This window comes from Cherax quadricarinatus, unplaced genomic scaffold (genome assembly GCF_038502225.1).
Source record: "Cherax quadricarinatus isolate ZL_2023a unplaced genomic scaffold, ASM3850222v1 Contig2820, whole genome shotgun sequence".
Lineage (NCBI taxonomy): Eukaryota > Metazoa > Arthropoda > Malacostraca > Decapoda > Parastacidae > Cherax > Cherax quadricarinatus.
The window spans coordinates 1-53,868 of NW_027197846.1; the positions used below are offsets into that span (position 1 = coordinate 1).

Below are 53,868 nucleotides of genomic sequence, written 5' to 3' on the forward strand. Positions count from 1 at the left end.
ATCCAAAGGAATCATGTCTTTTAAAGCCAAATACGACAGAAACAGATAATTTCTGGCAAAGGAAATTTTTGAGGCGGGACCCTGAGCTCGATTCTAACGCTGTAACAACGTACAAGCGCTTATTAATGAAAATAAAATACCAGGCATGTTCAGCGCATATCTTAAATTTGCATGTAATAAGTAAGACAAAATCTAGAGATATATAGCCAGTTGTACTCTTATTAACTTTTTTAGTGTCTAGTTCCTAGGCCTCTTGTGTATCCATAGGATGGACATGAGGTGCACAATAAACTAGCTACAATCGTCCATAGGATGGACATGAGGTACACAATAAACTAGCTACAATCGTCCATAGGATGCACATGAGGTACACAATAAACTAGCTACAATCGTCCATAGGATGCACATGAGGTACACAATAAACTAGCCACTATCGTCCATAGGATGCACATGAGGTACACAATAAACTAGCCACTATCGTCCACAGGATGCACATGAGGTACACAATAAACTAGCCACTATCGTCCATATGATGCACATGAGGTACACAATAAACTAGCCACTATCGTCCATAGGATGCACATGAGGTGCACAATAAACTAGCTACAATCGTCCATAGGATGCACATGAGGTACACAATAAACTAGCTACAATCGTCCATAGGATGCACATGAGGTGCACAATAAACTAGCTACAATCGTCCACAGGATGCACATGAGGTACACAATAAACTAGCTACAATCGTCCATAGGATGCACATCAGGTACACAATAAACTAGCTGCAATCGTCCATAGGATGCACATCAGGTACACAATAAACTAGCTGCAATCGTCTATAGGATGCACATGAGGTACACAATAAACTAGCTACAATCGTCCATAGGATGCACATGAGGTACACAATAAACTAGCTGCAATCGTCCATAGGATGCACATCAGGTACACAATAAACTAGTCACTATCGTCCATAGGATGCACATGAGGTACACAATATACTAGCTACAATCGTCCATAGGATGCACATGAGGTACACAATAAACTAGGTACAATCGTCCATAGGATGCACATGAGGTACACAATAAACTAGCTACAATCGTCCACAGGATGCACATGAGGTACACAATAAACTAGCTACAATCGTCCATAGGATGCACATGAGGTACACAATAAACTAGCTGCAATCGTCCATAGGATGCACATCAGGTACACAGTAAACTAGCCACTATCGTCCATAGGATGCACATGAGGTACACAATAAACTAGCTACAATCGTCCATAGGATGCACATGAGGTACACAATAAACTAGCTACAATCGTCCATAGGATGCACATGAGGTACACAATAAACTAGCTACAATCGTCCATAGGATGCACATGAGGTACACAATAAACTAGCTGCAATCGTCCATAGGATGCACATGAGGTACACAATAAACTAGCTGCAATCGTCCATAGGATGCACATGAGGTACACAATAAACTAGCTGAAATCGTCCATAGGATGCACATCAGGTACACAATAAACTAGCCACTATCGTCCATAGGATGCACATGAGGTACACAATAAACTAGCTACAATCGTCCATAGGATGGACATGAGGTACACAATAAACTAGCTACAATCGTCCATAGGATGCACATGAGGTACACAATAAACTAGCTGCAATCGTCCATAGGATGCACATGAGGTACACAATAAACTAGCTGCAATCGTCCATAGGATGCACATGAGGTACACAATAAACTAGCTGCAATCGTCCATAGGATGCACATCAGGTACACAATAAACTAGCCACTATCGTCCATAGGATGCACATCAGGTACACAATAAACTAGCTACAATCGTCCATAGGATGCACATGAGGTACACAATAAACTAGCTACAATCGTCCATAGGATGCACATGAGGTACACAATAAACTAGCTACAATCGTCCATAGGATGCACATGAGGTACACAATAAACTAGCTGCAATCGTCCATAGGATGCACATCAGGTACACAATAAACTAGCTACAATCGTCCATAGGATGCACATGAGGTACACAATAAACTAGCTGCAATCGTCCATAGGATGCACATCAGGTACACAATAAACTAGCTGCAATCGTCCATAGGATGCACATCAGGTACACAATAAACTAGCTGCAATCGTCCATAGGATTCACATCAGGTACACAATAAACTAGCTACAATCGTCCATAAGATGCACATGAGGTACACAATAAACTAGCTACAATCGTCTATAGGATGCACATGAGGTACACAATAAACTAGCTACAATCGTCCACAGGATGCACATGAGGTACACAATAAACTAGCTGCAATCGTCCATAGGATGCACATCAGGTACACAATAAACTAGCCACTATCGTCCATAGGATGCACATGAGGTACACAATAAACTAGCTACAATCGTCCACAGGATGCACATGAGGTACACAATAAACTAGCTGCAATCGTCCATAGGATGCACATCAGGTACACAATAAACTAGCTACAATCGTCCACAGGATGCACATGAGGTACACAATAAACTAGCTACAATCGTCTATAGGATGCACATGAGGTACACAATAAACTAGCTACAATCGTCCATAGGATGCACATGAAGTGCACAATAAACTAGCTACAATCGTCCATAGGATGCACATGACGTACACAATAAACTAGCTACAATCGTCCACAGGATGCACATGAGGTGCACAATAAACTAGCTGCAATCGTCCATAGGATGCACATGAGGTGCACAATAAACTAGCTACAATCGTCCATAGGATGCACATGAGGTACACAATAAACTAGCTACAGTCGTCCATAGGATGCACATGAGGTACACAATAAACTAGCTACAATCGTCCATAGGATGCACATGAGGTACACAATAAACTAGCTACAATCGTCCATAGGATGCACATGAGGTGCACAATAAACTAGCCACTATCGTCCATAGGATGGATCTAAAATACACAATAAACTCGACGCTTTAGCTACTTAAAATAAGATGTAAAACAAATAAAAACACTGAAACAACACCGAGTAATTCAGCAAGGAACAGACAGCTGGTTTTAAACAGAGAAGATATTTCGTAAATAATAATAATAATAATAATAATAATAATAATAATAATAATAATAATAATAATAATAATAATAATAATAATAATAATAATAATAATAATAATAATAATAATAATAATAATAATAATAATAATATTTTGATTTACAATAAGTATATATACAAGGTATACAGATCATAGTTGACATCAATGACATACTGCTACGTGAACATTAAAATGGTATAAAATACCGACAGGTTGTTAGGTAAGACACATATGCAACAGTTAGGTATCTTTATTTCGAAACGTTTCGCCTACACAGTAGGCTTCTTCAGTCGAGTACAGAAAAGTTGATAGAAGCAGAAGATGCTTGAAGACGATGTAATCAGTCTTCTATCAACTTTTCTGTACTCGACTGAAGAAGCCTACTGTGTAGGCGAAACGTTTCGAAATAAAGATACCTAACTGTTGCATATGTGTCTTACCTAACGACATAGTGCTACATAGAAAGCCACTTGTTATGCTGAACATTTCCCACAAATTAAGTCAGTTTTGTCCCAGGATGCGACCCACACCAGTCCACTAACACCCAGGTACCCATTTCACTGATGGGTGAACATAGACAACCGGTGTAGGGAAACACGTCCAATGTTTCCACCCCTTCGCTGGCAATCGAACCCTGATCCTCACTGTGTGAAGAGAGAGCTTTTACCACCAGGCCACGGGCACCGTAAAAAATAATCAGAGACGAACCTGCCCTGAATGTTGAAGCCAAAATACTGAATAAAGATTATTATTATTATTATTATTATTATTATTATTATTATTATTATTATTATTATTGTTATTATTATTATTATTATTATTATTATTATTATTATTATTATTATTATTATTATTATTATTATTATTATTATTATTATTATTATTATTATCATTATCACTTTAATTGTGAAGCACTAAATTCGTAGGGGTTCTACAGCTTCTGAAGAATACCAAGTAACAATATTTTATCTACGGACATGGAGCTTCAATTTCCCTGGATCAAGAGACCTTCACCAACATAGTCCCACTCTCATGAAGGGATACAAAGTTATATATATATATATATATATATATATATATATATATATATATATATATATATATATATATATATATATATATATATATATATATATATATATATATATATATATATATATATATATATATATATGTATATATATATATATATATGTATATATATATATATATATATATATATATATATATATATATATATATATATATATGTATGTATATATAAATGGATCTAATTTATATAAACCAAAGGAAATATTCATATTATTGTCAAAATTGCTATTTATGAAACAAGACTCAATTATATTCCTGTCGACCATGGACTTGCTTGATACTACTTTCTCAACTTTTTGAAAATCAATTGGATGGTTAAAATCTCTTACATGAATAAATAGAGCATTGGAATCTTGCCCAGTTCTAATGCTATATTTATGTTGTTTTTAATATTTATGTTTGTTTTTAATAGTTTGTTGGTGGGTTGTGTGAAGGATTTGTCTAGTTGGGCCGGCGGGCCTGCTGCAGTGTTCCCTTTCTTATGAGTCGCGCGTCAAGTGTTGCTTTGTTGTGGGATGTGATGGTGAGGTGTGGGCTAGACCCTTTATATGCCTTCCTTTGATGCATTACTTTCATTGTTCCTTGATAATGTGAGTAGCCACGAAAGCGCTTGGAATTTCTCTATTCTTTCACAGTGGTTGTTTTCCATATTCTGAAATCACCTGTTTACTGTGATCTTATTGCATATATATATATATATATATATATATATATATATATATATATATATATATTTATATATACATATATATATGTATATACATATATTATATATTTTACATTATATATATTATATATATATATAAATATTATTTATTATTTATTATCACACTGGCCGATTCCCACCAAGGCAGGGTGGCCCGAAAAAGAAAAACTTTCACCATCATTCACTCCATCACTGTCTTGCCAGAAGGGTGCTTTACACTACAGTTTTTAAACTGCAACATTAACACCCCTCCTTCAGAGTGCAGGCACTGTACTTCCCATCTCCAGGACTCAAGTCCGGCCTGCCGGTTTCCCTGAACCCCTTCATAAATGCTACTTTGCTCACACTCCAACAGCACGTCAAGTATTAAAAACCATTTGTCTCCATTCACTCCTATCAAACACGCTCACGCATGCCTGCTGGATGTCCAAGCCCCTCGCACACAAAACCTCCTTTACCCCCTCCCTCCAACATTTCCTAGGCCGACCCCTATCCCGCCTTCCTTCTACTACAGACTGATACACTCTTGAAGTCATTCTGTTTCGTTCCATTCTCTCTACATGTCCGAACCACCTCAACAACCCTTCCTCAGCCCTCTGGACAACAGTTTTGGTAATCCTGCACCTCCTCCTAACTTCCAAACTACGAATTCTCTGCATTATATTCACACCACACATTGCCCTCAGACATGACATCTCCACTGCCTCCAGCCTTCTCCTCGATGCAACATTCATCACCCATGATTCACACCCATATAAGAGCGTTGGTAAAACTATACTCTCATACATTCCCCTCTTTGCCTCCAAGGACAAAGTTCTTTGTCTCCACAGACTCCTAAGTGCACCACTCACCCTTTTCCCCTCATCAATTCTATGACTCACCTCATCTTTCATAGACCCATCCGCTGACACGTCCACTCACAAATATCAGAATACATTCACCTCCTCCATACCCTCTCCCTCCAGTCTGATATCCAATCTTTCATCACCTAATATTTTTGTTATCCTCATAACCTTACTCTTTCCTGTATTCACTTTTAATTTTCTTCTTTTGCATACCCTACCAAATTCATCCACCAATCTCTGCAACTTCTCTTCAGAATCTCCCAAGAGCACAGTGTCATCAGCAGAGAGCAACTGTGACAACTCCCACTTTATGAGTGATTCTTTATCTTTTAACTCCACGCTGCTTGCCAAGACTCTCGCATTTACTTCTCTTACAACCCATCTATAAATATATTAAACAACCACGGTGACATCACACATCCTTGTCTAAGGCCTACTTTTACATACTCTAACTTGAGCCTCACTATCCTCGTAAAAAATCTTCACTGCTTTCAGTAACCTACCTCCTACACCATGCACCTGCAACATCTATCACATTGCCTCCCTATCCACCTTGTCATACGCCTTTTCCAAATCCATAAATGCCACAAAGACCTCTTTAGCCTTATCTAAATACTGTTCACTTATATGTTTCACTGTAAACACCTGGTCCACACACCCCCTACCTTTCCTAAAGCCTCCTTGTTCATCTGCTATCCTATTCTCCGTCTTACTCTTAATTCTTTCAATAATAACTCTACCATATACTTTACCAGGTACACTCAACAAACTTATCGCCCTATAATTTTTGCACTCTCTTTTGTCCCCTTTGCCTTTATACAAAGGAACTATGCATGCTCTCTGCCAATCCCTAGGTACCTTACCCTCTTCCATACATTTATTAAATAATTGCACCAACCACTCCAAAACTATATCCCCACCTGCTTTTAACATTTCTATTTTTATCCCATCAATCCCGGCTGTCTTACCCCCTTTCATTTTACCTACTGCCTCACGAAATTCCCCCACACTCACAACTGGCTCTTCCTCACTCCTACAAGATGTTATTCCTCCTTGCCCTATACACGAAATCACAGCTTCCCTATCTTCATCAACATTTAACAATTCCTCAAAATATTCCCTCCATCTTCCCAATACCTCTAACTCTCCATTTAATAACTCTCCTCTCCTATTTTTAACTGACAAATCCATTTGTTCTCTAGGCTTTCTTAACTTGTTAATCTCACTCCAAAACTTTTTCTTATTTTCAACAAAATTTGTTGATAACATCTCACCCACTCTCTCATTTGCTCTCTTTTTACATTGCTTCACCACTCTCTTAACCTCTCTCTTTTTCTCCATATACTCTTCCCTCCTTGCATCACTTCTACTTTGTAAAAACTTCTCATATGCTAACTTTTTCTCCCTTACTACTCTCTTTACATCATCATTCCACCAATCACTCCTCTTCCCTCCTGTACCCACCTTCCTGTAACCACAAACTTCTGCTGAACACTCCAACACTACATTTTTAAACCTACCCCATACCTCTTCGACCCCATTGCTTATGCTCTCATTAGCCCATCTATCCTCCAATAGCTGTTTATATCTTACCCTAACTGCCTCCTCTTTTAGTTTATAAACCTTCACCTCTCTCTTCCCTGATGCTTCTATTCTCCTTGTATCCCATGTACCTTTTACTCTCGGTGTAGCTACAACTAGAAAGTGATCTGATATATCTGTGGCCCCTCTATAAACATGTACATCCTGAAGTCTACTCAACAGTCTTTTATCTACCAATACATAATCCAACAAACTACTGTCATTTCGCCCTACATCATATCTTGTATACTTATTTATCCTCTTTTTCTTAAAATATGTATTACCTATAACTAAACCCCTTTCTATACAAAGTTCAATCAAAGGGCTCTTTGCTGATGACACTGTGCTCTTGGGAGATTCTGAAGAGAAGTTGCAGAGATTGGTGGATGAATTTGGTAGGGTGTGCAAAAGAAGAAAATTGAAAGTGAATACAGGAAAGAGTAAGGTTATGAGGATAACAAAAAGATTAGGTGATGAAAGATTGGATATCAGATTGGAGGGAGAGAGTATGGAGGAGGTGAATGTATTCAGATATTTGGGAGTGGACGTGTCAGCGGATGGGTCTATGAAAGATGAGGTGAATCATAGAATTGATGAGGGAAAAAGGGTGAGTGGTGCACTTAGGAGTCTGTGGAGACAAAGAACTTTGTCCTTGGAGGCAAAGAGGGGAATGTATGAGAGTATAGTTTTACCAACGCTCTTATATGGGTGTGAAGCATGGGTGATGAATGTTGCAGCGAGGAGAAGGCTGGAGGCAGTGGAGATGTCATGTCTGAGGGCAATGTGTGGTGTGAATATAATGCAGAGAATTCGTAGTTTGGAAGTTAGGAGGAGGTGCAGGATTACCAAAACTGTTGTCCAGAGGGCTGAGGAAGGGTTGTTGAGGTGGTTCGGACATGTGGAGAGAATGGAGCGAAACAGAATAACTTCAAGAGTGTATCAGTCTGTAGTGGAAGGAAGGCGGGGTAGGGGTCGGCCTAGGAAATGTTGGAGGGAGGGGGTAAAGGAGGTTTTGTGTGCGAGGGGCTTGGACTTCCAGCAGGCATGCGTGAGCGTGTTTGATAGGAGTGAATGGAGACAAATGGTTTTTAATACTTGACGTGCTGTTGGAGTGTGAGCAAAGTAACATTTATGAAGGGATTCAGGGAAACCGGCAGGCCGGACTTGAGTCCTGGAGATGGGAAGTACAGTGCCTTCACTCTGAAGGAGGGGTGTTAATGTTGCAGTTTAAAAACTGTAGTGTAAAGCACCCTTCTGGCAAGACAGTGATGGAGTGAATGATGGTGAAAGTTTTTCTTTTTCGGGCCACCCTGCCTTGGTGGGAATCGGCCAGTGTGATAATAAAATATATATATATATATATTTTTATATATATATATATATATATATATATATATATATATATATATATATATATATATATATATATATATATATATATATATATATATATATATACAACTGTTCTTGGTTACTGGGAATGAAACAATTATTTCTATATAGTTTTATATATTTATTTTGTGGACAAAGTTAAGGACAAAGTTAAGGACAAAGTTAAGGACGCTGTGTCAGCGGGAACTTGCGTGGAATATTTCTGTACTTTGTGTTTCATAATTTTCTTTCCAGAGGCGTTTTGTATTTGAACTAAAAGTTTGTATAAAATATTTAAAATTGGTCTTTTGGTAAGATGGAAGGTGAGGCAGGAGAAATATTTATTTGATTTTAATAATTTTCGTGATTTATTATCCTACTTGTATCGGGTACCTCAGCGTCCGTATCCATGTCCATATCCAAATCTTCGTCCAAAGCCAAATCCACCAAAGCCGCCGTAGCCACCATATCCACCATATCCACCATAGCCACCATAGCGAAGATATCCAGGGTGAGGTAGAGGTGCTGCCTCAGGTCTGGCCAAGACCACCACCAGGACACCAGCCAACACCAACACCATCATCATCACCTGCAACACAAAACATTCTTCACTACCTATCATAATAAATAGTATACGTAGAAAGAAAGATTACGCATTCTATCAACTGAATATCAAGAGTATATATATGTGTTACTCACAGCTCTAGACACCATCTTGGTCAGATACAAGAGTCTTCTTAGAGTCAGGCAGTCACAGTTGACACTGTCCACCACACTGTTAGCACCACCTTATATACCACCAAACTTACGGTGCCTTCAAGACCTTCCTGTCAACCACTAATTACTGTCCAGCATTCAAAGATTACGAAATATATTCTCGCGGGTTATGTAATGGCGACACTTTGCCATGCGTACTTCTCTATTTTGGTGCGTAATTACCGGACTTCATCTGTGGCCTCAGCTCTGAGACACACCTCCCAGATCTGTCTTCTGTTGTTTTCTGTGTCTGTTGCGTCTGTTTCTGAGAGGCCCGCGTGGGTTTGGCGCTTCCCGATAATACAATAATAATAATAATAATAATAATAATAATAATAATAATAATAATAATAATAATAATAATAATAATAATAATAATAATGATAATAATAATAATAATAATAATAATAATAATAATAATAATAATAATAATAATAATAATAATAATAATAATAATAATAATAATATTGAAGCTGTTAATCCTTTATACTTTATTAAGTAGTTCGCTATTCAATTCCATTTCTGTATTACTCAGAGGTTATTGGTGTATTTATTGACATTTTTACGGTTCATTTGGCTGTCCCCTTCTCCTAGCCCACCCTATGTATACACCAGAATATTTTTCATGTCATGATCATGTCTCCTCCCTATCTTGCAGCATGGCTGAGGTTCATTTCATATAGTCTCTTCTAAAACGTGTTTTTTTTTTCAATTTCAGTACCAATCTGATAGTAAATCCTGGGAGATTTTGAAATTTTTCTTTCTATGGGCTTTAAACTGGTGCTGCGTATTCGAGTAGTGGTCTTATATACGTGGAGAATAGTACATACAATTGTTACTTTCTCAGCTTTGTCAGTCTGCTATATCCCACCGATGTTATCCACCGTCTACTAACAGGAGATAGCTTAGGTGTAATGTTTTCTCCCAAGCCTTTTCCATTATTTATATCTGTGAATTATTCTTCTATGTCGTACTTTTTGCTTTCACGCTTTTACCTATTAATAATTACTTAATTGAGTTGGGGGGGGAGGGAGAGTGGTTGATCTCCAGCTCTTGGCCCCTTCTGTTTACCTAACCATCGAGGGACATGATTGAGTCTTGTCATTCCATAAAGAAATACTTTCTTACATCCTTGTGGGTCATTAAGGTACGTAAGATAAACCACGGTACGATTTTATGAGTCTTGGTACGTAAGATCCCACCATGCTACCTGCCTCTTGAACAACACAAGTGTAACACTTTACATGTTGCATACTATCAGTAATGCTGTGTACTATCAATAATAGTACTGTGTACTATGAGTAATACTGTGTACTATTAGTAATACTGTGTACTGTCAGTAATACTGTGTACTATTAGTAATACTGTGTACTGTCAGTAATACTGTGTACTATCAGTAATACTGTGTACTATTAGTAATACTGTGTACTGTCAGTAATACTGTGTACTATCAGTAATACTGTGTACTATTAGTAATACTGTGTACTGTCAGTAATACTGTGTACTATCAGTAATACTGTGTACTGTCAGTAATACTGTGTACTATCAGTAATACTGTGTACTATTAGTAATACTGTGTACTGTCAGTAATACTGTGTACTATCAGTAATACTGTGTACTATCAGTAATACTGCGTACTGTCAGTAATACCGTGTACTATCAGTAATACTGTGTACTGTCAGTAATACTGTGTACTATCAGTAATACTGTGTACTGTCAGTAACACTGTGTACTATCAGTAATACTGTGTACTGTCAGTAACACTGTGTACTATCAGTAATACTGTGTACTGTCAGTAATACTGTGTACTATCAGTAATACTGTGTACTGTCAGTAATACCGTGTACTATCAGTAATACTGTGTACTGTCAGTAATACTGTGTACTATCAGTAATACTGCGTACTGTCAGTAATACTGTGTACTATCAGTAATACTGTGTACTGTCAGTAATACCGTGTACTATCAGTAATACTGTGTACTATCAGTAATACTGTGTACTATCAGTAATACTGTGTACTGTCAGTAACACTGTGTACTATCAGTAATACTGTGTACTGTCAGTAATACTGTGTACTATCAGTAATACTGTGTACTGTCAGTAATACTGTGTACTATCAGTAATACTGTGTACTGTCAGTAACACTGTGTAATATCAGTAATACTGTGTACTGTCAGTAATACTGTGTACTATCAGTAATACTGTGTACTGTCAGTAATACCGTGTACTATCAGTAATACTGTGTACTGTCAGTAACACTGTGTACTATCAGTAATACTGTGTACTGTCAGTAACAATGTGTACTATCAGTAATATTGTGTACTGACAGTAATACTGTGTACTATCAGTAATACTCTGTACTATCAGTAATACTGTGTACTATCATTAGTAGTGTGTACTATCAGTAATACTGCATATTATCAGTAATACTGGGTGCGTGTGTGTGAGTACCTAGAATACTATCGTACGAAGTAATTCTAAGACAACAGATGGTCAGTAACGGCGGGTGTATACAATCACAGACTAAAATAAGCAGACATGACACACTTCATGTCAAGGTGACAGCAATTAGTAGTTAACGTCGCGTGTCAGGTTGTTTTTTGGTGGTATATAAGGTGGCAGTGACGGCTGGTGGACAGTATCAACTGTTACTTCCTCACAAGAAGACTTCTGCACCTGGTCAAGATGGTCTCCACAGCTGTGAGTAACACAGACACTCTTGATGTTTTCTTGATATCATGTGAAATTTTTTTTCTTACATCTGTTAGTTAACATAGATTTTGAAGAATGTATTGTGTTGCAGGTGATGATGATGGTGTTGGTGTTGGCTGGTGTCCTGGTGGTGGTCCTGGCCAGACCTGAGGCAGCACCTCTACCTCTCCCTGGATATCTTCGCTATGGTGGATATGGCGGCTATGGTGGATATGGTGGATATGGCGGATTTGGACGTGGCTATGGCGGATATGGATTTGGACGTGGATTCTATGGATACGGACGCTGAGGTTAATGTCAGGTCAGTTGAGCGGACTATATAATATATATATATATATATATATATATATATATATATATATATATATATATATATATATATATATATATATATATATATATATATATATATATATATGTCGTGCCGAATATGTAAAACTGGTAAATTAGCAAGAACTTATTTAAAATTAAGTCCTTTCTGAAATTCTCTTTTATACGTTTAAAGATATATTTTTTTCATTAATGTTAATGTAAAAAAATTTAATTTTGCACCAAAAAAATCTTAGAAAACTTACCTAACCTTATTATAACAAGAACAATTTATTTTAGCCTAACCCAACTAAATATATTTTAGATTTGTTTACAGTAATTTAATACTAAACAAACACAGTGAAATATATTTTTTTCGTTAGGTTCAGAATGATTTTGGCAAAATTATTGCATACACAAATTTTCACTTGTCCTATATGGCAAGATGAGCGTTGCTATTTAAGCCAAGATCGCAAGTTCTGCCTATTCTGCACGACATATATATATAATTATATATATATAGAGAAAGAGAGTTTGTGTACTTAGTTTATTATATCAAAATTGATATTCTTTGAATACCTACCCGTGTGTGTGTGTGTGTGTATGACGGACAGAAGTGGTATATATTAACCAGTGTTATTTTATCTTCCTCAGAGTTACACTGACGTACGTGGGACAACATCAGTAGCCATGTACTCTTAATAATAAGTTTATTCAACTTGTCACCTGTACTCAACCTGTCAAGAACACTTTATTACCCTCAATGTGTATTAAAGTAAACTCTCGGTGTATATAACTTTATTTATAATAAAAAATTAAATGTATATACCTTTTTTCATTCTCTTACCCATAAATATTTTTTAATAGCCATTTTGACATTAATTTGGACGCGAATAAACGAAAATAAAATTTATTCTGTCGTACTGAAAATTTTGCTTCTATAAATAAAACCGTGAAATAATTTTTTCTCTCCAGATGAATTTAGACAAAAATATTCAAAATTTTTCTCTAGCAATTCATATTCATATTTTGAACATCGAACTAAACACTGCAACCAAAACAAAAAAAAAATACCAAAAATAAACGAGAAATAAAAAGGAATAAACAAAATAAACACAGAAAATATTAAAATGGTGAAAACATTGATAATGGAGACATAGCTGAGACTGGAAGATGTTAATGTTTTTAGACTAGCGAGTAGACGTGTCGGCAGATGTCTTTGGAACACCGGGTCACCGTCTGGAAAAGACCCGGACCGGGACAGTACCGGCGAACCAGAAAGAAGAAGAAGAAGAAGAAGAAGAAGAGGAGGAGGAGAAAGTCTTTGAAAGACTAGGTGAAACAGGAGAATAGATGACGGGGGAGGAAGGATAGATGGAGTGCTTAGGTCTCTGTGTAGAGTGCTCGAGGAGGAGGAGGTATTACCTGGAGTTTACCTGGAGAGGGTTTCGGGGGTCAACGCACCCGCAGCCTGGTCTAAGACCAGGCCTCATGGTGGATTAGGGTCTGATCAACCAGGCTGTTACTGCTGGCCGCACGCAAGCTGACGTACGAACCACAGCCCGGTTGGTCAGGTACTGATTTTAGGTGCCTGTCCAGTGCCTTCTTGAAGACAGTCGGGGGTCTATTGGTAATTTCCCTTATGTATGCTGGGAGCCAATTGAATAGTCTTGGGCCCCGGACACTTATTGTGTTGTCTCTCAGTGTACTCGTGGCGCCCCTGCTTTTCATCGGGGGAATGTTGCATCTCCTGCCGAGTCTTTTGCTTTCATATGGAGTGATTTTCGTGTGCAGGTTTGGTACCAATCCCTCCAGGACCTTCCAAGTGGTCAAGGATGAGGCATGGTCGAGGATGAGGCATGGTCGAGGATGAGGCATAGTCAAAGACGAAGCATGGTCGAGGATGAGGCATGGTCGAGGATGAGGCATGGCCAAGGACGAAGCACGGTCGAGGATGAGGCATGGTCGAGGATGAGGCATAGTCGAGGATGAGGTATGGCCAAGGACGAAGCATGGTCGAGGATGAGGCATGGCCAAGGACGAAGCACGGTCGAGGATGAGGCATGGTCGAGGATGAGGCATAGTCGAGGATGAGGTATGGCCAAGGACGAAGCATGGTCGAGGATGAGGCATGGTCGAGGATGAGGCATGGTCGAGGATGAGGCATGGTCGAGGATGAGGCATGGTCCAGGATGAGGCATGGTCCAGGATGAGGCATGGTCCAGGATGAGGCATGGTCGAGGATGAGGCATGGTCCAGGATGAGGCATGGTCCAGGATGAGGCATGGTCCAGGATGAGGCATGGTCCAGGATGAGGCATGGTCGAGGATGAGGCATGGTCCAGGATGAGGCATGGTCCAGGATGAGGCATGGTCGAGGATGAGGCATGGTCGAGGATGAGGCATGGTCCAGGATGAGGCATGGTCGAGGATGAGGCATGGTCCAGGATGAGGCATGGTCCAGGATGAGGCATTCAATTCAATTCAATTCAATTCAAAGTTTATTCTCTATAAGTATTACAATGCTGAGTTTACAGAATTTGGTTATTGTGTGGTTTACATGTAGTAAAATAATAATTACAGAGTGTACCACTAGAACACCTAGCATGGCTAGGCATTTCGGGCAGACTTATATTAAATTATGAGGTAAGTTGGTATTATGGCTAAGTGACTAAATACTAGTTGTGAGTTTAGCAATGTGAATGCTTTTGTTTTGGCACTATACATAGTTTCAGTATTGGAGTATCACAGGCCAACTTATGACTAGTTAAGATTCATTATTTTGAGATGAGGCATGGTCGAGGATGAGGTATGGTAGAAGAGGAAACTTGAAACAGTAAACATGTCCAGTATGGGAGCAGCTGTGGCGTAAATATTATGCAAAGAATTCGCAGCATAGGGATCAGAAAATAATGTGAGGGTTACGAAAGACATTATTCAGGGTGTGGTGAGGTGGTCCCAACACTTACCCCTGTGGTACGCCACTTGTTATGTCTTCCTGTACTGATGTATTTATGATCAGAAGTTGACTATTGCATCACACAGATGGAACAGTTATCCTCGTGGAATTTTATGATTTTACCAGGGACAGTACCATACAGGGAGACTGTCCCTGAGGGATCCAGGGATAGTACTCTACAGGAAGACTGTCCCTGGGGGATCCAGGGACAGGATTTTTCAGGGGAATTGTCTCTGAGGGATCCAGGGACAGGATTCTACAAGGAGACTCTCCCTGAGGGAGCCAGGGACAGGATTCTTCAGGGAGATTTTCTCTGAGGGATCCAAGGACAGGATTCTACAGGGAGACTGTCTCCGAGGGAGCCAGAGGCAGGACTCGATCAAGGTTTACAATTTACAAACGTTCTAAGTAACAGATAAAGAAACACAGTATTTATGTACACATTTATTAAAAAAAACTGTTAATAGATTTCCCAAATTTTATAAGAAATAAGAGAACAAACATTAATTTCCAGCCTTATTGTTTATTGGTTCAATATGAACATACATGGAACAGTTTACATCCGGAACAAAAGTCTTTTAGAGAAACTTTTAATAATAAAATGAAACAAAAGCATAACTATGTATTTTTTTGAAAGCTATGATAGATGGCAATGTGTTTCACGGCTTTTTTCTGTATCCTTTGAATGGCCTTTGTTGACCTCATCGTCCGTAACCATATCTTTGAACATAGCTGAATCCGCCATAGCCCAATCCGTAGCCACCAAAGCCACCATAGCCGCCATAGCCACCATAGCCAAGATATCCAGGGAGAGGTGCTGCCTCAGGTCTGGCCAGGACCACCACCAGGACACCAGCCAGCACCAACATCATCATAACCTGCAAAACAAAACATTCTTCAGAACTTATGCTATGTCAGCAGATCAAAAGGAATCTGTGTGATCTCAAAACGGCAGTAGAAGTTCCCTACGCAGCTCTAGCTGGTCTCAACACAGCACTAGCTGGTTTTAACACAGCACTAGCTGGTCTCAACGCATCACCAGCTGTTTCTCAGTGCTCTCAACAAGAGTGTGTGTGTCACTCACAGCAGTGGAAACCATCTTGGCCAGGTGCAAGAGTCCTCTTGTCAGAGAGTCACAATTTACACTGTCCACCAGCCGTCACCACCACCTTATATACCACCAACCAACGACCTGGCACACAGCCACAACCACTAATTGCTACCCCTTGACCTCAACTACGTAATATCACTTTATTTCAGTCTAAATATTTAATGCAGATTGTTTTCAATTTCAAGCCTCGCCTTCTCTTGTCTAACAAGTGATCTGAGTGACACCTTAGCTCCTCTCTCTCTCTCTCTCTCTCTCTCTCTCCCATAAATAAATGTTTTGAACTGTCTCAGTATTGGGAGTGATAAATCCACAAAAGGCGAAACGTTTCTTTCAATAGATAACTTGATTATTCATGTATGCCTTATTCTCACAGAGGACATTTTGCACAAGCGATGCGGGGTAATTAGTAGAAGATATAACGGTATTTTAGTGTGGACGGTAACTTGTATGGAGAGTCCACCTTGTCTGAGCTTACCGGCTGAATCATAGAGGTAGCGGGGGGAGTCAGGAGTTGGGCAGGATAATATAAACTCAAGTAGACTAGACGCGGTATACTGGGTAGATGGGTTTCTCCAGGCAGACATTGGTAAGGGCGAGCCAAGAGTGAGGTGCCTTCCAGGCAGGACTGGAACAACACTTCAGACTCTTCAAGACTACGGTGCTCTTCACCAGCTCCAAGCCCGAGGGGCTGATTACCTCGTCTTTTGTATATAGTTCTGCAGTATTCCCATTATGTCATTGATTTTTGTATTGATATGGCCGCTGGATGGCGAAACGTCTACAAATAAAGATTCCCAGATGTTGCATATGTGCTTTTTTCTTCATCTTGTTGGTATTGCATACCATTCATGTACAAGGGTGAGGGAGTTGGTCGTCCACAAGGGCCGTCCAGTGACCGTCCACAAGGGCCATCCAGTGACCGTCCAGTGTCGGTCTCCTAGCGAGTACTATGGGAAACAGGAGGATTATAAAATTAAGGGTAGGAGCACCATCACAAGGAGGAGGGTCGATCCTCCGTCTGCTAATCAAGAGACAAACACGCTGCCTTACTGTATTTACCTCGATAAGCCACGAAGAAAATACAGGATCATTGCACCCAACATACTATTGGATACAGACGTGTTAATAAGAACTATTTATTATGGTAGACACCAGGAGGAAGCAACACAGGTGGAAACTGACCCTACAGTCACAGTGACAAACATTTTGTAAACAAAAACAGATTAAAGCATTAAATATGCTAAAAATGAATGCAACAGAAGCGACAACAGACAACAGATATGGTAAACAAAACAGATATAACTTTAAAACCCACAAACATTTAGTCAATTACAAAAACAATACATACACATAAAGAGGTATTATGTAATTCACCAAGGAGACAGATGACTAGTATTAGAGAACATATTTCGTAAGTGTTGGCTGCTAGCGCCAAAATAAGAAGAGGGTTTACTCCCCGAGGTGAAGTGGTCGGTAATTAGTGGTTGACAGGAAGGTCTTGAGAGGATTTAAGTTTGGTGGTATAAAAGGCGGTGTAAACATAGTGGTGGACAGTGTCAACTGTGACTCCCTGACAAAAGGACTCATGCACCTGGCCAAGATGGTCTCCACAGCTGTGAGTGACACAGACACTCTTGTTGATAGAACTGATCAACAGCTGGTTCTGTGTTGAAACCAGCTGGTGATGTGTTGAGAGCAACTGGCGCTGTATTGATGAGTGGAGGCTATTTTGAGACAGCTGGTTCTGTGTTGAAACCAGCTGGTACTGCATTTATACAAGTTGGGGCTGTCTTGAGACCAGCTGTTGCTGACATTTCACATGCTTAATACAATTCTGAGTTTTTTGACTGAATAATAATCAATTAATTTTTTAAGCAAAACACACAGAAATAAGAGAATGTTGAGGAAGATGTAAAGAATGTTTTGCGTTGCAGGTGATGATGATGGTGTTGGTGTTGGCTGGTGTCCTGGTGGTGGTCCTGGCCAGACCTGAGGCAGCACCTCTACCTCACCCAGGATATCTTCGCTATGGTGGATATGGCGGCTATGGTGGCTATGGTGGATATGGTGGCTTTGGTGGATATGGTGGCTATGGCTTTGGACCCAGATTTGGATATGGATACGGTCGGTGAGGTCATCTGGTAAAGGTAGGTCAATAATTTTGGATTTTTTTAAATGTAACAAATGCAATTATATTCTCAATACCTGTCCTTAACGTGTTGTCATTTATTCAGATATTCGTGAAAAATAAAGTGTATGATTCTTGTTTTATTTGACAATTGAAAAATGCATTTAGGAAAGATATGGATAATAAATTATGGGAATATTTTCTTCATGTTGCTGGATATTAATCAGAATATCATTCTCTCTCCTCAGAAAATTGTGAGAAACTCACAAGAAGCCTTACTTAGTTTCTTTAATAAATAAAATTTAAGAAAATATATATATACTTGTTTCATTGCCTGTTACTGAGAATTGTTGTAAATTGAAAATTATGGCAGAGTTCTGTGCATGGTTCCCTCAGGGATGACTTCCCTGTAGGGTTCTGTGCATGGTTCCCACAGGTACGATCTCCCTATAGAGTACTGTCTATGGCTCTCTCAGGGATGACCCCCCGTAGAGTTCTGTTCACGATTCCCTCAGAGATGACCTCCCTATAGGGTTCTATGCATGGTTCCCCCAGGGATGACCCCCTGTAGAGTTCTGTTCATGGTTCCCACAGGTACAACCTCCCTGTAGAGTTCTGCCCATGGTTTCCTCAGGGATGACTTCCCTGTAGAGTTCTGCTCATGGTTCCCTCAGAAATGACCTCCCTGTAGAGTTCTGCCCACAGCTCCCTCAGGAAAAGTTTCTCCTGCAGAATCCTGTCCCTATATTACCAGGGGCTTCATTCCCTGCACACAACTGTCCCTAACAGCAGTAGAAAACCCCCAAAATAATAACATCCCAGCGTTGTTTAACTTAAAACCTGAAAAATAAACTTAGAATCATTCAAGAACACTTACATCCCTTAAAACATGATTTAAAGTAAACTCTTCTCATATATACACACACACCTCAGTGTATATACCCTTAACAAGCGTTTTATATATACATTTTTACCTAATTTCTGGCTCAATTACATTATATTGTGGGAAAATCACACGTAAAATTTGTGATGTGCCTAGTACAACACTTTTTTTTAGGAAACCCCGTGTTTGGTGAAGTGTTTCAAATTTCATAATTTAGATCCTTTGCATTTTGACTTTATGCTTTTGAAACACATTCAGCATTTCAGGTGTGAGCTGAAGCACTGATGAAAAACTGCCGAAATACATTAAACCCCGAGATGGTGGTTTATATCATGACTTGGTAAACCTCTACACAGAGTGAAACGTGACTTGGTAAAGCTCTATACTGAGTGAAACGTGACTTGGTAAAGCTCTATGCTGAGTGAAACATGACTTGGTAAAGCTCTATACTGAGTGAAACGTGACTTGGTAAAGCTCTATGCTGAGTGAAACGTGACTTGGTAAAGCTCTACACAGAGTGAAACATGACTTGGTAAAGCTCTACACAGAGTGAAACGTGACTTGGTAAAGCTCTATACTGAGTGAAACATGACTTGGTAAAGCTCTATACTGAGTGAAACATGACTTGGTAAAGCTCTATACTGAGTGAAACGTGACTTGGTAAAGCTCTATGCTGAGTGAAACGTGACTTGGTAAAGCTCTACACAGAGTGAAACATGACTTGGTAAAGCTCTACACAGAGTGAAACGTGACTTGGTAAAGCTCTATACTGAGTGAAACATGACTTGGTAAAGCTCTATACTGAGTGAAACATGACTTGGTAAAGCTCTATACTGAGTGAAACGTGACTTGGTAAAGCTCTATGCTGAGTGAAACGTGACTTGGTAAAGCTCTACACAGAGTGAAACATGACTTGGTAAAGCTCTACACAGAGTGAAACGTGACTTGGTAAAGCTCTATACTGAGTGAAACGTGACTTGGTAAAGCTCTATGCTGAGTGAAACGTGACTTGGTAAAGCTCTACACAGAGTGAAACATGACTTGGTAAAGCTCTACACAGAGTGAAACGTGACTTGGTAAAGCTCTACACAGAGTGAAACATGACTTGGTAAAGCTCTACACAGAGTGAAACATGACTTGGTAAAGCTCTATACTGAGTGAAACATGACTTGGTAAAGCTCTATACTGAGTGAAACATGACTTGGTAAAGCTCTACACAGAGTGAAACGTGACTTGGTAAAGCTCTATACTGAGTGAAACATGACTTGGTAAAGCTCTATACTGAGTGAAACATGACTTGGTAAAGCTCTATACTGAGTGAAACATGACTTGGTAAAGCTCTACACAGAGTGAAACGTGACTTGGTAAAGCTCTACACAGAGCGAAACATGACTTGGTAAAGCTCTACACAGAGTGAAACATGACTTGGTAAAGCGCTACACAGAGTGAAACATGACTTGGTAAAGCTCTACACAGAGCGAAACATGACTTGGTAAAGCTCTACACAGAGTGAAACGTGACTTGGTAAAGCTCTATACTTAGTGAAACATGACTTGGTAAAGCTCTACACAGAGTGAAACGTGACTTGGTAAAGCTCTACACAGAGTGAAACGTGACTTGGTAAAGCTCTATACTTAGTGAAACGTGACTTGGTAAAGCTCTACACAGAGTGAAACGTGACTTGGTAAAGCTCTACACTGAGTGAAACATGACTTGATAAAGCTCTACACTGAGTGAAACGTGACATGATAAAGCTCTACAGATTGAAACATAACTAGATAAAGCTGCAGACAGAGCGAAACACTGCCCCAGAACATCCACATCCGGGAACCTGTCCCTTCTGTGCGTTTCGCTCATGATATTACCATCATCACTTGTTACCGGAATTTAATGAGCGAAATGTGACGAAAATACAATGGGCGAAACGTCGCTGTTCCCCACGTATCTTAGGAAGGTATTTAATAAAGATTCTTGTGTTCGAGGGAGGTGTTATACCTATCTCAGGTATATCTATACCTACCAGTGATAGAATATACCTACAAGGTCCAGGTATGAAGTCCCGGTATAATATTCTGTGGTATTTTTAAATTCCAGCGTCAATTCCATCAATTCAATCCACTGATCCAGCTCCATCGGCTTGCAAAAACTCTCAGAATAATTATAGTTAGAGACTTCTCTCTGGACGAATCCACCTGGACTTCCTACTCATTTCTGTAACATTGCACACATCTTCATGTGTGTTGATTGCACCACGAAAGGCCTAGAGCTATCATTCAACACCAGCTATCATATATATATATATATATATATATATATATATATATATATATATATATATATATATATATATATATATATATATATATATATAAACATCATCAGAGGGTGTTGTTTTGCCAGAGACGCTCCACGCCAACAGCTCAGGTAACCCTCCAAACTGCAACATTCCCCATTCCTCCTCCATAGTAAATTCAATATTCACAATGCTGATTTTCACGCAGTTTCCACTAGTGATATTGGATTAATGGGGTGTTGAGGTGGGTTACTGGGGTGTCGAGGTGGGTTAATGGGGTGTTGAGGTGGGTTAATAGGGTGTCGAGGTGGGTTAATGGGGTGTTGAGGTGGGTTAATAGGGTGTCGAGGTGGGTTACTGGGGTGTCGTGGTGGGTTAATGGGGTGTCGAATTAGGTTAATGGTATGTCGAGGTGGATTAGTGGGGTGTCGAGGTGGGTTAATGGGGTGTCGAGATAGGTTAATGGGGTGTCGAGGTAGGTTAATGGGGTGTAGAGGTGCTTTAATGGGGTGTTGAGGTGGATTAATGGGATGTCGACGTGGGTTAATGGGGTGTCGAAATGGGTTAATGGGGTGTCGAGGTGGGTTAATGGGGTGTCGAGGTGGGTTAGTGGGTGTCGAGGTGGGTTAATTGGGTGTCGAAATGGGTTAATGGGGTGTCGAGGTGGGTTAATGGGGTGTTTAGGTGGGTTAATGGGGCGTCGAGGTGGGTTAATGGGGTGTCGAGGTGGGTTAATGGTGTGTCGAGGTGGGTTAATGGGGTGTCGAGGTAGGTTAATGGGGTGTTGAGGTAGGTTAATGGGGTGTAGAGGTGCTTTAATGGGGTGTCGAGGTGGGTTAATGGGGTGTCGAAATGGGTTAATGGGGTGTCGAGGTGGGTTAATGGGGTGTCGAGGTGGGTTAGTGGGTGTCGAGGTGGGTTAATGGGGTGTCGAGGTAGGTTAATGGGGTGTCGAGGTGGGTTAATGGGGTGTTTAGGTGGGTTAATGGGGCGTCGAGGTGGGTTATTGGGGTGTCGAGGTGGGTTAATGGTGTGTCGAGGTGGGTTAATGGGGTGTCGAGGTAGGTTAATGGGGTGTCGAGGTGGGTTAATGGGGTGTCGAGGTGGGTTAATGGGGTGTCGAGGTAGGTTAATGGGGTGTCGAGGTAGGTTAATGGGGTGTCGAGGTGGGTTAGTGGGGTGTCGAGGTGGGTTAATGGGGTGTCGAGGTAGGTTAATGGGATGTCGAGGTAGGTTAATGGGGTGTCGAGGTGGGTTAGTGGGGTGTCGAGGTGGGTTAATGGGGTGTCGAGGTGGGTTAATGGGGTGTCGAGTGGGTTAATGGGGTATCGAGGTGGGTTAATGGGGTGTCGAGGTGGGTTAGTGGGGTGTCGAGGTGGGTTAATGGGGTGTCGAGGTGGGTTAATGGGGTGTCGAGTGGGTTAATGGGGTATCGAGGTGGGTTAATGGGGTGTCGAGGTGGGTTAATGGGGTGTCGAGGTGGGTTAATGGGGTGTCGAGTGGGTTAATGGGGTCTCGAGGTGGGTTAATGGGGTGTCGAGTGGGTTAATGGGGTATCGAGGTGGGTTAATGGGGTGTCGAGGTGGGTTAATGGGGTGTCGAGGTGGGTTAATGGGGTGTCGAGGCTGCTGGGAAATCTTTTCATCGTCAGCCAAGAAGACTGTTCCCTCAAATGAGAAATAAAGTCTCAGCGTATAAACGCTGAGAGAAATACACCCCGCAGGGTGACTATGGCAGGGTATATATCCTGCGTTTAGACATAAATAAACATACTTTGTACACAAATATACTCTCAGTTTGATTATAAAACTATTTATGTGAAGAGTTTGGTTGATAAATTGTACGTAGAAGGTTAATTAAGTACAAGACTGATTTATTAATTAATTTATTTATTTTAAATAATGTAAGACAACGATTGAGATTTAGAGATTGGTCAGTGTAACTCTGAGGAAGGAGAAGTGTACACTGACTGTTATGAACCACTTCTGTACAATGTAGAAACAATATGAGGAGATATGAAGAATTTCTTCTGAATGTATAAACATGATTTTTTTTATATAAGACGTTTCAGTTGTATAATAAACCTAGAAGTAAATACACACACACACACACACACACACACACACAGAGGTCAGAAGCTATGACTCGACCCCTGCAACCACAAATAGGTGAGTACACACACACACACACACACACACACTAGCTGTGACTCGACCCCTGCAACCACAAATAGGTGAGTACACACACACACACACACACACACACTAGCTGTGACTCGACCCCTGCAACCACAAATAGGTGAGTACACACACACACACACACACACTAGCTGTGACTCGACCCCTGCAACCGCAAATAGGTGAGTATTTGATAAAACTTATGTAGCCGGGAGACAGAGAGGACCTAGTAGCGACCAGCGAAGAGGCGGGGGCCAGGACCTGTGAATCAACTCTTGCTACTACATATAGGTAAGCACATGTAAGTGAGTATACACGCTTTTTTGTGATAGGTTAGGATATGTGACTGTAGGTTACTTGGGAGAAATTGAAAAAATCCTCAGGCATTAGCCCAGAGGTCGCCCTAGTTGTCTGGATTTAAAGCTTAACGTCCGTATCCATATCTGAGACCATGTCCATATCCAAATCCACCTAAGCCATATCCACCATAGCCACCATAGCCGCCATATCCACCATAGCGAAGATATCCAGGGAGAGGCAGAGGTGCTGCCTCAGGTCTGGCCAGGACCACCACCAGGACACCAGCCAACACCAACACCATCATCATCACCTGCAACACAAAACATTCTTCAGAATCTATGCTGACTAGCAGATACATTAAAAAAAATTCACATGATATCAAGAAAACATCAAGAGTGTCTGTGTCACTCACAGCTGTGGAGACCATCTTGACCAGGTGCAGGAGTCTTCTTGTGAGGAAGTAACAGTTGATACTGTCCACCAGCCGTCACTGCCACCTTATATACCACCAACCAACAACCTGACACGAGACATTAACTACCAATTGCTGTCACCTTGACATGAAGTGTGTCATGTGTGCTTATTTTAGACTTGCTATTGCTGACCATCTGTTTGTTCTGGTCAGAAATTCTTCTTAGTACACATTCACTACACACAAACACGTTCCTTCACTCCAAAAAGGCTTTCGGTGCAGTGGCACATTGAAGGCCACTTTAGCAAATTGGAGAAGAGAGCTGCAGTAAAATCAAAGACACAAGCGTGGATATATTAATATTTGAACACGAAAAGTCACTCAGAGGTATGCAGATGGGAGAATGTAACTAGTTGGTGCAGCTAGTGAACTTCCTCAAGGAACAGTGTTGGGATCTATATTGTTTCCTGCGTAAAGTAATGACATGATAATTGAGATATCTCACAAATAAGGTAAAAATATTAAGAAGAACGAGAACTCAGGATGATGTAAGAAGCCTGCAAGAAGAAGACTTAAACAGACTTGAAGAACTATTGAGTAAATGGTTATTTGTATTTAAGGAAAACAAAAATATAAAACCCAGAGACAAGGAAACTAGGGTGAGGACAAGTATCATCTCTAGAGCAAAAATATCACAGAATAATAAAAAGAACTTGGAGTTTGCTTTACCCTAAAGCCTGTCCAGTAAAGTGAGCATACGAAACACAATATCTATAGCAGAGGCCAAGCATGCAAACACGAGAGTAACATTTGGAAAAACAGACAAAGAATAGCGTAAGACAACCATTAATAAGCAAGTACTATACTGCCAATCTTTTTTATTTAGTAGACAGCACGATTGAGGAACGTTCGTGTAGGTAAACACAGGGAGACACTTGAGGGGGTGTCAAGGAGTGTGTAGAAAGGTCATGATAGCTAGAACTTCTGTAACTTGATTAATGAAGAACATCAGTGAACTCAGGGACGTCAGTACGCCCTGTACATATTAAGCGAAGTCAAATATAAAAATAACAATCCACTTGAGTGGATCAAGATCCCTTCAATGGCATGAAGGTACTGAGTAGAATACTCAGAACTAAAAAAAGTTGCTAATGATTTCAAAAAATGTAAAAAACAGATAGAGATCACACCAGGCAAAGACAAGAAATTAACAAGTCGGGGACAGGAGCTTACCATCTCTAACCTCAAATAGGTATTTATAACATGCTAGTGGAAAACAAGATACATATAGCAAAAGGAGACCATTAACTGATACAACATTACATCTTGTATAATTCAGCAAGGAAGAGACAAGTGGTTAAAAACAGAGATAATATTTCGTAAGTGTTGAATATCGAAGCTAAAATAAAAAGAGGGTGTACACCCGAGGTGAAGTGGTCGGTAATTAGTGGCTGACAGGAAGGTCTTGAGGGGACTAAAGTTTGGTGGAGCAGTATATAAGGTGACAGTGGCGGCTGGTGGACAGTGTCAACTGTTACTCCCTGACAAGAGGACTCCTGCACCTGGTCAAGATGGTCTCCACAGCTGTGAGTGACACAGACATTCTTGATATTTGCTTGATATCTTGAGAAATCTGTTTTTTTTTCGTTGCATATATTAGTTAACATAGATTCTGAAGAATGTTTTGTGTTGCAGGTGATGATGATGGTGTTGGTGTTGGCTGGTGTCCTGGTGGTGGTCCTGGCCAGACCTGAGGCAGCACCTCTACCTCACCCAGGATATCTTCGTTATGGTGGCTATGGTGGATATGGTGGCTACGGCGGCTTTGGTGGATTTGGCTTTGGACGAAGATTTGGATATGGATATGGATATGGACGATGAGGTACCCGATACAAGTAGGATAATAAATCACTAAAATTATTAAAATCAAATAAATATTTTTCCCACCTCTCCCTCCATATTACCAAAAGACTAATGTTAAATACTTTATATACAAACTTTTAGTTCAAATACAAAACGCCTCTGAAAAGAAAATTATGAAACACAAACTACAGAAATAGTCCAAGCAAGTTCCCGCTGACACAGTAAGTAATAAGGCTGAATTTTAATCAATATATCTGAGGTCTTCCTCAGACGGTTGTGGGAACCTGTCCACCAGCCTTCGTCTTCCTCAGACAGTTATGGGAACCTGTCCACCAGCCTTCGTCTTCCTCAGACAGTTGTGGAAACCTGTCCACCAGCCTTCGTTTTCCTCAGAAAGTTGTGGGAACCTGTCCACCAGCCTTCGTCTTCCTCAGAAAGTTGTGGAAACCTGTCCACCAGCCTTCGTCTTCCTCAAACGGTTGTGGGAACCTGTCCACCAGCCTTCATCTTCCTCAGACAGTTGTGGGAACCTGTCCACCAGCCTTCATCTTCCTCAGACAGTTGTGGGAACCTGTCCACCAGCCTTCATCTTCCTCAGACAGTTGTGGGAACCTGTCCACTAGCCTTCATCCATAACTTTTTCCGCAAAATAAATTTATAAAACTATATATATAAAACTGTTTCATTCCCAGTAACCAAGAACAGTTGTAAATTGTATATGCAGTGAGCCCTCAGTTATCGGCTGTTCCACTTATCGGCCAACTCGCTCCTGAGTCAGTGTAGCTGTGTTGCTGGCCAAGTAAGGAAGCTTCTCCCCATTCATCCAAACAGTTTACTAAAAATCAGTGTTTTCTTTGTTATTTATTAAGTGCAACTGCAAAATAGGTAAGCACGACCTCAAAGAAAGTTCCTAGTAAAGCTCTTGAGGTAAAGAAAGGAAGAAACACGATGGAATTTAAGAGAGAAATGACTGAAAAATTTGAGTGGTATGTGAGTGTTGGAACTTGCCAGGATATATGGGAAAAACAAATCTACCATCACTTCCATCCTGACAAAGAAAGAACAAATCAAAGCTGATGTTGTGAAAGGAGTAAATGGAATAACGAAACAAAGGTCACCAATAATGGAAGATTTGGAAAAGTTATTATTGTGGTGGATCAGGGAAAAACAATTAATGGGAGATAGTGTTGTGGAGTCAGTGATTTGTGAGAAGGTAAAGCAGTTGTATGTAGATCTTGTAAATAAAATGCCTGGAACAAGTGCTGCTGTTAGTGAATTTAGGGCCAGCAAAGGCTGGTTTGAGAGACTTAAGAAGTATAGTGGCATACACAGTGTTGTAAGACATTGAGAGGCTTCAAATTCTGAATAATGTGTAGCTGAAAAGTTTCAAGGAGTACGTAGAGGCTAAAGGATTCCTTCCCCAACAAGTGTTCAGTTGTGATGAAACAGGCCTGTTTTGGAAGAAAATGCCAAAGAGGACCTACATTACACAGGAGGAAAAGACCCTGCCTGGACACAAGCCTATGAAAGACAGGCTTACTCTTTTGTTCTGTGCTAACACTACTGGGGATTTCAAAGTGAAGCCTTTACTGGTGTATCACTCTGAAAATCCCAGAGTGTTCAAGAAACACAATGTTTTCAAGAGTAAATTGTGTGTGATGTGAAGGGCTAACAATAATACATGGGTCACAAGGCAAATTTTCAAAGAGTTTGGCCCGAGTGTGAAAAAATACCTCGTAGAACATAAATTGCCACTCAAGTGCTTCCTGGTATTAGACAATGCTCCTGCTCATCCTCCAAACTTGGTAGACCTATTGTCTGTGGAATTCCATTTCATCACGGTGAAGTTCTTGCCTTCTAACACCACTCCTCTCATCCAGCCCATGGACCAGCATGTCATTTCTAATTTCAAAAAACTGTACACCAAAGCAGTGTTTCAAAGGTGCTTTGAAGTGACTTCAGTCACAGATTTGACCCTAAGAGAGTTCTGGAGGAATCACTTCAATATCCTCCTTCATAAGCCTTATAAATAAGGCTTGGGAGGGAGTGATTTCTAGGACTTTGAACTCTACTTGGAGAAAATTGTGGCCAAAATGTGTCCAAGAGAGGGATTCTGAAGGATTTGGGGGGCTAACCCTGAGGACCCTACGCCTGTTGTGGAATCCATTGTATCTCTGGACAAATCCATGGTGTTAGAGGTTAGTGGTGAGGATGTGGAAGAGTTGGCGGAGGACCACAGGGAAGAGCTAACCACTGAAGAGCTGCAAGAGCTTCATCTGGAACAGCAATAGACCACAGCTCAGGAACTTGCTTCAGAGGAGGAGGAAGGAGTGAAGGAGGTGCCTTCTTCTGAGATTAAGGAGATTTGTGCAGTGTGGACTAGGGTGCAAGGTTTTGCTGAGAAATATCACCCTGACCAAGTTGAAACAAGCTACATCTGCAACAGGTTCCCCACTTCAGGAAAATCTTAAAGAGACACCAGAAGCAGAGCTCTCTGGACAGATATTTTGTGCTGGTCCTAGTGACATTAAAAGACAAAGAAGGGAAGTAACCCCAGATAGGGCTTGGTACTTGTCCTTATGGAGGGGGATTCCCCTTCCAAACAATAAACTCTCCTCCTTCTCTCTTCCTCCCTATCTTCGATAAGCCAACAACAGTCTTTAATAAAGGTATATAATAATGATTTAATTGTTCTTGTATTTATTTTATTTAGTTCTCATTGTTTTGTGAATGTAAAACTATAATTAATCTCTAAAAATTGTATTTTATGTGAAGATTTTTGGGTGTCTGGAATGGATAAATTGTATTCACATTAATTCTTATGGGAATAATCATTTCGGTTATCGGCCATTTCGGTTTTAGGCCGGCCTTCTGGAACGGATTATGGTCGATAACCGAGGATATCCCATCATGAGAGTGGAACTATGTTGGTGAAGGTCTCTTGACCCAGGGAAATTGGAGCTGCTTGTCCGTAGATAAAATCTTGTTACTTTATCTTCTCCAAAAGCTGTAGAACCCCTACGAATTTAGTGCTTCACAATTAAAGTGATAATAATAATAATAATAATAATAATAATAATAAAATTACTACTATCACTAATACTACTACTACTACTACTACTAATAATAATAATAATAATAATAATAATAATAATAATCTTTATTTAGTAGACGTTTGTATAAATAGCCACTGGTGGGCGAAACGTCTAGGAAATAAAGATACCAGATGTTTCACATGTCTCTAATTCATGATTGTGTTACAGTGTGTTCATACACAGGAATGTGTTGAAAAAACCATACCACGAGCTGGGATTGAACCCGCGGTCAGTCATAAAACTCCAGACCGATGCGTCGGTCTGGAGTTTTATGATTCTCTGGCTGTGGGTTCTATCCCGCCCGTGGTATGGTTTATTTGCAATCGTCTCATTACGATTTCGTGAATCAGAAAGATGTGGGTGTCATGTTTTGTGGTCTGTTGTTGATGCCCTGCCTGCCCCAGGTGGTCTGTTGTTGATGCCCTGCCTGCCCCAGGTGGTCTGTTGTTGATGCCCTGCCTGCCCCAGGTGGTCTGTTGTTGATGCCCTGCCTGCCCCAGGTGGTCTGTTGTTGATGCCCTACCTGCCCCAGGTGGTCTGTTGTTGATGCCCTACCTGCCCCAGGTGGTCTGTTGTTGATGCCCTACCTGCCCCAGGTGGTCTGTTGTTGATGCCCTGCCTGCCCCAGGTGGTCTGTTGTTGATGCCCTGCCTGCCCCAGGTGGTCTGTTGTTGATGCCCTGCCTGCCCCAGGTGGTCTGTTGTTGATGCCCTGCCTGCCCCAGGTGGTCTGTTGTTGATGCCCTGCTCTCAGTAGTAGTAACCAGTTACCAGTAACCAGTTACCAGTAACCTGTCCGTTGACTCAACGACCAACCGTCTTGAGTCACGGTCTGTGCTGAGCTGACATTATTTCAAAAGACCCACTACGGGGTACTGGCCAGCCGGCTAGTCAGTTTTACGAGTGTAACCAAGGAGACAGGTAACGGCTGCGGGTTCTCTCCACATATCTACGATTATACGTAATAACAGCCTACGTGAGTATTTCTACCCTAATCCACGTATCGAACTCCCACATGATAAATGGTGTACAGCGGTGTGGAGCGTGGATTTACGTTTTTAAGGGTAATTCAAGGCGTTTGAAGACTGTTGTGAGTAGCCGGCAGGGTCAAAGGTGAGTCTCCAGCCACCAGCTCTACCCTCGCGCACCACCAGCCAGCAGCAGCTACTCCCCTCAAACCTATTGCCTGCAAGCCTGTTGCAGCCGTTTCAAGCTTCCTGGCTTAGTTCGTGTGCTAATTGCTTCAATCTCCGAGGGGTTGACCCGGATTTTGCAATTAAGCCAGTCAGTAAGCCAGACTGTGGAAGTGAACGCCAGTCAGCCTATCATCCAGCCTGTCTCCTGTCATCCAACTGCTCCTCCGTGCTTTGTGCATCGTTACACGTCTTCCAGTCATCCATTCTCGTGGGGTAAGCCAGTCAGCCAACCCAGCTTCTAACCCAGCTGAGAGAGAGAAGTAAGCCACGCAGTAAGAAGTAAGCCAAGCTCCTCTGAGGTATTGTTTATATCGCTTTGTGCTCCCTGTTGGATGCTAAGAGTGGTTTTTACCATTCCTGTGGCATAGAGTGGGTTTTTCAAGCCACCTTCGTGGGTGAGTGGGGTGCGCGGCAGACCCCCAGCGTCCCCCCCCACCTCTCTCTCCCACCACCCGGGGTGCGCGGCAGTACCCCAGCGAGAGTCACACCCACCATCAACCGCCACCAGCCATCCACCCATCTACCTGTGGTTGTTTGCACCCTTGTACCGGGTCCTAGTACTGTTTTGGCTCACATAATTGGTCAAGAGATTGTAGCTGGTGCCAACGAGATAAAGCCAGTTATGTGAGTTCGCCTAGAAAGCACATCTCTTCACGACAACAGTGAATGTCGGAGGCGTCATCACCGCGCGGGACACCATACACCCGCCCCCACCAGTACTCACCGTCCGTCTCCTACTCCCGACTTCAGTGATAATTTTCTTGAGACATTTTTCTTGCATTTAAAGACATTTGCGTGTGTGAGACATTTATAGTAAATTGCTTGTGTACTCTAAACCTTGTGTTTTTCAGTGTAAATGCAGTATTCTTTGACTCGTTAATTTTTACAATATTTTTCAGTGTTTTTACTTATCTTATATTTTTATTCTGTGTTTTTCCTTATGCTACTCCTGTCTGTAGTAAGTATTATTGTGTAGTGTACCAGTCAGTCGCCCTGTGTGAAGTGATTCATTTTTTTTTATTGTATTCTTTCAGCATACCAAATTATCAATTTATTTCTATGTGTGTCTTTTTTTTTCGTATGCCAACAGTGTCTCATTCCTCTAATTTTTTCGCAGACTGTGTACCATTATTTTTGCCAGCAAATTTTTGTCGTATCAGTCACAGCAAGATTTTGTTGTATCAGTCACAGCAGGAATTTGTTGTAAGAATAAACTAATACTGTTGGGTGCTCCGTCACTGTAAGTGTTATATTCCCTGTTTTGTTCCTGTGTTTTATTTTTTATAATTCTTGAACAAATTCACTCTTGATGCAATTTCAATTACTTTTAACGTAAAGTGTTTTTCTTACTCTGTTTGAGTAAATTGTTTTGTCTAATTTACAATTAAGAGTTAAAGTGTTCAATCAGTTTATTTTTTTTTTTGGTCTTCATATTTTAATTCATTATTTTACCTGAGTTTTCCCAGTGACACTTTATTACTGCAGTGATTGTTTCTACACCTTATTTTGTTGCACTTGTTCTGAAGTGAATTATTTTGTTGAACTGTTCTGCAGTGAATTATTTTCTTTTATTGCTATTTTTATGATTTATATTTTAATTTTGTCTATGCATTCTTAGAAAATATTTAAAATTTCCCAGTTAACAATTTAATAATTTTATTTTACACTTTCACATTGATTTAAATAATTTAATTAATTAATTTCTTTAGTAGCAAGAGTAAAGACAGCTCATTTTGAATTTAATTCAGTCTCCAGTAATATTTTTACTTGTATATTTCAATGTAAATTTTTTTTTCTTGGTCAATAGTCCTTTAAATTGAGTTTTCCTTCCTCTTGCAGTGTATTTAGACATTATTCTGCAGAATTAGTTGTATATCTTTTCATTTCAATTCTAGAATTTTATACCATTTTATTGTTCATTATTTTTGCTTTATTTGTTCTCGTGTTACTTTGCCATTATGTCTCACATACCGTCAAGTGATACTTTAGTGAATGTCGACACTCAGACCTCTCAGGCTACTACTGCTGGTCCTGTCATCAGTCCTTACATTCCCTTACTGACTGACAGACAATACCTAGCCCTCGAGCAATGTGTTTGTTCTCACAGCTTGTATCTGAGATTTGTTAAAGTGCTGCGAAATGTGAAGTTCAGATTAAGTTCCTATAGATCCGTGAATTACTTATTAACGTAACCGAGCGGTCAGGCACTAGTAATACTGTCACTCCTGTCTGGACTCCAGCCACAATATCATGCACGCAGGATAGTGCTACTATCCTTGCGATGGCGACTTGTTCAAGTATTCGTTCCTTCCCAGGGGACGCTTTGAGAAGAACTTTACTTGCAACGAGTTATGCCATCTCTTGCTGATGCCACAAGCCGTGCAGAAAGACGTTTCTGTGGCTAGTGTGCTCACTTGAGTGTTGTTGTTGTCCCTTGTGTTTCAGATTGTGATCCCATCCTAGTTGACAGTAATCAGTGCATTGTAAGAAGTTATTTCTCGAGTAACTTCCACGTTGTTAAAGTTTGTAAGTGTAGTTTCTTTATAGTTGATACCTCGTGTCACTGTGTGCGACTCAGTATATCAGCATTGTTCACCGTGTTCATTGTGCTTGTAGTTTGAGATAGTAGATTCGTTCTCCCTTGCTCATATTGCGTGTTATAGCGTTAATTTTTCAACCGGGGGGAGTATCCACTTCACCGAGTTTGTTCATTCCTCCAGTAAGAAAGAACAGATCCCATGTGGTCTGGTGTGATTCGATTCCTGCTCCAGGAAGATCTTATTCTGACTGTGAAGCCACCAGCTCCCATCAGTGACTTTCTCATGAACCAAGAATTACTGTATCGAACAGCCGAGTTGGGTACTCCTAGCAGAAGAGTATACCAGTTAGTAATTCCACAGTCACTAGTGAATGTAGCCTTACAGCTAGTTCACGATGTACCAGGTGTTGCACACCCTGGTATGGATCGTTCAGTAAAACAAGCCAGATTGAAATACTTTTGGCCTCGTATGGCAACTGATATTTCTGAGTATGTTAAGAAATGTAGTGTCTGCATGCAACATAAAGGCAATGCTAATGGTCCTAATCCAATCCAAGTGTATCCAACTACTAGCGAACCTTGGGAAAGAGTTGCGCTAGATTTGTTAACTAATTTCCGATGTTCCCTCCAAGGTAACAAACATCTGTGTGTTATGGTAGACCATTTCACCAGATATTGTGAGTTAGTTCCTATTGCAGATAAGACTGCCGAGACAGTAGCTAAAGCGTTTAAAGAACGCATTATCTGCAGGCATACCACCCCTAAGTCCCTAGTAACAGATAATGGAGGTGAATTCTGTAATGAAATTCTTGAAAATTTGTGTACCTTGTACAAGATCTCTAAATCCACCATTGTTCCTCATCATCCTGCCAGCAATGGGTTAGCGGAACGAACCAATAAGAAAGTACTTGATGTCTTGAGAGCCACTATCAATCCCAATAGTGAAACTTGGGATGAAGTTATACCTGATGTGCAGTGTGCTATAAATTCTGCTTACAATGTTTCTATAGGTGACACTCCACATTATGCATTGTATGGTGTAGATAAACGTTTGCCTTATGAGTTGTTATATTCTAATCCGAAACCAAATTACAACCCTGATGATTTCGTAGCAACTCGTACCAGCTTAGCTCAAAGTGTTTTTAGAAGAATCCGTGAAACACTTCATAAATCAACAGCAGAATTTACAAGAGTCGCAAATACTCGAGTAAAGCCATCCAAAATCAAAGTAGGTTCGAGAGTTATGCTGACTAATTTTAACAAAACGTCTGCAATGCCAAAGCTTGATCAAAAGTTTGTTGGTCCTTATCGCGTAGTTGAACATATCACTGGTAATAAGTATAAGGTTAGAGAGATTAGTACTGGTCAGTATAAAGAATCGCATTTGGATCATATGAAGTTAGTATGTGATGATAATGATGTTCCAACCCAGACTAATGTGACAGACTCTGACAATCCTCCTGATCCTGTACTCTCTTCCTCTGATACTCAGTCAGATGATCAACCTGAATGTCGTTATTCCCTACGTACACGACAGGTATTGAGAAATCCTCAAGTATCATTTGTAACTTCCAATTCAGATTTACCTCAAATACAGCATGAGTTAGCCAATGCTACAGAGTTTGATCCTCCCAGAGATGACACCCATTCTGCATATGCCAATCTCACCCTAGCAGAGTTGGGGTTAAATGTAAATAACCTGTATAGATGAATAATTACAGTATCAACTTATCAGTATTCAAGAATTTTTTTTTTTTGTGTTCATGTTCTCTCCGCATTCTGAGAGTTAACAGTCTAGATTTGCGTGCACCGAATCTGCTTTTCTGTTAAACACTCTTTCTTTGTATATATTCCTTCCTCAGAATCCGTAGATCACATGAATACAGATCGATCGATCAAAATTTTTGTTTTTATCACTTGTAATCTCAATGTTGAGTTCGTTGTTCATTTGTTGAGTTTTAAGTTGTACTATAGTATACCTTGTATTACATTACAGTTTCAGTTACGTAAGCTTTCATTCCAATGTTCTACTTATGTATCTATAATGTTTCATGTTGTGTACTTTGACATTGTATAGAATCAGCCCAAGCCGTATACCTGCCATCTCTAGTTTGTATTAGTTGTATGTCGGGACGACATACGTTAGCGTCGCCGAGCTCTCAGTAGTAGTAACCAGTTACCAGTAACCAGTTACCAGTAACCTGTCCGTTGACTCAACGACCAACCGTCTTGAGTCACGGTCTGTGCTGAGCTGACATTATTTCAAAAGACCCACTACGGGGTACTGGCCAGCCGGCTAGTCAGTTTTACGAGTGTAACCAAGGAGACAGGTAACGGCTGCGGGTTCTCTCCACATATCTACGATTATACGTAATAACAGCCTACGTGAGTATTTCTACCCTAATCCACGTATCGAACTCCCACATGATACTGCCTGCCCCAGGTGGTCTGTTGTTGATGCCCTGCCTGCCCCAGGTGGTCTGTTGTTGATGCCCTGCCTGCCCCAGGTGGTCTGTTGTTGATGCCCTGCCTGCCCCAGGTGGTCTGTTGTTGATGCCCTGCCTGCCCCAGGTGGTCTGTTGTTGATGCCCTGCCTGCCCCAGGTGGTCTGTTGTTGATGCCCTACCTGCCCCGGGTGGTCTGTTGTTGATTCATAAGATAGATGGGAGGGAGGGATGGAAGGATGGAGGATGGAAGGATGGAGGATGAAGGAAGGGAGGGAAAAAGGGACAGAAGGAGGGAGATTAGGAGGGACCTGGTTACTCTGGTGGATGTGTTATCTATGGCAGGTTACCTGTAAGTTACATGTAAGTTACCTGTAAGTTGCCTGTAGCTACCTGTACGTTACCTGTACGTTACCTCTTAAAGACACCCAATAGTCTGTTGGTAATTATCATAATGCATGAAGGGTGCTGGAGAGTCGTGGTCCCTCTACACTAATTGAGTTCTCTCTCACTGCACTCATTGCTACCCACTGCAGGTAACCCGCACCGTCTGCCAAGCCTCTTGTGTTGATAAGCAGTAATTTCGGTGTGTAGGTTTGGTAACAATATCTCCAGCAACTTCCAGGTGTAGATTATGATGTATCTCTCTGGGGTACGTACTGAGAAGTCCAGTTCTAGGGACTTTAAATGACTGACTGAGTTTAAGTGAGCTTTGAAGGCTCTCTGTATATTTTCCAGTTCAGCAACGTTGCTTGTCTTGAAGGAGGCTGTTAGTACACAACAATACTCCAGCCGAGAGAGAGAGAGAGAGAGAGAGAGAGAGAGAGAGAGAGAGAGAGAGAGAGAGAGAGAGAGAGAGAACAAGTGACGTAAAAATTATCATCACTTGCTTGACATGTCTTGTTTTGAAAGATTCTAATTATAACTTTTTTTTCCTTGCGGTTGTGATAATTTTGTTGTGCTCCCTCAGCGTGGGAACTGACATTATCACTCCTAGGTCTCTCTTATTAGACTTAAGCACTACGGAGTAATCTCAGTTTACTTTCCAAATCGATCATATTTTTATTTCCACAGTCCTTCCGTACGTAGTATCTGATATTTGTCCTCATTTAATATGCCTTCAAGAGGGAGCTGGACAGTTACCTAAAGTGCGGTCAGCAGCAACAGCCTGGTTAATCAGCCCCTGATCCACGGGGAGGCTTGGTCAAGGACCGGATCACGGGGGCGTTGACCCCCGGAATATCCTCCAGGTAGACTCCAGGTAGGTACTGCTGTAAGTGACAAACTTGAAGACTTGGTCTATATCAGCCTGGAGGATCGTTGTATCTTCTGTGACTGACACTCTCATGCAGATTCTAATCTCGTCTGCAAAGGATGATACAGTGCTGTGATTTGTGCCCGTGTCTATGTCAGATATAAGGATGAGGAAGAGGAGTGGGGCGAGTACCCTGCCTTGAGGAACACAGCTTTTCACTAAAGTAGCCTTATATTCCACTATATTTACTACTACTCTCTAGGTTCCAGCTGGTAGTCGTGTTATTCAGTAAGGTTAATTTTAAGGTTTTAAGGTTAATGTGGGAAAGCATAACAATATTAACCAAACAGTACTTACAGTACATATATGTGACCTTGTTATATAGTATTGTTTATTACTGTTTCTACTAGTATTGCTGCTGCTGCTGCCATCATCACAGACAACAGTGACTGGGCTGACTCTCCCATCATTAAAGTGGATTCGGTCACATGTTGTTTGTTGTGGTAGCTAAATAAATTGGTCACTTATGACTAATAGCAGCATTAACTCCACGTTACAATAGCCGCTATTAAAACTGTTTTTAACGCTTTTAGCTCTTACACAGCTCAGTTGATAAGCTAAGAGATGTCACACTATCTCAGCTCATTTCAAAGATAATTCTCGCATCAAGAGTGATGAAAAAAATAATCTTTTTGTTGGGATTTGTTAAGTTTGCACATGTGTTTGACCTAACTTTATTACCAAAGCCAGATTTTAAAGTCAGTGCCCAAGCCAGAAGGGGTTAGAGGAAAGTCGTAGATTTTGGCGCAAGGAGTCGGCCTAGGAGAATGCGAATGAGGTAAGACTCGAGGAGCCTACATGATTTCATGGCCTATTGAGAGGATTACGTGGCCTCGTGGCCTCTAAAGAGGCCTCTAAAGAGCCCTACTTTGCCTAGAACAAGCGATATATCACCTCTGTAATCTTGGTAACGACTTGTCAACAATATTACTTGTGTAGCACATACCTTCCCAACACTCTAACACCCAGGTACCTATTTAGTGCTAGGTGAACAGGAACACCAGGTGAAAGGAAACTAACAGCCAGGTACCTACTTACTGATAGGTGAGCAGGAACAACAAGTGTAAGGTGACTAACACCCAGGTACCTACTTACTGCTATGTGAACACGAGCACCAGGTGGAAGGTAACTAACATCCAGGTAGGTAATTAGTTGCACTAGGTGTGATTATCCTCACAGTTTCCTAAATAACGTAAAACGTTGATTACACTCACTATTACATCAGGATTCTCGACTCTGATTCTCACTACTTAACGAAAACGTGACCCCAGATCCTCACCACTTAACGAAAACGTGACCCCAGATCCCCACCACTTAATGAAAACGTGACCCCAGATCCTCACCACTTAACGAAAATGTGACCCCAGATCCTCACCACTTAACGAAAATGTGACCCCCGATCCTCACCACTTAACGAAAATGTGACCCCAGATCCTCACCACTTAACGTAAATGTGACCCCAGATCCTCACCACTTAACGTAAATGTGACCCCAGATCCTCACCACTTAACGTAAATGTGACCCCAGATCCTCACCACTTAACGTAAATGTGACCCCAGATCCTCACCACTTAACGAAAACGTGACCCCAGATCCTCACCACTTAATGAAAACGTGACCCCAGATCCTCACCACTTAACGAAAATGTGACCCCAGATCCTCACCACTTAACGAAAATGTGACCCCCGATCCTCACCACTTAACGAAAATGTGACCCCAGATCCTCATCACTTAACGTAAATGTGACCCCAGATCCTCACCACTTAATGAAAACGTGACCCCAGATCCTCACCACTTAATGAAAACGTGACCCCAGATCCTCACCACTTAATGAAAACGTGACCCCAGATCCTCACCACTTAATGAAAATGTGACCCCAGATCCTCACCACTTAACGAAAATGTGACCTCAGATCCTCACCACTTAACGAAAATGTGACCCCAGATCCTCACCACTTAACGAAAATGTGACCCCAGATCCTCACCACTTAACGAAAATGTGACCCCAGATCCTCACCACTTAACGAAAATGTGACCCCAGATCCTCACCACTTAACGAAAATGTGACCCCAGATCCTCACCACTTAACGAAAACGTGACCCCAGATCCTCACCACTTAACGAAAATGTGACCCCAGATCCTCACCACTTAACGAAAATGTGACCCCAGATCCTCACCACTTAACGAAAATGTGACCCCAGATCCTCACCACTTAACGAAAATGTGACCCCAGATCCTCACCACTTAACGAAAATGTGACCCCAGATCCTCACCACTTAACGAAAATGTGACCCCAGATCCTCACCAATTAACGAAAATGTGACCCCAGATCCTCACCACTTAACGAAAATGTGACCCCAGATCCTCACCACTTAACGAAAACGTGACCCCAGATCCTCACCACTTAACGAAAATGTGACCCCAGATCCTCACCACTTAACGAAAATGTGACCCCAGATCCTCACCACTTAACGAAAATGTGACCCCAGATCCTCACCACTTAACGAAAATGTGACCCCAGATCCTCACCACTTAACGAAAATGTGACCCCAGATCCCTTACGAAAGAAAAAAATACAGAAGATTTAATATCTTCCTTTAGAATTATGTGAAGCGTTAAAAGACTTCTAAATCAAAATACATTTGGTTCTAAATTCTTAGGAAAAATACTTCTCCTAAGAATTTAGATTAGGTTAGGTTAAGTTAGGTTAGGTTAGGTTAGGTTAGGTTAGGTTAGGTTAGGTTAGGTTAGGTTAGGTTAGGTTAGGTTAGGCTGGGCTGGGTTAGGTTAGGTTAGGTAAAGTTAGGTTAGGTTAAGTTAGGTTAGGTTAGGTAAAGTTAGGTTAGGTTAGGATAGGTTAGGTCAGGTTAGGTTAGGTTAGGTTAGGTTAGGTTAGGTTAGGTTAGGTTAGGCTGGGCTGGGTTAGGTTAGGTTAGGTTAGGTAAAGTTTGGGTAGGTTAAGTTAGGTTAGGTTAGATAAAGTTAGGTTAGGTTAGGATAGGTTAGGTTAGGTTAGGTTAGGTTAGGTTGGATTGGGTTAGGTTAGGTTAGGTTACGTAAAGTTAGGTTAAGTTAAGTTAGGTTAGGTTAGGTAAAGTTAGGTTAGGTTAGGTTAGGTTAGGTTAGGTTAGGTTAGGTTAGGTTAGGTTAGGTTAGGTAAGGTTAGATTAGGTTAGGTTAGGTTAGGTTAGGTTAGGTTAGGTTAGGTTAGGTTAAGTTAGGTTAGGTTAGATTAGGTTAGGTTAGGTTAGGATAGGTTAGGTTAGGTAAGGTTAGGTTAGGTTAGGTTAAGTTAGGTTAGGCTGGGCTGGGTTAGGTTAGGTTAGGTTAGGTAAAGTTAGGTTAGGTTAGGTTAGGTTAGGTTAGGTTAGGTTAGGTTAGGTAAGGTTAGGTTAGGTTACGTTAAGTTAGGTTAGGCTGAGCTGGGTTAGGTTAGGTTAGGTTAGGTAAAGTTAGGTTAGGTTAGGTTAGGTTATTTTAGGATAGATTAAGTTAGGTATGATTAGGTTAGGTTAGGTTAGGTTAGTTTAGGTTAGGTTAGGTTAGGTTGGGTAAGGTTAGGTTAGGTAAAGTTAGGTTAGGTTAGGTTAGGTTAGGTTAGGTTAGGTTAGGTTAGGTTAGGTTAGGTTAGGCTAGGTTAAGTTAGGTAAGGTTAGGCTAGGTTAGGTTAGGTTTGGTTAGTTTAGAGTAGGTTAGATTAGGTTAGGTGAGGTAAGGTTGGGTTAGGTTAGGTTAGGTTAGGCTAGGTTAGGTTAGGTTAGGTTAGGTTAGGTTAGGTTGGGTTAGGCTAGGTTAGGTAAACTTAGGTTAGGTTAGGTTAGGTTAGGTTAAGTTAGGTAAGGCTAGGCTAGGTTAGGTTAGGTTAGGTTAGGTTAGGTTAGGTTAGCTTAGGTTAGGTTAGGTTAGGTTAAGTTAGGTAGGGTTAGGTTAGGTAAGGTTAGGTTAGGTTAGGTTAAGTTAGGTAAGGTTAGGTTAGGTTAGGTTAGGTTAGGTTAGGTTAGGTTAGGCTAGGTTAGGTTAGGTTAAGTTAGGTAAGGTTACGTTAGGTTAGGTTAGGTTAGGTTAGGTTAGGTTAGGTTAGGTTAAGTTAAGTTAGGTAAGGTTAGGTTAGGTTATATTAGGTTAGGTAAAGTTAGGTTAAGTTAGGTTAGGTTAGGTTAGCTTAGGTTAGGTTAGGTTAGGTTAGGTTAGGTTAGGTTAGTTTGCTGTATGCTAGGTTAGATTGCCGCCTATAAGGAAAACTAATGCAATAATATGATATATGAGGTACACAATAAACTAGCCACTAACATCCACAGGATGCACATGAGGTACACAATAAACTAGCCACTACCATCCACAGGATGGACATGAGGTACACAATAAACTAGCCACTACCATCCACAGGATGGACATGAGGTGCACAATAAACTAGCCACTACCATCCACAGGATGGACATGAGGTGCACAATAAACTAGCCACTATCATCCACAGGATGGACATGAGGTACAGTATAAACTAGCCACTACCATCCACAGAATGGACATGAGGTACACAATAAACTAGCCACTACCATCCACAGGATGGACATGAGGTACACAATAAACTAGCCACTATCATCCACTGGATGGACACCAGGTACACAATAAACTAGCCACTACCATCCACAGGATGCACATAAGGTGCACAATAAACTAGCCACTACCATCCACAGGATGCACATGAGGTGCACAGTAAACTAGCCACTACCATCCACAGGATGGACATGATGTACACAATAAACTAGCCACTACCATCCACAGGATGGACATGAGGTACACAATAAACTAGCCACTACCATCCACAGGATGCACATGAGGTACACAATAAACTAGCCACTACCATCCACAGGATGCACATGAGGTACACAATAAACTAGCCACTACCATCCACACGATGCACATGAGGTACACAATAAACTAGCCACTACCATCCACAGGATGGACATGAGGTACACAATAAACTAGCCACTACCATCCACAGGATGGACATGAGGTACACAATAAACTAGCCACTACCATCCTCAGGATGCACATGAGGTGCACAATAAACTAGCCACTACCATCCACAGGATGGACATGAGGTACACAATAAACTAGCCACTACCATCCGCAGGATGGACATGAGGTACACAGTAAACTAGCCACTACCATCCACAGGATGTACATGAGGTGCACAATAAACTAGCCACTACCATCCACAGGATGGACATGAGGTACACAATAAACTAGCCACTACCATCCACAGGATGCACATGAGGTGCACAATAAACTAGCCACTACCATCCACAGGATGCACATGAGGTGCACAATAAACTAGCCACTGCCATCCACAGGATGGACATGAGGTACACAATAAACTAGCCACTACCATCCACAGGATGGACATGAGGTACACAATAAACTAGCCACTACCATCCACAGGATGCACATGAGGTACACAATAAACTAGCCACTACCATCCACAGGATGGACATGAGATACACAATAAACTAGCCACTACCATCCACAGGATGGACATGAGGTACACAATAAACTAGCCACTACCATCCACAGGATAGACATGAGGTGCACAATAACTAGCCACTACCATCCACAGGATGCACATGAGGTACACAATAAACTAGCCACTACCATCCACAGGATGGACATGAGGTGCACAATAAACTAGCCACTACCATCCACAGGATGCACATGAGGTACACAATAAACTAGCCACTACCATCCACAGGATGGACATGAGGTACACAATAAACTAGCCACTACCATCCACAGGATGGACATGATGTACACAATAAACTAGCCACTACCATCCACAGGATGGACATGATGTACACAATAAACTAGCTACTACCATCCACAGGATGGACATGAGGTACACAATAAACTAGCCACTACCATCCACAGGATGGACATGAGGTACACAATAAACTAGCCACTACCATCCACAGGATGGACACGAGGTGCACAATAAACTAGCCACTACCATCCACAGGATGGACATGAGGTACACAATAAACTAGCCACTACCATCCACAGAATGGACACGAGGTGCACAATAAACTAGCCACTACCATCCACAGGATGGACATGAGGTACACAATAAACTAGCCACTACCATCCACAGGATGGACATGAGGTACACAATAAACTAGCCACTACCATCCACAGGATGGACATGAGGTACACAATAAACTAGCTACTACCATCCACAGGATGCACATGAGGTACACAATAAACTAGCCACTACCATCCACAGGATGGACATGAGGTACACAATAAACTAGCCACTACCATCCACAGGATGGACATGAGGTACACAATAAACTAGCCACTACCATCCACAGGATGGACATGAGATACACAATAAACTAGCCACTACCATCCACAGGATGCACATGAGGTGCACAATAAACTAGCCACTACCATCCACAGGATGCACATGAGGTACACAATAAACTAGCCACTACCATCCACAGGATGGATGTAGGTTTTGTATATTATGTGAAGACGCCAAAAATGACTCCGATACTGAATAAATTATTAGTTTTGTGTAGAGTGTGAATAAAGATTAACTACTGAAAGAATGATGGTGAACGTGCTTCCTTGTTTTTCAGGTCACCCTGCCCTGGTGGGAGACCACACTTGTGTTAATAATAATAATAATAATAATAATAATAATAATAATAATAATAATAATAATAATAATAATGATAATAATAATAATAATAATAATAATAATAATAATAATAATAATAATTAATAATAATAATAACAATAATAATAATAATAATAATAATAATAATAATAATAATAATAATAATAATAATAATTAATAATAATAATAACAATAATAATAATAATAATAATAATAATAATAATAATAATAATAATAATAATAATAATAATAACAATAATAATAATAATAATAATAATAATAATAATAATAATAATAATAATAATAATAATAATAATTCGAACGACCACACATAACACAGACCTAGCAACAGCAGTCAACGTCGCTAAATATAACTCAGAGTTACGCAGGCGCTTACGACGAAGTTACGTTACGACAGTGACCAGTTGGTGGAGGTCTGTAACAGCTGTTACCACAGACAGGTCTCCGTGACAGCTGTAACCACAGCTTGGTAAAAGTAATTCAGTGTGCGCTGGTTAAGTGACCTTGGTGGTCACTAACCAGCGTACACTGGAGTACACACCCCTGTACACCAACACTGGCTGTGCTGGTGTACCGGGGTGCGTACACAGGTGTGTACATGGAGATGTGTGCATATGTGTGACTCCTACGGTTTTTCAGCTTCCTCAAAAATATAATAATAATTATAATAATAATAATAATAATAATAATAATAATAATAATAATAATAATAATAAAATAATAATAATAATAATAATAATAATAATAATAATAATAATAATAATAAAATAATAATAATAATAATAATAATAATAATAATAATAATAATAATAATAATAATAATAATAAGCGAAATTATTATTAATTATAACCCATGATAACTAGGAAAAATTAATGTGTGTGTGTGTGTGTGTGTGTACTCACCTATTTGTACTCACCTATTTGTGGTTGCAGGGGTCGAGTCCTAGCTCCTGGCCCAGCCTCTTCACCGGTTGCTACTAGACCCTCTCTCTCCCCGCTCCATGAGCTTTATCAAACCTCGTCTTAAAACTGTGTATGGTTCCTGCCTCCACTACGTCATTTTCTAGGCTATTCCACTGCCTTACAACTCTATGACTGAAGAAATACTTCCTACTATCTCTCTGACTCATTTGTGTCTTCAACTTCCAATTGTGGCCTCTTGTTTCTGTGTCCCCTCCCTGGAACATCCTGTCCTTGTCCACCTTGTCTATTCCACGCAGTATTTTATATGTCGTTATCATGTCTCCCCTGACCCTCCTGTCCTCCAGTGTCGTCAGGCCGATTTCCCTTAATCTTTCTTCATAGGACATTCCCCTTAGCTCTGGAACTAACCTTGTTGCAAACCTTTGTACTTTCTCTAGTTTCTTGACGTGCTTTATCAAGTGCGGGTTCCAAACAGGTGCTGCATACTCCAGTATGGGCCTGACATACACGGTGTACAGTGTCTTGAATGATTCCTTACTAAGGTGTCGGAATGCTGTTCTCAGGTTTGCCAGGCGCCCATATGCTGCAGCAGTTATCTGATTGATGTGTGCTTCCGGAGACATGCTCGGTGTTATACTCACCCCAAGATCTTTCTCCTTGAGTGAGGTTTGCAGTCTTTGGCCACCTAGCCTATACTCTGTCTGTGGTCTTCTGTGCCCTTCCCCTATCTTCATGACTTTGCATTTGGCAGGATTAAATTCGAGAAGCCATTTGCTGGACCAGGTGTCCAGTCTGTCCAGGTCTCTTTGAAGTCCTGCCTGGTCCTCATCAGATTTAATTCTCCTCATTAACTTCACATCATCTGCAAACAGGGACACTTCTGAGTCTAACCCTTCCGTCATGTCGTTCACATATACCAAAAATAGCACTGGTCCTAGGACCGACCCCTGTGGGACCCCGCTCGTCACAGGTGCCCACTGTGATACATCATTACGTACCATGACTCGTTGTTGCCTCCCTGTCAGGTATTCTCTGATCCATTGCAGTGCCCTTCCTGTTATATGCGCCTGATGCTCTAGCTTCTGCACTAATCTCTTGTGAGGAACTGTGTCAAAGGCCTTCTTGCAGTCCAAGAAGATGCAATCAACCCACCCCTCTCTCTCTTGTCTTACTTCTGTTATTTTATCATAAAACTCCAGAAGGTTTGTGACACAGGATTTGCCTTCCGTGAATCCGTGCTGGTTGGCATTTATACTCCTGTTCCGTTCCAGGTGCTCCACCACTCTCCTCCTGATAATCTTCTCCATAATTTTGCATACTATACACGTCAATGACACAGGTCTATAGTTTAGTGCCTCTTTTCTGTCTCCTTTTTTGAAAATGGGAACTACATTTGCTGTCTTCCATACCTCAGGTAGTTGCCCAGTTTCCAGGGATGTGTTGAAGATTGTGGTAAGTGGTACGCACAACATATCTGCTCCCTCTCTAAGGACCCATGGAGAGATGTTGTCCGGTCCCATTGCCTTTGAGGTATCGATGTCCCTTAGCAGTTTCTTCACCTCCTCCTCATCTGTATGTATGTCGTCCAACACTTGTTGGTGTATTCCTTGTTGGTGTCCCCATCTGGTCTGTCCCCCCAGAGTCCTTCCTGTCTCTACTGTAAATACTTCCTTAAATCTCGTGTTGAGCTCCTCACATACCTCTTGATCGTTTTTTGTGAGTTCCCCACCTTCTTTCCTCAGCCTTATCACCTGGTCCTTGACTGTTGTCTTCTTCCTAATGTGGCTATACAGCAGTTTCGGGTCAGATTTGACTTTCGATGCTATGTCGTTTTCATACTGTCTCTGGGCCTCCCTCCTTATCTGCGCATACTCGTTTCTGGCTCTTCTACTAATCTCCTTGTTTTCCTGGGTCCTATGCCTCCTGTACCTTTTCCATTCTCTGTTGCACTTAGCTTTTGCCTCCCTACACCTTCGGGTAAACCAAGGACTCGTCTTGGTCTTCCTATTATTTCTGTTTCCCTTGTGTTTCCCTTGTGTGTGTGTGTGTGTGTGTGTGTGTGTGTGTGTGTGTGTGTGTGTGTGTGTGTGTGTGTGTGTGTGTGTGTGTGTGTGTGTGTGTGTTATATTATTGTAGTCAACACCACATTCGTAATGAGTAACGTAACCACATCTTGGGTAACTCACTTGGAAATCGGTGCACTGGGGACCGCAGGGGAATGCATTGGCGTATATATATATATGTTGAGTGCAACACATGTAGAAGCAGTCAGCAAGTCTCCTCAAGCAGAAGCAGTAGCATTCATCTCAGTATTTGTATCAACAAATCGTCAGCATCTGCGCCAGCATCTGCGTCAGCATCTGCGCCAGCATCTGCGTCAGCATCTGCCATCTCAGCGTCTGTGTCAACAACATCTCACCATGAAATTCTTCTCGGTCAGTACCTCTCACTTTCTTCCCGTAGTACGTCAAATATTACCTTATTAGTTACTGATATCTCAAAAAATAGCGTATCTAGACACGTACACTTGTCGGTTCTCTGAACCATTTGTCTACGTACACTTATGTACTGTGTCTATCTCTCATCTCGTGAGGAATCCAGCCTCCATAGATTTACCGCATTGTATATATATATAATAATTGACAAACACTGTATCTCAGACCAGCTGAGGATTCTGACCCATGCAACATACTCTCCACACGCGCAGAGCCACGTACCCTGTATTTAAACCTAGTAGCCAAACCCCAGCTTCGAATCCCCTGCCTGTCTCAGCTAACATGTAAATTTACACTTATTTTCGAACGGGTAGGAGTTGAACTCAAGGCAAGTGAGTCTTACAACTCGCAGGCCAGTGCGCTAACCACTGGGCCAGCTGGTTCTAATAAGATTCAAGAGTGTATCAAGACTGTATCAAGACTGTATCAAGACTGTATCAAGACTGTATCAAGACTGTATCAAGACTGTATCAAGACTGTATCAAGACTGCATAAGACTGTATCAAGACTGTATCAAGACTGTAACAAGACTGTATCAAGACTGAATCAAGACTGTATCAAGACTGTATCAAGACTTTATCAAGACTGTATCAAGACTGTATCAAGACTGTATCAAGACTGTATCAAGACTGTATCAAGACTCTCAAGACTGTACCAAGGCTGTATATGCCTATATTAAAACTAGATATATTGCTATCCACTACGATAATAGTAATTGTGGTTGGCAGGTGGTGATGGTGGTAGTGGCAGCCTGCCTTCTGGCTGCCACAGCAGTGTTGGGTCACCCTGAAGCCGAGGCAGGTCGCCGGCGACATGGTGGAGGCCACGGCAGGAGAGGCGGATATGGACATCGAGGATAAATCATTGTTTATCCCCATGAATTAATATATTCGTGGGGAATAGGAGGCCATCCAGTCTGAATCAGTGGATCAAGAGCCCTTCATCAGCATCAAGGGTCTTCTAGAAACAAGATTCAGCAGCTTCTAAAACTATTGTTTAATCTGTCAACCAATTTGTCTATCTTGTCTTAATTTATCAGAATAAATTTTTAAGGTAATAAATTTCGGTTTAATTGAAGGTCCTGACTAGTAAAAATGTCCTCTTTGTTTACATATCCTTTTATGTGTTATTTAAGACACCGGTTGTCTCCCACCGAGGCAGAGTGACCGGAAGAAGAAATACTTTAGTCATCATTCCTTTTCACTCATCCTTCAGAGTGCAGGTACTGTACTTCCCACCTCCAGAACTGTAATATCCTCACTCATCCTTCAGAGTGCAGGTACTGTACTTCCCACCTCCAGAACTGTAACATCCTCACTCATCCTTCAGAGTGCAGGTACTGTACTTCCCACCTCCAGAACTGTAACATCCTCACTCATCCTTCAGAGTGCAGGTACTGTACTTCCCACCTCCAGAACTGTAACATCCTCATCCACCAGAGTGCAGGTACTGTACTTCCCACCTCCAGAACTGTAACATCCTCACTCATCCTTCAGAGTGCAGGTACTATACTTCCCACCTCCAGAACTGTAACATCCTCACTCATCCTTCAGAGTGCAGGCACTGTACTTCCCACCTCCAGAACTGTAACATCCTCACTCATCCTTCAGAGTGCAGGTACTGTACTTCCCACCTCCAGAACTGTAACATCCTCACTCGTCCTTCAGAGTGCAGGTACTGTACTTCCCACCTCCAGAACTGTAACATCCTCACTCATCCTTCAGAGTGCAGGTACTGTACTTCCCACCTCCAGAACTGTAACATCCTCACTCATCCTTCAGAGTGCAGGTACTGTACTTCCCACCTCCAGAACTGTAACATCCTCACTCATCCTTCAGAGTGCAGGTACTATACTTCCCACCTCCAGAACTGTAACATCCTCACCCATCCTTCAGAGTGCAGGTACTGTACTTCCCACCTCCAGAACTGTAACATTCTCACTCATCCTTCAGAGTGCAGGCACTGTACTTCCCACCTCCAGAACTGTAACATCCTCACTCATCCTTCAGAGTGCAGGTACTGTACTTCCCACCTCCAGAACTGTAACATCCTCACTCGTCCTTCAGAGTGCAGGTACTGTACTTCCCACCTCCAGAACTGTAACATCCTCACTCATCCTTCAGAGTGCAGGTACTGTACTTCCCACCTCCAGAACTGTAACATCCTCACTCATCCTTCAGAGTGCAGGTACTGTACTTCCCACCTCCAGAACTGTAACATCCTCACTCATCCTTCAGAGTGCAGGTACTATACTTCCCACCTCCAGAACTGTAACATCCTCACCCATCCTTCAGAGTGCAGGTACTGTACTTCCCACCTCCAGAACTGTAACATTCTCACTCATCCTTCAGAGTGCAGGCACTGTACTTCCCACCTCTAGAACTGTAACATCCTCACTCATCCTTCAGAGTGCAGGTACTGTACTTCCCACCTCCAGAACTGTAACATCCTCACTCATCCTTCAGAGTGCAGGTACTGTACTTCCCACCTCTAGAACTGTAACATCCTCACTCATCCTTCAGAGTGTAGGCACTGCACTTCCCACCTCCAGAACTGTAACATTCTCACTCATCCTTCAGAGTGCAGGTACGGTACTTCCCACCTCCAGAACTGTAATATCCTCACTCATCCTTCAGAGTGCAGGTACTGTACTTCGCACCTCCAGAACTGTAACATCCTCACTCATCCTTCAGAGTGCAGGTACTGTACTTCCCACCTCCAGAACTGTAACATCCTCACCCATCCTTCAGAGTGCAGGTACTGTACTTCCCACCTCCAGAACTGTAACATTCTCACTCATCCTTCAGAGTGCAGGTACTGTACTTCCCACCTCCAGAACTGTAACATCCTCACTCATCCTTCAGAGTGCAGGTACTGTACTTCCCACCTCCAGAACTGTAACATCCTCACTCATCCTTCAGAGTGCAGGTACTATACTTCCCACCTCCAGAACTGTAACATCCTCATCCACCAGAGTGCAGGTACTGTACTTCCCACCTCCAGAACTGTAACATCCTCACTCATCCTTCAGAGTGCAGGTACTATACTTCCCACCTCCAGAACTGTAACATCCTCACCCATCCTTCAGAGTGCAGGTACTGTACTTCCCACCTCCAGAACTGTAACATTCTCACTCATCCTTCAGAGTGCAGGCACTGTACTTCCCACCTCTAGAACTGTAACATCCTCACTCATCCTTCAGAGTGCAGGTACTGTACTTCCCACCTCCAGAACTGTAACATCCTCACTCATCCTTCAGAGTGCAGGTACTGTACTTCCCACCTCTAGAACTGTAACATCCTCACTCATCCTTCAGAGTGTAGGCACTGCACTTCCCACCTCCAGAACTGTAACATTCTCACTCATCCTTCAGAGTGCAGGTACGGTACTTCCCACCTCCAGAACTGTAATATCCTCACTCATCCTTCAGAGTGCAGGTACTGTACTTCGCACCTCCAGAACTGTAACATCCTCACTCATCCTTCAGAGTGCAGGTACTGTACTTCCCACCTCCAGAACTGTAACATCCTCACTCATCCTTCAGAGTGCAGGTACTGTACTTCCCACCTCCAGAACTGTAACATTCTCACTCATCCTTCAGAGTGCAGGCACTGTACTTCCCACCTCCAGAACTGTAACATCCTCACTCATCCTTCAGAGTGCAGGCACTGTACTTCCCACCTCCAGAACTGTAACATCCTCACTCATCCTTCAGAGTGCAGGTACTGTACTTCCCACCTCCAGAACTGTAACATCCTCACTCATCCTTCAGAGTGCAGGTACTGTACTTCCCACCTCCAGAACTGTAACATCCTCACTCATCCTTCAGAGTGCAGGTACTGTACTTCCCACCTCCAGAACTGTAACATCCTCACTCATCCTTCAGAGTGCAGGTACTGTACTTCCCACCTCCACAACTGTAACATCCTCACTCATCCTTCAGAGTGCAGGTACTGTACTTCCCACCTCCACAACTGTAACACTCCAGGACTGTAACATTCTCACTCATCCTTCAGAGTGCAGGCACTGTACTTCCCACCTCCAGGACTGTAACATTCTCACTCATCCTTCAGAGTGCTGGCACTGTACTTCCCACCTCCAAGACTGTAACATTCTCACTCATCCTTCAGAGTGCAGGCACTGTACTTCCCACCTCCAAGACTGTAACATTCTCACTCATCCTTCAGAGTGCAGGCACTGTACTTCCCACCTCCAAGACTGTAACATTCTCACTCATCCTTCAGAGTGCAGGCACTGTACTTCCCACCTCCAGGACTGTAACATTCTCACTCATCCTTCAGAGTGCAGGCACTGTACTTCCCACCTCCAGGACTGTAACATTCTCACTCATCCTTCAGAGTGCAGGCACTGTACTTCCCACCTCCAGGACTGTAACATTCTCACTCATCCTTCAGAGTGCAGGCACTGTACTTCCCACCTCCAGGACTGTAACATTCTCACTCATCCTTCAGAGTGCAGGCACTTTACTTCCCACCTCCAGGACTGTAACATTCTCACTCATCCTTCAGAGTGCAGGCACTTTACTTCCCACCTCCAGGACTGTAACATTCTCACTCATCCTTCAGAGTGCAGGCACTTACTTCCCACCTCCAGGACTGTAACATTCTCACTCATCCTTCAGAGTGCAGGCACTTTACTTCCCACCTCCAGGACTGTAACATTCTCACTCATCCTTCAGAGTGCAGGCACTTTACTTCCCACCTCCAGGACTGTAACATTCTCACTCATCCTTCAGAGTGCAGGCACTTTACTTCCCACCTCCAGGACTGTAACATTCTCACTCATCCTTCAGAGTGCAGGCACTTTACTTCCCACCTCCAGGACTGTAACATTCTCACTCATCCTTCAGAGTGCAGTCACTGTACTTCCCACCTCCAGGACTGTAACATTCTCACTCATCCTTCAGAGTGCAGGCACTTTACTTCCCACCTCCAGGACTGTAACATCCTCACTCATCCTTCAGAGTGCAGGCACGGTACTTCCCACCTCCAGAACTGTAACATCCTCACTCATCCTTCAGAGTGCAGGTACTGTACTTCCCACCTCCAGAACTGTAACATCCTCACTCATACTTCAGAGTGCAGGCACTTTACTTCCCACCTCCAGGACTGTAACATTCTCACTCATCCTTCAGAGTGCAGGCACTTTACTTCCCACCTCCAGGACTGTAACATTCTCACTCATCCTTCAGAGTGCAGGCACTGTACTTCCCACCTCCAGGACTGTAACATTCTCACTCATCCTTCAGAGTGCAGGCACTTTACTTCCCACCTCCAGGACTGTAACATTCTCACTCATCCTTCAGAGTGCAGGCACTTTACTTCCCACCTCCAGGACTGTAACATTCTCACTCATCCTTCAGAGTGCAGGCACTGTACTTCCCACCTCCAGGACTGTAACATTCTCACTCATCCTTCAGAGTGCAGGTACTGTACTTCCCACCTCCAGAACTGTAACATCCTCACTCATCCTTCAGAGTGCAGGCACTTTACTTCCCACCTCCAGGACTGTAACATTCTCACTCATCCTTCAGAGTGCAGGCACTTTACTTCCCACCTCCAGGACTGTAACATTCTCACTCATCCTTCAGAGTGCAGGCACTTTACTTCCCACCTCCAGGACTGTAACATTCTCACTCATCCTCCAGAGTGCAGGCACTTTACTTCCCACCTCCAGAACTGTAACATTCTCCCTCATCCTTCAGAGTGCAGGCACTTTACTTCCCACCTCCAGGACTGTAACATCCTCACTCATCCTTCAGAGTGCAGGCACTGTACTTCCCACCTCCAGGATTGTAACATTCTCACTCATCCTTCAGAGTGCAGGCACTGTACTTCCCACCTCCAGGATTGTAACATCCTCACTCATCCTTCAGAGTGCGGGCACTGTACTTCCCACCTCCAGGACTGCAACATTCTCACTCATCCTTCAGAGTGCAGGCACTGTACTTCCCACCTCCAGGACTGTAACATTCTCACTCATCCTTCAGAGTGCAGGCACTTTATTTCCCTCCTCCAGGACTGTAACATTCTCACTCATCCTTCAGAGTGCAGGCACTTTACTTCCCACCTCCAGGACTGTAACATTCTCACTCATCCTTCAGAGTGCAGGCACTTTACTTCCCACCTCCAGGACTGTAACATTCTCACTCATCCTCCAGAGTGCAGGCACTGTACTTCCCACCTCCAGGACTGTAACATTCTCACTCATCCTTCAGAGTGCGGGCACTGTACTTCCCACCTCCAGGACTGTAACATTCTCACTCATCCTTCAGAGTGCAGGCACTTTACTTCCCACCTCCAGGACTGTAACATTCTCACTCATCCTCCAGAGTGCAGGCACTGTACTTCCCACCTCCAGGACTGTAACATTCTCACTCATCCTTCAGAGTGCAGGCACTGTACTTCCCACCTCCAGGACTGTAACATTCTCACTCATCCTTCAGAGTGCAGGCACTGTACTTCCCACCTCCAGGACTGTAACATTCTCACTCATCCTTCAGAGTGCAGGCACTGTACTTCCCACCTACAGGACTAACATCCTCGCCC

The 53,868-nt window shown here is 41.9% G+C and overlaps 2 protein-coding genes and 2 long non-coding RNA genes across 4 annotated transcripts; 3 read left to right on the forward strand and 1 right to left on the reverse strand.

Annotated features, from left to right (window-relative positions):
* Positions 1-8,828: 8,828 nt before the first annotated feature.
* Positions 8,829-24,791, reverse strand: LOC138851921 (uncharacterized). The gene is made up of 8 exons (XM_070081466.1): positions 24,735-24,791; positions 24,452-24,632; positions 18,531-18,679; positions 17,385-17,488; positions 16,515-16,575; positions 16,146-16,308; positions 9,396-9,484; positions 8,829-9,285 (listed from the first exon to the last, which is right to left on the reverse strand). Exons 1-8 carry the CDS (start codon positions 24,747-24,749, stop codon positions 9,091-9,093), a joined length of 957 nt encoding a protein of 318 aa, XP_069937567.1. The 5' UTR covers positions 24,750-24,791; the 3' UTR covers positions 8,829-9,090.
* On the forward strand, positions 12,097-13,261 carry LOC138851923 (uncharacterized). The gene is made up of 3 exons (XR_011391494.1): positions 12,097-12,151; positions 12,255-12,464; positions 13,127-13,261. It is a non-coding gene; the product is annotated as an uncharacterized lncRNA (long non-coding RNA).
* LOC138851920 (prismalin-14-like) lies at positions 18,096-18,978 on the forward strand. Its single transcript, XM_070081465.1, has 3 exons — positions 18,096-18,156; positions 18,476-18,688; positions 18,918-18,978. Exons 1-2 carry the CDS (start codon positions 18,127-18,129, stop codon positions 18,671-18,673), a joined length of 228 nt encoding a protein of 75 aa, XP_069937566.1. The 5' UTR covers positions 18,096-18,126; the 3' UTR covers positions 18,674-18,688; positions 18,918-18,978.
* Positions 24,792-46,995: 22,204 nt separating the features above from the next.
* Positions 46,996-48,360, forward strand: LOC138851922 (uncharacterized). Its single transcript, XR_011391493.1, has 2 exons — positions 46,996-47,239; positions 48,028-48,360. It is a non-coding gene; the product is annotated as an uncharacterized lncRNA (long non-coding RNA).
* Positions 48,361-53,868: the final 5,508 nt, after the last annotated feature.

What these genes read in the sequence shown, in the direction of transcription:
- LOC138851921 (XM_070081466.1), bottom strand. An exon ending in CTCACCCTTGTACATGAATG is followed by an intron (nt 16,576 to 17,384) that starts GTATGCAATACC and finishes GCTGGTGGACAG; the next exon opens with TGTAAATTGTGACTCTCTGA. An exon ending in CAGCTATGTTCAAAGATATG is followed by an intron (nt 9,485 to 16,145) that starts GTTACGGACGAT and finishes GTGGTATATAAG; the next exon opens with GTGGTGCTAACAGTGTGGTG.
- LOC138851920 (XM_070081465.1), top strand. Translation starts at nt 18,127, where the DNA reads ATGCACCTGGCCAAGATGGTCTCCACAGCT. An exon ending in CCAAGATGGTCTCCACAGCT is followed by an intron (nt 18,157 to 18,475) that starts GTGAGTGACACA and finishes TTTGCGTTGCAG; the next exon opens with GTGATGATGATGGTGTTGGT.